The following is a 72089-nucleotide window of genomic DNA, read 5'->3' as shown; positions in this document are numbered from 1 at the left end:
TATGTTTGAACAAAATTTTGCAGAAAATGCCAAAAATTAAAAAAAAAACGCCCTATGCTCTCCCACGAATAATTGTATTATTATATGCTTATGCTATTTTAATATTAAATTTTAATTAATAGAATTTTATGAATTTATTGAATATCGATTTAATACCAAAGATGAAGTATAAAATATCTTATAAATGGTATAAAATATATAATTGTCTATGTAATGTACATTACAACTTATTATTGTAGTATGTAAAATGACTACAAAATTTAACTTTAAATATTATGTTAAACATAATTGAATTGGTTTGTAAAAAAATTTAAAAAATTTACAATTATTGAAGCAGAATTCTGTCTCACAAAATTCTGTCTAGAAAAAATAATTTATTTTAAAACACGACAAATAAATTTAATAAATGTGATATTAAATCAGGCAGAATTTCATGAGCTTTTTGTCAATGGCAAAACGTTGTATATTTCTAGGCTAAATTAAAAAAAAATAAATAAATACAAACATTTCCTGTAATGTTAATTTCATCATTCTTATACATATATATTACATTTAAAATAAAATTCGCCTGATTAATCATCAAACTTTTAAACAAATTAAATTTGAAACAAAAGTACGCCTGAATAGGACGTTGATAAAAAATCGTATCGTCATTCTAAAGAATGACTGTAGCAATTTTATTTAAATTATTTATACCATTAAAAACACCAGATATTTAAATATATCAAGACTAATATTATATATTGAGAATAATTTATAAAATTAATTAAAATTGTACTTGAAATCTTTCAAACAAAATTACGCCTGGTGACGATGATGTAAAACTATAATTTATAACGTCATGTAAAATGACACTAGCAATTTAAAAAAAACTATTAATAACACAAAAATAATTTAGAATATATATATATATATATATATATACATTATAATTCTATGGTCTTACCTTTTTTTCTAAGTTTTTCCCAAAAATTCACAAAACTGAGTACCAAACACTAACTAAAAAAATCTGTATCAATTTCCCTTATGTCTATTAATTATTAATAATTAATTTTGAATAAATAAAATATTTAATAATAGTACTAAAAATAATACTAAATGATGTTTTATTCTTTCAATGTAGAAGTTTACTGAACTACTTTTTGTCTTGGAGTCGAACCGAATCGATTTTTGAATAATTTTGAATTTGAATTAATTTTATGTCTCTTTTTGTTGTGGGAAAAATTTGAATTGTAAAGGAAATGTATATATATATATATATATATATATATATATATGTAATGAAACAATTAAACTTTTACCAAAGTTAAATTTAGGTAATTTTTCAGGTGTGAGAAATGTGCTAAAGATTATTATCTCAAATCTGAATTTTTTTAAGTATGTTTTTAAGTATAAAATATTTAAAATTCCGGTTTAGTTAACGTAAAAAATGGTTTTTTATAAATTAGGAAAGATATACTTAAATTAATATTTAAAATTAATTAAAAATTTAGAACAAATCACATTAATAGTTTCGACCAGAATTCAACAGTACCCTTTTTATAGAACATTTTTATATAAAATTGTTTCTTCAAAATTACATAATTACATAAAATTCATATATTAAAATAATGTAGTTTATAAAAAGCACAGTAGATATTGGGGACTTAGATTTAAAATTATTCGATACTCATTTTAGTAATAATATGAATTAATTATTAGTATTTTACTAAAAAAAAATTGTAAGAAAAATTATAAGCCTCAGAAAAACTTTTTTTATCTGATTATTATTTCTGAATATATATATATATATATATATATATATAACAAATTTAATATATTTGACCGATTTTCTTAAATAAATTGGTGGCCCCAAAGGTTAACAGAATTTAAATACTTAATTGTTCATAAAAGATTTTGGGAGAATATATAACTGTAGTTTTCTACTGTATATATATATATATATATATATATATATATATATATATTATGTATGTATAAAGGTTTTGATTCAAGCTTCAAATTGCTGCAAGATAATTATGAAAGATAGCAGCACAATTTAGTTCTTGTATTAAATAAACTTAGAAGATATAAATTTTCAAATAGTATTTGCATTAAAAATGATTTAGTAATAAAACTAATCGAAAAATATGAATATTAATATATATTTGAATAATTTATTTAAAAAAAAGCTTATAATTGTTACACATATAGGTATTTCATTTATTACCAAAAAACAAAAATAGAAAATAGTGTAAAAATATAAATCTGAAAAATATTTTGGTATTTGAAAAATTTGTGAAAAGTATTTCTTTAATAATGAAACATATATATATATATATATATATATATATATAAAATTTCGATTCCAAAGCTTCAAATTTTAGCTGACAAATCAAAAATCCCATAATTAACCTACTGTTCTATTTTCAATAAATTCATTTCGAAAAAAAATAATCAAAAAATCTAGGACAATTATTAATTAAACTTTTTAATATTTAAATATTATTAATATAATTTATAAAAAATTTATAATTTTTTTATCAAAATTAGTTAAGCCATTTTTTAGTAAACAACAAAAATGTAAAAAAAAATACCACGAAACAAAACAAAGTATAAAATTTTTACTTAAAATAGTTTTGTAATTTTAATTAATTGCATTTTACAAGAATCAAATGCAATTGAATACGTATGAATGTAGCCTTATTACATAATTTTTTTCGTCAAAATCGGTTAAGCCGTTCTTTAGGAAATAATGAAAATGTAAAATAATGTACCATAAGAATATGATAATAAGTAGTATAAAAGTATTAGATGCAGTTTTAAAATGTTTATTATTTCTAAACGAGTCTGAATTTTTTTAAAATTTAAATACTACATCTTTATTTGTAGTCTATATATTTTGATAAATATAGATGTTGACTTAATACTATGATTTGGGCATCAACATCGGTTAAGCATACAGAAATTTACCATAACATATGTCACAGACAATATGGTAAAAAATATTATCAAAGTATTCAATTCAGTATTTTTTAACTTATAAACGAGTCTAAATTTTTACAAAAAATTCAAATACAATTTGTTAGATATAGATATTGACTTGATACTATTAATTTGTCATCAAAATCCGTTAAGCCGTTCTCAAGTATATAACAAAAATATTGGGAAAAACATATAGAATAAACTTAAAAAAATTATAACTCTAGTATTAAATTATGTGTATATTAATTTTGTAGACTTCATAAATTCCAGGCATTTCAATATTTTTGCAAAAATTAAATTGTAATTAGATAAATACAAATGTAGATTTATTTTTAAAAAATTGGATAAAAATCGGTCAAGTCGTTTCTTAGAAAATAGACAACTGTAAATAATAAGATAATCTGTAATAGAACATTTCTAATTCTTACAACAATTTTATTGAAAACTCTACAAATTAAAGCATAAATTTATATTAACATTTAAAATATATAAATTATAAATAATTTAACCCTCAGTGTTCGTGTTATTCCAACACAATTATCATTTATCACAGTTTTCTAATTTATGACCTTAAAATATGACGGACGATCAATAAAAAAATTATAATAAATCATAAAAAAGATCCATAACGATTGTTTTAGCAATAATTTATTTGTGCTAATTTTGCGAACGGCGAATTTGATTTGCATAAATTAATTATGGAAGCAAATATGTCGAAAAAAAATAGTCAAAAAAAGTTGTTATTGTTGAGAGGAAAACTTGTTTGGTCGATTTTTTTTAAAAAAATTAGTATAATTTTTGGTAATAAAAGTTTGAAATATTAGGTTGTCAAATATCTCCCTTCCGCTTTTTTGCTCATGGTTTATAATACAAAAAGGCGGAAGGGAGATATTTGACAACCTTATAATAGGTTATTGTATTAAATATGCAAAAATTTGAATATAAGATACTCTAAATAATAATTCACGTCTACATTATCCTTGGAAGTCCTCAAGGAACATCAATGTGTATAAATCACTTTACACGTTGTTTAGTTCACTAAATTTAAACCTTTTCACAAACTTTGTCAATACTAGAATCAAGTTTGGCTTATATCAAAAATGTCTGGTCAAAATTTTTTGAAGTCTTATATATATTTTGGTAAAAATCTAGTTATCCAAAAACGCTAGAGTAAAAATTTTGAATCCATATTATTCTAGATATAGATGGCTGGTAATTTGCGTCAAAAAAACTGAACAAAACTTTTCATTCAACATCTAAATTTATGCCAACAATTTCCACAAAAGTCCACAAAAATCAAGGAACATCTTGGTGTAAAAAATAAATTACTAAACACATTATTTTGTTCTTGAAATTAGAACTTTTTTGAATATTTCAGCACCTTAAGAATAAACCAAATTTTATTGAAGTCCCATATATATTTTGTTAAAAATCTAGTGACCCAGAAAAACCAAAACAGAAATTTTTAAGCCAAATTATTTCAAATCTGCATATCTAGTCAAAAAATAAAATAAATATAATTATCTATCACCTAAATCCGCAACTACATATTCTTTGAAAGTCCTGAATAAACTTCGTGATGTTAAAATTGCTAAATATGGTATTTAGTTTGGAAAATTAGTATTCTTTTTGCAGAATTTGATAAAACCAGAACAAACCAACATAAATTTGGTCAGTGCCTTACACTTTTGAGTCAAAATTTTGTTTTATATGAGAAGGTCTACCAATCTATGTACAAATAAATTATTCAATTATTTACCATCTGCTCAACATCAGATTTATCTTCGAAATGAATACAGGCAGAAACTACTTTAAAATAAACTAGTGGTGTATGGCATCGTGCCTTGAGGCAAATTGCTGGAACTTCCCGTACCGTAATGAATTACATATACTGTAACTTTCATTATTTTCACTATCCTGTTATATCTGAGCAAATCAAATGTAAATCGTAAATCAATTATTATATTAACAATCGTCAGTTCATTTCGAATTCAATTTCAAAAAAAAAAAATAGTTGCCTAATTTACACAAAATTAAAAAAGTGCTCCCGTATAGTCACAGTCTAAAAGTATTTCAAATATTTTTGTGCGAATATTTTATGGAAAATAAAAAAAAGTTGTAATAATTGTTTATCCTCAAAAGCAATTGTTTTGTCAATACAAGCAGGAAGTTTTTTAGATCATTCATACAGGATGCTTAGTTCACTCAAGAACTGCCATTTTTCGCACATTTAGTTCCGTATCTTCGAAATGGCGAGACCTGTCTTTGCCAAGAACTAATCACCTCTTCTCCCAATCATTACAAATTGAATGTTTTTTTAGATCATTCAAATCCTCTATATATTTCCCAATCCGCTCCTGGTTTTCTTCTTAAGAAGTTCCTATGAGTAAGTGTGCACATGGTGAACGGCTGTACGGTATTAAAACCGGTTTTTGCGAATGGAATTAATGCAAGCAAACTCAAAACAAAAGTCAAGAACCTTTTTACCATCATACTAAAACATGTATCGCTATTTTTGATGCAACTTTGACAAAACATTGTGGAAACTTTGGTCAAGGGAACAAGAGTCAAGAAATATGAAATGGATTGTTTGACATTTGGCGGAGGAAATAAAATAAGGTTTTTTTTGTTATAAAAAAATAATTAAATTGTAAATCAACAGTGAATATGGTTTTTGTGATTTTTTATTACCTATCTAATTTACTTAATTTATACAATCAATAATGTTTCAAATGTTATTTATCATTGAATTGTATTAGTACTCAAAATCTTATATACTCACTTTTTCTTTTTTGTAATATTATATAAAACAAATAAATCTTTTCAAACAAACAAACAAACAAAGTAATTAAATTGTTGGTTTAACTTGTGCACTGAGGGTTATACAGTTTTTTTTAAAGTTCTTCAATAATTAGTTTAGAAGATACAAGTGTTCAAAATGTTCATTTCCCGATCATTTCAGTCCCTAACACGAAAATGATGAGGTTACATATTTTAACTTGTGGATTTTTTAGTAATACAGTAAATGCTAGCAAGTTGCAACTATTTTTGCAATTTATAATAATAATTTATCTATCTAATGATTTTTTTCATAGTTCTGCATTAATTAGTTTAGATTAAAAAAGTGCTTGAAATGTCCAATAAAAATGCATTTCCAATTCATTTCAGTCCCCTACCCAAAATTGCTGGAGTGACTTTTGAGTTTTGGAATTTTTATAAATATACAACAAATGCTAGAAAGTTGCAACTATGTTTAGGATTTTTAGTAATAATTAAGCTAACTTACTAAATTTTGCAAAGTTCTGCGAATATTAGTTTAAAAGATATGAGTACCTAAAATATTCATTTCCATATCACTTCAGTCCCTAACACAAAATTGCTAAGGTGATATAGTGCAAATTCTAGAATTTTTATAATTATACGATAAACATTAAATATTAGATATAAATTAAAAAGTTTGACCTCGGCTCTAAAAATCTACTGTAACTATTTTTAGGATTTATAATAATAATTAGGGTATCTTGTAAATTATTTTCAAAGTTCTGAAAAAATTAGTTTAGTAGATATTCGTGCCTAAAATATTCATTTCCAATGCTTTCTCAATCCCTAATGCAAAATTGCTAGAGTGACATATTTTTAGTTTAGAAATTTTTATATTAGGTTGTCAAATATCTCCCTTCCGCTTTTTTGCTCTTGGTTTATAATACAAAAAGGCGGAAGGGAGATATTTGACAATTATTAATTATATATATTATATTATAATTAAACAATAAACGCTAAAAAGTTGCAACTATTTTTACAAATTATAATAATGATTGAACTATTTCATAATTTTCTGTCATAGTTCTGCAGTTATTAGTTTAGAAGATATGCTTGGTTCAAAATGTTGATTTCGAATTCCTGAAGTTAATCCTGAAGTCAAAATTTCTGAGGTGACATATATAGTAAGTTTTGGATTTTTTATAGTTATACAATAAACGCTAGCAAATTGTAACTATTTTTACAAATTATATTAGTAATTAAGCTAACTTATTATTTTTTTTCATTGTTCTGCAGTTATTAGTTTAGAAGATGAGAGTGCTTGAAATGTACATTTCTAAAACATTCAAATCCCTAATCCAAATTTGCTGGAATGACATATTTTATGTTAAGGATTTTTTATAATTATACCATCAACGTTAGGAAGTTGCAAATATTTTTGCTATTTAAAATGAAAATGTAACTTAATATAATTTTTATAAGTATACCATAAAAGTTAGGAAGTTGCAACTATTTTTGCAATTTTAAGTAATAATTAAGCTATCTCATTAATTTTTTTCATAATTTTGCAATTATTAGTTTGGAAGATATGAATATTCGAAATGTCCACTTGAATTCCTAAACAGTAATAGCTAGAGTGACAAATTTACTAATTTTTATTTTTACATAAATGACGCTAGAAAGTTGCAACTATTTTTAAAATTTATAATAATAATTAAGCTATCTAATCTTGTTTTTCTAGAATTCTGCTATTATTAGTTTGAAAAATATGCGAGTTTGAAATACTCATTTCAATCTCAAACCGAAATTTGCTAAAGTGACATTTGGTTTTAAATTTTTTATAATTATACAACCAAAGCAAGATAGTGGCAACTATTTTTACAATTTATAGTAATAACCTAGCTATCGAACCTAATTTTTTGTTTTTAATCATTCAAAACATGTGAATGAAAATTAAAATTTTTGTTTAACGTTAGTGCTAAATAAATCATTTGAAATTAAGCCAGATGCAAAACAAGTTTTTTGCTCTACGTAAATATTTTTCAGCTGTGATAATTTTGAAATATATATATATATATATATATATATATATATACATACATACATACATATTTGTATTTATTTTGGCCTTTCATTTTCAATATTGCACTTCTAATGCTGACACAGATTTCATCACAGAAAGCAATGACCTCTATATGTATGGGAATAAAAAAATCAACAAGATACTATCGAGCAATCAATCAAATAAAATGAATATTTATTTATATTATGTGCAAACTATTTTGTACGGAACCCTAAAATCTAGAATATTATAAATGACTCATAAAAAAATAAAAAATTGGAGAAAAGTAGAACAAACTGTAGGAAAGTGAAAAAAGTATATTTTACTCTAATAGATTTGTTTTTTTTTAGTGAACAATTCAAATTGAATTTTTTGCTAATTACCAGGAAATAAACAAGTACATTTTAATATTTTACAACAAAACCAGTTTTGCAAGAATATAATTAGCAGGTTCATTTTTACGAGTACAAGTTTTTTTTTATTTTAACAATTATTATTATTATTAACATTTGCAAACCAGAAATGAGATACATCATTGTATGTAATTTCGACCTTCGCACATTTAGCACTTGAATGACAAATATTTTCAAACTGAAATAACAAAGTCATAAAAATTCTAGTCGAATAGAATTGACAATTATTGTAGATGATGTAGTTGAATAAATAATAAAAAATTTAAATATAGTAGCAAATAAAAAATATATTTTCATTAATTTATCTGGTAAACAAAACAAAAATGTTTGTAAGATTTTTATATAAAAATTATCTATAGGTAATTTATTATCTAGAATGTGTGTGTCTATTTTGGTATATGTTTTTTGTCTATTTTATTGCACAAAAATCATATACACAATCAGAACAAAGATCTGTGAAATAAAATTAAAAAGTTTGACCTCGGCTCTAAAAATCTACTGTTCTTGTCTTAGAGAAAGTTTTCGGCAACGAAAAAAAACACATTACATGTGTTAATATCTAAGCAAAAATGTTGCAGAATAGTCAAAAAAATCTAAAAACTAAATCTAAATTTTAAAAGTCATTTTTGAATAATTTATTGTCTTTGATAATTTGGTTGAATCTCGTCCGACGTCTAGACTAGTTTTTGAGAAATAATTAAAACAAATATTAAACTTTTGTTTTTAATTGTGCGTTTTGATAACACAGGATTCATATTTAAATTTCAGACATAAAATTTGAATTAATTTTATAGTAGACTGTTTAGAATTTGCATAATGTGCAGATTTTTGTCAACTTTTTAATTTGCATTTATTTATTTCCTGAAATAATAATTTAGTATATTTTTGTTCTACAATATATTAGTTGTAAAGTTCATTGAGTAAAAAATCGGATATTTTATAGACGTATTCTATCGGTTTAAAAAAATAATACTTTTAAATAAACAAGTATTAATAATTGCTATATAAATATATTTACAGATTACTGAATTAATCTAGAATTTGTTTATCAAAAACAAATCATCATGTAACATTTTTGAACACTTTTAATTTTTTTAATATCTAGCAATATCTTTTATTTTATAAATAAATCATTTGTTGAAAAAATATTTTGAAAATTTATTTTATAATATATTTAGCCATCAATTAAATTTGCATTTTAACTCATTATTAAAAAAACAATTTATTTTTTTATTCCACAATAATTATTTATTTGTAATTTTATTCATCATAAATTGTTTTTTTTTGAATAATTTTTTTGATATGTTTTAACATTTATTTTAACAATTAATTTTCATTCAATAACTCACAAAAATAATTAATTTAAATAAAAGAAAATTTTGAATTTACTAAATAAATTAGTTATTATTACAATGATAAAAATATTTTATTCATTTACTGAGCTTATAAGCTATTTTTTGATTTAAAAATTTCTTACAATAGATTTTTGAATATTTTGCCAATTTTGATATTTTCCAATAATATACTTTTGAACAGATTTAAATTTTTAAGCATTTTAAGTAACTTTTGTGTTTTCCAATAATACATGATATATTCCAGGACAATTTTGGATTATTTTTATAATTTCTCAAAACTTTTGTTCTAAACTTATATAAAACTTCAGTTTCACTAAAAATCTAATTAAATTATGTTTCATTTAGTATTAAACTAATTTAGTTTTTATATACTTAATATATAAAAATAAATGGTTAAATTTGAGAATTATAATTATAATATGGTTAATTAGATAAAACCTCAGGACAATTTTGGATTATTTTTGAAATTTCTCAAAACTTTTTTACTAAACAAATAATTATTTTTAGTTTCAATAAAATTATGCATCATTTAGAATAAAACTAATCCAGTTTTAAAAAATGTTATATATTAAAATAAATGGTTGAACTTGAGAAGAATTATATCATCATAATGGAAATCACTTCTTTTTAGTTTTTTTTTAATTCTACAAAAAATGCACATTTTTGTTTTTTAGTTAATTATATTTCATATAACTATATTAAATAATTAAAATTTCGTAATTTTCTGTTTAAATCTGTATAAATAAAAAAAAATTGTTATTTTTATGGGTTTTAATAATTTAATTAAATCAAGTAAGTTTCTAAAAAAATGATTTAAAATTTATTAGAATATTAAGAATTATTATTACTACGCATAGTAGTAATTTTATAATATTTAAATCAAAATGCAAAGCTAATTTAATTCAGTATAATTAATTGCATAATACTTGTTTTAATAGTTTAAAAAAATTGTATTCGAATTAAGGACAAACTAAATACACATTTAATTTTATTCAACTTGTTCAATATTTCTTGTTAATATTTGATTATAAAACGTGATTTGTTTCAATTCTATAAACATTCAAGCGATATTGTTAATATCCATAGGCAATATAGACCAATTGATCACAATTTTTTAATATTGTTTATAAATATAATTTAATTCAAAATTTCTAATTTTACAGCTTATTATTTCTTTAAATTCAAATTTTATTCATCTCTGTAATTTCGGTTTTATTGCACAGATGTCATAAACGCTTTCGAATTCTCGTTTTCAGTTTTTTCATGTGAATAATATTCCATTACATATGCATCAAAATTGTTGGAAGTTCCAACTTTTTTTTTAGAAAGATCATTAATCATATAATTTTTGACCAATATATATATATATATATATATATATATATATATATAACATATATTATATATATATATATATATATATATATAACAATACACAGAAAAACGACGCCATACTCAATAAGCTACAAAAAATAATATAGGAATTCAAAATATTTTTGCGTAAGATTTTTCACAGCATAGTAAGATTTTTTTTTAAATTTTGTTACACTAACATCATTATAAATGTGCAACGGAAACTTTTATATATTCCAAATGATACATAATAATTTAAATTTAGCAATGAAAACAATTCCACGCCGTAAAAGATCTCTATTTGGAAACTGTGCCACAATTATAATGTCGAATGTTGTTTTTTTTTTACTCAAACAGTTCTATTTGAATTTGGAAATAACTCTAAAATAACAAATAAAACAGTCAAGTGGTAAAAAACAGTTTTTATCCAATTTTACGAGTTTTTAAAAAGCTCTATGCAACTATAAAATTAAATTCTAGAAAGTTACTTAAGTTCATACACCACTAGTTCTAATTCTATTTGTATAGATATTTGAAAAACAATATATCAAATGATAATAAATATATGTTTTATTTATTTAATTTAATTTAATTATATTATGTTATATATATTTAATTAAATTTAAAAAAAACTAATACAAATGCAATGCTTTTACTGAATTAAAAAATCAAGATTAATAACAATTTTAAAATAATTTATACAATTTAGAATGATTTTAAACAGAAAATATTATTTAGTGAATTTTAATTTTTGTTTTTATCTAATAAACTAATTTCCCTCATTAGTTGTATCAATTCCACTCAAAAATGATTCATATAAGAATCCTATTTAATTAATTTTATTCGCAATATTTAATTCAACAATTTCATGAATATGATTATTTGATAAAAAGTGAACAAATCTAGATTTATTAAAAAATATATAAATATTTCTCTCTAACATATTTTTCAATTTTTGGAACAAACTTTGTTAAGCTCGATTTGTTGTTTGGAAAAAGAATTTTATTCAAATAATTTTATTCACTATATTTAATTCAACAATTTTATGAATATAATTATTTGATAAAAAGTGAACAAATCTAGATTTATTTAAAAATATATAAATATTTCTCTCTAACATATTTTTCAATTTTTGACACAAACTTTGTTAAATAAAGTTATAGGTTACAGACGTTTTAAAAGCTCGATTTGTCTCATCATCAGTAAGAAAAATTATTGTTATAAAAATTCTTATCATTTATTTATAAAATGTGTTTACATTATTAATATAGTTATTAATTTGCACTTGATGATGGCATCTAGAACTCATAACATTACTTAATAAAGTTAGTGCAAAAAATATTAGTATTGTATAGGTATGTTGAGTGTTTTATTACATAATATATATATATAATAAAAAACTGATATTTTAAGAATCAACAAACAACAATTCCATAACATATTCCTTCCACTTCGTCAAAAAAAAACTAATACATGACCAAGAGATGTCGAAGAACAAAAACTTCTTCAGTCATAATTCGACAACAGTTTTGGTAACACGTGAAGAACAATATTTGGTGACCCTTTCATTTTTAAAGTGACCCTTGGATAAAAATAAATATTAATAAAAACTTTTAAAATTTTTCAAATTATTTAAAGTTTGTTCAAAAGTGTTTGGTGAAAGGATATTTTGATTTTTTTGCAAAGGTAAGTTGTAGTATAAAATATTCTTGAAGGTTAAAGGTTGAAATTCAATTAGTACAAAAAAAAATTTGGATATATATATATATATATATATATATATTATTTTTGACACTCGATGCGTGTCATCATTTTATTGTGCATTTTTACTATAAAATTATCTATTATTTTCAATATTCAATTAATTTCATTAGTAGAAATTTAATTTTATCAAATTATAGTTTTATAAAAAAATCAAAAATGTAAATATAAAATTCAGAGTGCATAATATACATATATATGTACGTTTTGACACTCAATCTGTGTCATAATTTCATTGTATATTTTTTATTATAAAATTGTCTATCTATTCCAATTAATTTTATAACTACGAGTTTAAAAATAGCAATTTATAATTTCAAGTAAAAACTAAAAAAATTAAATATAAAATTATGACGCAAAATATACCTGCATATGTACGTTTCGACACTAAATGTGTGTCATCATTTTATTGTACATTTTATATTATAAAATTGTCCATATGTATACATTAATTTCTATTTACGAGATTAATTAACATTTTATAATTTCACACAAAAAATCACAAATATAAATTTTATCTAAAAAGCACAGTGTACGTTTCGACTCTAAATGTGTGTCATCTTTTTTCTGTACTAAACCAATTACTCTAAAAAAATATTTTATTTAAGATTTACTTCTTAAAATTCATCACACTATATTATACAAATTATTAAATAAATATTTGAGACTTGTTTTACTACGTTTTGACACTAAATGTGTGCCATCGTTTTCTTGCACTACACTTAAAATGCACTTTTATATTCATTTATTTAAATAATTATAATTTTAATTCAGATATAAAATAAAATACTAAATAAAATGAGAGATTTTGGTTTTATATTGTCTTTGTATTAACATTTAAATAAATATTAGACATCTCTAACATTTAAATAAATATTAGAGATTTGTGTGACTACGTTTCGACACTGAATATGTGTCATCATTTTTTTGCTTTGCTTTTATTATACTTTTTATTTTCAAACTTTTGAATTTGATTAAATTATAATAAATATAAATAAAAAATCCAAGTGTTTTAAGCTAATTATTAGAAACGTAAAAAATTTATGATATACGTTTCGACACAGAATGTGTGCCATCATTTGTCTTTCCTAAAAAATAATATTTCAAAGTAATTTATTTATCAATACATTTGGTTGTTATTTATTTGTCTTTTAGTCAATTTGAAACTCTTGTTTGATGGCACGCATTTGGTCACAAAATGTAGATAATATATTTTTTATTATATAATAAAAAAACAGGACCGAATTATGTAAAACAATATATTACATAATTCGGTCCTGTTGATTTGCAAACGAACCAGTAATATATTTCAGTGCATAGAAAGTGCATATAGAAGTCAGTTGCATCATGCAATCCTATACAATATCTAACAAATAAATAAACAGCTGGATAAAAATAATAAAAAATAATAAAAAATTTTAATAAATGAATTTTAAAAATCTATTTAATAATAATAGTTATTGAAATGACACTATACACTAAAATATGTGATGCACGTGCAAGATTTCTTGTCATTAACAGTGAAACCTTTTTGGCCCTAGAAAATTCTTTGATTTTTTATATGTAATATAAATGTACAACTCTGTAATAATAAAATATATTTTCAATATTATACAATTAACACAGTTTCTAAATTCGGTCCTGTAAATTTGCTTTTATAAGTGAACACAGAAAAAATGTGCTTTACCCTTCGTTTTAGTAATTTCAAAATTAAATATATGATTTATTTATTTTTATTAAATATTTTTTATAAAAATATATTTGAGATTTAGTCAAAAATAATTTTATACGTGTATATTTTGTTCTAATTTTATAAATTTAAATTATACAAAATTATCTTTCCTATATCATTTATTTATTTATATAAATCTTATCTAGAATTGAACCTAAAGGTAAATTTACGTGCTACAGTTAGTGGCGCCACTATGGAGTGCGCAAACTGCTTTGAAACTAATTTCTCTATTTAAATACCTTATTATAATCTCTATATACTCCAAATACACCTCTGTAACAATCCATTACTCAAATTTAATTATTTTTTACCCAATTCGTCTCTGTATTATTGCATTTAAACGCGCAGTATGCAACTTATCTAATCTCAGTTGACATACAGACTCCGTCCGATAAGGAAATAAAATTTAGTTCAAAACAATTGTTTATAATAAATTGTGTTGTTGAAAATTAATGAAATTTATAATTTTAATAAATTATTTGAAGTTTATGGTAAATTTAAAAAATATAATTGAGAGGTTTTAGTGAAAATTGGGGATAGGAAAAATTAAAATAAAATTAGGTGTCGATGATAATAATTGTGATATTCTTTTGTGAATATTTGTTTAAAAACGAAATATATGAAAATTAAAGTAAAAATTATAATGAATTATTTTTGTAGAAAATTAAATTTTTTATCCAATTTTTTATTATTTTGTATTAATTTATTAATCTAGAACCAAATTATTTATATTTTTGAGATATTTTTTTTGTAAATATGTTAAAGCAAATAATTTCAATTACATTTGAAAATTATTATTATAATTATTAAATTAAAGTGATTTTTTTTTTAAATTTAACGTTCAATCATATATTAAACCAATTTTAAAATTATTACTTCATATAAAATTATTTATTGTGTTATACCAAAATTTATATTAAAATCATAAATAAATTATATTAAATCATATATAAATTAAATTTTATATAATTTAAAAATTCTGTGCTCTATTTATTTATATTTTTAGTGGTAAAATGAGTTAGAACTTTCAAAGGATTTTATAATATTATTTTTGTTATATATTTAAAGTGTAAAAGTGTGAAATAAAATATTATAATTTTTAATTAATTAGAAGAAAAAACGAAGCTGAAACCAAAAAATGGATGTACGTATTACATTTTTTTCATATATATATATTTGGAGACTATTTTGTACATTTTTGTACAATTTTGTAAATATCTTTATAATTTTATATGGAAGGTTGAAAATATGTTAACAAAAAAATCTAAGAATTTATCATATTGTAACAATTTTTGCTAACAAACAATTAGCACATGCGTAACCGGTCATTTTTATAGTTTTTGCAAAATATTTGATTAAATTTGTATATAAAGACTATAATTTTTTAATTATGTTGAAAAACTAATAAAGTTCTGCATATTTTGTACTATTTTGTAATTTTAAAAGTTTTTGCAAAAAAAATAAATTAAAATGCATACACCAAAATAATAGAGAAAGTTTGCAAAAGCTCACATGGACATTTTTTTAGTAGGGATAAAATATTTTTAAAAATTCATATCGATAGAGATTAAATTTGTATGAAAATGCTGCCATATTTTGGTTTTGTTAGAAATCTAATAAAATTCTGCTTATTTTGTACTATTTTACAATTTCAAAAGTTTTTGCACAAATTTGTTAAAATACAAATTAAAATGTATACACCAAAATAATAGAGAAACTTTACAAAAGCTCTCATGGACATTTTTTCAATTGAAATGAAATATTCAAAAAAAAATATATATCAATATAGTATTATTATAATAAAATTATGCATCATTTTCAGTATTTTGCAATACTTATTCATTAACAAAAATTATTTATTATTACAAGTTTTGGGAACAACCAATTTTCACAGACGTAACCCGAAGGTTTTTTCAGTTTTTGCAAAATATTTTATTAATTCTGTATAAAAATGCTGTTATATTTTGGGCTTGTTAAAAAGCTTTTTTGTAATATTCTGTATTTGTCTAAGTTTTTGCAAAAAAATATTAAAATTAATACTCCACAAAAAGTAGAGAAATTTTGCAAAAGGTCTCATGGACATTTTTTCATTTGAAATTAAATATTCTGAAAAATTTATATAAATCTGAAATTAATGAAATTATGCATTATTTGTAGTACTTTGCAATATAAGTTTGTTAACAAAAATGTTATAAAAAACTAATCAAACCTAAAAATTATAACTCAAACAAATTTTGTGTGTCTGAACCGCAAAATAAATTTAGTATATAAATATAAATTTTACTTCTATAAATAATTTTAATAGTTAATTATAAACAAAGTATTGTTCACAGCTAATTATTTTTTATTATTATTCATAAATATTAAATAACAACAATTTGATGTATTTGATGAATCAGGAAACATTTAACGAGAATAATAAATAAGAAAGTGTCGATTCAAAAAGTGAATGTTCGGTAGGTGGAAATGCGGAAATCAATTTCACGACGTTTATTATAGGAAATATCAAAGAAACTAAGTATTTATATTTATTATTATTATTTTATAAGTTTTATAAGTATATATTTTATGACTTTTTGCGGATATTAAAGCAAAAAAGCGCCTAAATATGCGGAAAACACAACTTTGTTGCTTGTCAGGAAGTTGCGGAAGTAATGATTTTTTGTGAAAAATTTTGTGAGAAAAATTTAGAAACTAAAAATGCCAGAACATAGGAAATTGTATATACTTTTGATAAAAATTCAGTTTGTTTCTACACCTCATATAAAATTTATGTGATATTTATGCCAAACAAGCAAAAATACTACAATTTTATTAGCTTTTGATTAAAATAAAAACTTTTTATATGATGAAACAAAATTTTATGGATTTTATGATAAAAACCACATCAAGATGCAAATCTACTTTCAACATTTTTGAAAATATTTTTGACCAAATCTAAAAATACTAATAATGCTGTAAAATACAAAATTTTAACTACTTTTAACATAAATTAAAACAAATTATACGTTTCATACAAAACTTTTACTAAATTTACAAGAAACTAAAAAAATCCTCTCCAAATTTTCTTTGCCCTCATCTAAATAGTGTTTTATATATAAAATCTTACGATGTTTTATGTTCAATATTACGATGTTTGGTCGTAAATATTACAAATTTATAAATGGTTTTTAAAAAATTTACAATAATACAAAATATGTAGAATTTAATAAGCTTTCAGACACAATAAAAATATTTAGTGCAATACAAAGTTTTGCAGTTTTTGCCAGGAACTAAAAAAAAGCACGTCCAATGTTTAGATTCAGTTTTTATTAAATTTTACCAAATCTATTAACAAAAAACAATAAATTTTTATAGCAAATATTGCAAATAGTCTCTAAAATATTGGGTTGTCAAATATCTCCTTTCCGCTTTTTTGCTCTTGGTTTATAATACAAAAAGGCGGAAGGGAGATATTTGACAACCTTATAAATAAAATTAAAAATCAAGTATAAATTCATCAAAATTTTACCAAAATAACATTTCTTTAACACTATGTTGCAAAAATACAATGAATCTCATTATATAACAGTTTAGTTGATTTTTTTGACATTTAGCGCTAAAAATAGTACAAATTATATAATTCGTAATTGAATTACATCGATTACATATTCGATTAATTTCTCTTTTTTACAATCGAAAATCGTTTTAGATGATTCGACAATTTTAATTCAGAAAACAAATTGCAAAGTAACGATTAACATAACAAGTTGAGTAAAAATATTTAAAACAGAATCTCTTTGTGTAAACAAATGATTATAATAAATTATGAAAACGAGATTTTCCTCGGTTTTTATGTAAGATAAAAGGCTATAATTTACATACATAATTTATTATAGAATAAATAAGTTCCGGATAATTATTTTCCTTATTATAATGTCAAGAAATTCAAGATTTTCAGTAAAATCTTGTTCCTTGTCAATGTGATCAATCTAGTTTGCGTTCTGAATTGAAAATCTTGACATAATAATCTTTGGTTTGCCTTGAAATTGTTTAAACAATATATTCTTATGTGCATAATAATAAATAAATGCAGTTTGAAATGACATGCAATTGCACGTGCACGCCCTTGACAACACGAAAGATGTTGAGTCAGTTGCGTTTATTTTTTTTTCAGTTTTGGGGTAAAAACTTTGAAATTTTATATTGGAGGATAAAAATATTTTGATTGGGTTTAAAAGGTGATAGAATTGTGCTTTTTTATAGTACCACAAAATATTTAGAAAATTTTATATGTTCCTCAAAATGGCGTCAAATTTAGACAAGTGTATTGAGATGTTTGAGTGAGTTGTATTCTGTTTTTTAGTTTTGGGATAAAAACTTCGAAATTTTGTATTGGAGGATAAAAATAATTTGATTAGATTTAAAAGGGGATGAAAGTGTGCTTATTTTCCAGTATTACAAAATATTTAGAAAATTTTATTTGCTCCTCAAAATAGCGTCAAATATAAACACATTTCAAAACATATTTTATTTATGTAGAGTAGAGAGAGTTGCGTTCTTTTTTTTTAGTTTTTAGTCAAAATTTTTAAAATTTTATATAGAAGATAGAGAGCCAATAACATTCAGTATTTTACAGTATTTATTTCAATAATAACAGACATTTATAAATATTTTAAAATAAAATAACAATTGACGACTTTCAAATATCAAATCTACAATTATCCAAGCACACTTTTTAGATTGTATGAAAAATCTCAATAAATGTATATAAAAGTGTACAATTATTTTTATATTAATTGAAAGCTCATAAGATTCTGCCTTCTACAATATTTATTTCAGCAGCTACAGACAACAATAAATACTTTAAAATAAAATATCAATTGACGAATTTCAAATGTCTAATATTTATAGAGACATATTGAATATTAAAAACGATCCGGACGCACTTTTTCAAAATTTATAAAAAATCTCAATAAAAGTATTAAATAATTTTTACATCAAATGAAATCCAATAAAATTCTGCATCTTACAGTATTTATTTTACCAATTGACTAGAAGAAAAAATATTTTAAACAAATCAACAACTTTCACACATCAAATCTTCTTACAAATATAAAAAATTATTTACTACTCGTGCGCACTTCTGAATTTATAACATAATTAAATAAATTTATATAAAAGTGTCAAAATATTTTTACACCACTTGAAAGCCAATAAAATTCTGCATTTTACTGTACTTATTTCACTAATTGTCAAAAAAAAAATTTAATAAATCAACAACTTTCACACATCAAATATTTTCGTACAATATTGATAATCAAGAACTACCCCTTAGTGTACGAGTTTGTACCCAAGCTTACTAATTCTTATATAATTACTATTAGGTATTTGACACAATTCTATGTAAGTCTCTATTGAAAATAAGATTTGTCCAAGTCATTGTTTAAGAAAGTGAAACTACGTTCCTTTGTGTTATGTAATAGTCTTTAATAAATTCGTTCTAATGAATTAGCATAATTGTTCAAATATTATGAAATTATTATTATTTATTAAATATTAGAATTATTATATTAGAATTATTATATTAGAATTGTCTTGTCAAATTATATTTAAAATTGTTTAGAATATATAAAATAGCAAAAAATGATACAGAAACTTATTTTTTTTAACAATTTTTTTATATATACAGTTTTAATCATTTATTTTTTATAGTAATAATTTTTCTACAATTATTTATGAATATTATATGAGGTAACAAATAAAAGTTGAAATATCATAATAAATTACGTATTTAAAACAAAATTAGGCAAGCAACATTAGGCTTTAGAAATATTTTTTAATGATTTTCCTCAATTTTTCATGAAATTCTTCTAAAAAATATTTTTGTTTTGTTTATTTTTTTCATTAATCATTGAAATAAATTCAAGAAAGTATTTTACAACATACAATTCGCTCCAATGACTCAGCCAAAAAAAAATAAGAAACAATATTATGAAATTGTCCCTAATTGTAAGATTACAATGCAAAAAATTGAATTGATATGAATAACATTGAATTAAATCAGAATTAGGTCAAAATACTTCAAATACATTCAGACAAATACTTATACTTACGTGTAAATACTTGCCAGAAGGTAAAAATCAATACAAAGACAAAGATAAATTTTTAGACATAGATGTAAAAATAAAAAGTTTTATTTAAAAATCAATTCTACGTGGAAAAAATGCCTTATAAAATCCATAACTACTTGCCAAAAGGTCTTACATCTCCAATATAACCTTCGCAATTTCTGCAAAAATCACAAATGAGCTCCAAAAAAAATTTACCAACCCTTCAAACCCTATTAACTTTATCTTCCCTTGAAAAATTGACGATTTTCAATTATCAAATCTACAATTACGCGAGCGCGCTTTTTGAGACTTTATAAAAAATCACCAAAAATTTGTATAAAATTGAAAAAATATTTTTATATCAATTCAAAGCTAATAAAATTCATCATTTTACAGTATTTATTTCAAAAATTATAGACAATAATGAATACTTTAAAATAAAGCATCAATTGACGAATTTCAAATGTCTAATTTTTATAGAGACATATTTAATATTAAAAACGAACCAGACGCACTTTTTCAGAATTCATAACAAATCTCCATAAATTTATATGAATGTATAGAAATAATTTTACACCAATTAAAAGCAAATATAATTCTGCATCTTAAAGTATTTATTTTACCAATTGTCTAGAAGAAAAAATATTTTAAATAAATTAACAACTTTCACACTTCAAGTATTTTCGTACCAAAATTGAAAATCAAGAACAACCCTTTTAATTCTACCTGCCCTACATATTTTTGCTCAGAAGTCCTTTACAATAATGTATTTTTTTTCTTTTTTTTCAGAAAAATAGCAGTGATACCGAACAAATAACTAAATCCAAGGATTTTGTCCTAGATTGTGAAATGTCCTGCGAATTGGATCTAGGAGATCCTCCTCAGGAGTTAAAGGAGTATAGCAAAAAAGAACTTGGTGAAGATCCTGATACAATTGCCAAAGTTTTGCAGGATTTCAGGGATCTTATATATGGTAAGAGGGATGAAATATTAGGGATAAAAAATCCTCAAAAAATGGTTTTTGTTGGACGTAAATTGCACCAGTAGAAATCGTTTAACACAACAGTTGCTCAAACAGGGTATGGTGCGGCACAAAGGTGCAATTTGACTTTGAGCTATTATATTGCGAAAACCAGACCAATTTTATGACAACAAATTAAGCATATCGAACAAACTACTATCTGACTATGTTCAGTAAAATTCCAAGCTAAATCATTGGTGTAAAAGTGTTTTTTTTCTGTTTTTCAAAAAATTGAATTGAATTTAGTACTTTTCACCTTAACTAGGTGCAAGCTTTTACAAGGGTTATTTTATAAAAAAAAACTGTTGAATTTAACTTAAAATTAACATTACATCTTATAAAACAATTAAATAACGTATACTTAAAAATTATATTAAGCTCTCGTAAACTAAACAACAGTGCTCACGACCAAAAAACCTAACAACGAAAAAACGTGGTGCGGCACAAAGGTCCAATTTGACTTTGAGCAATTAAATTGCAAAAACCAGGTCAATTTTATTACAACAAATTAAGCATATCAAACAAACAACTATCTGACTATGTTCAGTAAAAATTCCAGCTAAATCGTTGGTGTATGAATATTTTTTTTGCTGTTTTTTGAAAATTTGAATTGAATTTAGTCCTCTTTATCTTAACTAGTTGCAAGCTTTTACACGGGTTATATAAAAAAAACTGTTGAATCTAACTCAAAATTAACAATACAACGTATTAAACTATTAAATAACGTATACTCAAAAATTATATTGAGATCTCGTAAACTAAACAACAGTGCTCACGACCAAAAAAACTAACAACGAAAAAACGTGGTGCGGCACAAAGATCCAATTTGACTTTGAGCAATTATATTGCAAAAACCAGGTCAATTTTATAACAACAAATTAAGCATATTGAACAAACAACTATCTGACTATGTTCAGTAAAATTCTCAGCTAAATCATTGGTGTAAAAATGTGTTTTTTGCTGTTTTTCAAAAATTTGCATTAAATTTAGTCCTTTTTATCTTAATCAGTTGCAAGCTTTTACACGGGTTATATAAAAAAACTGTTGAATTTAACTTGAAATTAATAATACGACGTATTAAACTATTATATAACGTATACTTAAAAATTATATTAAGGTCTCGTAAACTGAACAACAGTGCTCACGACTAAAAAAACTAAAAACACGAGAAAATACTCTTGTTATGGATTTTCAAACAAAGCAATTTATATTCTGATATCAAAGTTGTAAGAATCAAGATGATGGTTGGTTATACATTTTTTGCCCTCTACTTGCAAATATTAATGCTTAAATATTCTTAGCTTTACTTGTTTTTTAGATATTTTAAGTAGTGGGCTTTTTTTACAAAGAATGAAGTAAAATTTGTATAATATTCTATTAGAATCCTTAAAGATTTTCATGAATTAAATTTAACATAAAAAAATTGTACTAAAAAATATCAAATTGTTACGTATAATTAGTTTAAATATTCATTTCAAATAAACATTATATATATATATATATATATATATATATATATATATATATATATATATATATATTTCTTTTAATTTTTATTGAACTGTTTATATTTTCTTCTGACTCACATCTTGTTAATAACACATTTTAATTTTTTCCAATCAGACTTTGAATTTTTGCGTAAAAACTTGTAAAAACTGGTAAATAATTTATTCTAGTAATTTGTTGAATAAATTATTTAAATATAAATAATGATATTTCAAGTGCTCTCGTATTTATTTGAATAAAAATATAAATAAAAATCTATTTCAAGTGTTTGGTAGGAAAACATATATGCATTGGATTTAGTTGAAAATATATTTATGTGTTTATTTATAGATTTTATTATATATTTGTTTATAGATGGCATGTTTTATAAAAATAAACTATAAATAGAAATTTTATATATGTTATTTATATGTTTATTTAATTTAATATAAATTTTGGAACGTGAGATAATATTGCTATAGTAATTTTATTAACTTCCCGTAGGGTAAGTTATAGTAATCGCAATAAAATAAAAAATGAAAATTTTTATATATCTTTACGTTTCAGAGGTTTCTGAATATTTTGGCATACCTTAGAAAAAATGGATGTATGTGTGTGTGTGTGTGTGTGTGTGTATGTATGTATGTATGTATGTATGTATGTACGTGTGTGTATGTATGTGCGGATACAAATTTTCGTCGACGATTTCGAGAACACGGATCAACCGATTTGAATAATTCAAAAAACATTCAATTCGTATTGATAAGGAGACGTGCTGATTAGTTTTTGGCAAAGGCAGGTCTAGCCGTTCCGAAGATACGGGGCAAAAAGTGCCGAAAACGGTAACTCAGTTTTTAAGAGAACGGAGCGTTCGATTTGAATAATTCAAAAAACATTTTACTTGTATTGACAAGATGAAGAATCGATACAACTTTGATGATGGTAGGTCTAGCGGTTTCGGAGATATGGAGGAAAAAGTAAAAAAATGAGCCATTTGGTGGACAAAAATGATCATTAGACATATGCACATCAAATTATCAGATATTTTATAAAGATTTTAACAATCAGTATACATTTTGTTAACATTCCTATGGGTTCCGTACCAATGCTTATGCGTTAGACAGCGACGCGGCGCTTACGCGCTTTATATTTTGTCCCTATGCAGTTAAAGCAGTACGATTGCTTTGAAAAAAAAGTTCAGATCTTCCACAATATGTCAAAATAAAGAAAAGAATTTTTTTTTCGAAAAAAAATAAAAAAAAAAAAAATTTTTTTTTCAAAAAAGAAGTAATTTTTTGTACAATTTATAGTTTCTCAAAAATCTTATTTTTTCAAAGTAAATTTTTTTCAAAAATGTTAATCGTTTTTAAAAAAATAATAATTTTTGGTACGGGAAGTTCCAGCAATTTGCCTTAAGGCACGATGCCTTAATTGCCTTAAGACAGAATTCCACTTACAGCTAGTTTAAATTGAAAAAGTACTTTAGTGTAATAAAGTGTCATTTTGTTCAAAATTTCAATATGCAAGTATATATAACTAGTTGTACTATATTTTAGTAAATTTTATCTAGTTTTTATAATGTAAATAAATTAAAGTGTCCAGAACAAAACTTTTATACATTTAATTTTTTTCTTAGAAAGAGGAGAATGCAATCCACATAGAATGGACGACAAATATCTAACTAGATTCTTACGAGCAAGAGGATTCCATTTGGAAAAAGCACATAGACTGGTAAAACTTCATTTATTAAAAAAAAAATAATAGAATTTATATTTATATAGTTTTAAACAACACTTAAAAATAAAACTGAAAAAATATGTCACCATATTGAAACATTTTGTGGTATGTAAAAAATTGGAGAATTCGATTGATAAAAAAGTGTTCATACTAAATTATTATGGATTTTATACACGCATTTTAAATTTTTACTTCAGAAGTTCTATAAATATATTATAATATTTTTTTACAATATTGTATCTAATTTTAACTAACAGTTAGAACAAATTCTTACCTGAATATTTGCAGCAAATTCATTTGGAGATTTTATATTAAGTCTTGTATGTCTGAAACATAAATAAAATATTATTATCAAGGTATAGTTGAGACTTTTGGTAGAGAAAGATAAGTTCTTAACTTTTTATTAAATTATTTAAATTATTTCATTTCTCGATAATATAAACAAAAAATACTATTGTAGAGCAGGATTCTTAAATTTATTCCAATGCTATAATTAAATATTATTTATTGTAATTTATTTTAGACAAATATATACTGAAGTCCAATTAGATAAAATCACTTATATGGTTCCGTGTTTTTTTATAATTTTGAACGATATATATATATATATATATATATATAAATAAATATATAAAATTATATTTATGACCTTCATATATATATATATATATATATATATATATATATATATATATATATATATATATTAGTGTTTTTTAGATAATGTTATGAAAGTGCTAGCATAAATAATTGCAAAATATTTTGCAATTATTTACGTACTCAGCTTTTATTGCATTATTATTGCGTATTTTGCAAATACTAATATATATATATATATATATATATATATATATATATAATAAAATTAATTGATTTGAAAATTAATGATTTTATATGTCATAGTTTTTTTATTTAAAATTTGTAATATTTTATTAAAATTAATGATTTTGCACTAAATTGTTAATAAAATGTCATACAATCCAATTTAAAATTAAAATTTTAAATATTTTTACCAAATTGATTGATTTGTACAAGACATAAAAATATCGACTACTTTTTCAAGAAATTGTTTACAATTTACTAAAAAGACTAAATTGTTCAAGTTAGAATCGAAAAACAATATTTGTATTTAAGTTTAAGTTAATAATTGGGTGTACATAAGAAATTTTAATTTTAATTATAAAATATTTTATAAAAATTTTTTGACTCGTGTAAAAGCTGAAGGAAATTATTAGTATGCCTGTTAGTGAAATTGTTTATAATTAATAAAACGAACAAGCTAATATAAATTTATTTATAAAAACGATACTTAGATGAATTGTTAATAAAATATCGTACATTAAAATTTTATCAAAAAACTTAAAATATTTTTAAAAAATTATTTATCTCGTGCAAAACCTGAACATTTTTACACATTTTGTCTTGGATATGTAACAAAATTATTTATAACTATGATAGCAAGCAAATTAATTGCAGTCTAATGTTATCAAATCATACTTATGTATATTTTTAATAAAGTTTCGTACACAAAATTATAAAATTGATTTCTAAAATATTTTATAAAAAATATTAAACTCGTGCAAACCCTTGACAATATTTTTAGTACTCTTGGATACCATGTGACAAAATTACTTATAACTATAAAAATAAACAAACTATTTAAAATCCAAATTCAACAAAACCTACTTAAATATTTGGTTAACAAAATAGAAAACACAAAATTTTTAATATAAAATCCCAAATATTTTTAAAAAAAATCTTGAACTTCTACAAAACCAAGACGAGATTTTCATCCACCCAGGACACTTCTTCACAAAATTGCGATAACTCCCGTACTAGTCAGAATTTTTCAAAATTTCAAATTATATCCTATAAACAACTGATTTCTAAATATTTCTGTATTTTCAGATGGTAAAATACTATAATTTCAAAGAAGATAATCCCGAATATCACGAAGACGTCAACCCCTTAGATCTCCGACACATTGGCGAAGATGACATTATGACTGTTTTGCCATATAGAGAACAGACAGGACGTCGGATATTGCTTTATAGAATCGGTAAAATAATAATTGATACCACCTAATATAGGGTATGCCATGTAACATTTTTCATTTTCATTTTTATTTCAACGATCAGCCGAGGCTTTTTTTCCTCATTTTTGAATGAAATTATTATAATCATTATTAACTGAATTAATTGCATTATTAACTGAAAGGATTGTACTTTCAAATAAAAAAAGAAATTTGAGAAAATATTCAATAGTTTGTAAAAAATAAAGTTATTTGGCGGACCCTATACTACCAAATACCACCTAAGATCACCTGATACCATCTAATACTACTAAATACCACCTAATACCACATAATAAGTAACACTGAAAATTATCTAGCACCACCAAAAACTATTTTATACTACCTAATACCACAAAATATCACGAATTACTACCTATTACCGCTAAATATCGCTAAATACCACTAAATATCACCTAATACCACATAATAAATGCTACTAAAAGCCATATAGTACCACCAAAAACCATACAATACCACCTGATACACCTAATATTACCAAATACCTCCAACTACCACCCGATATCACCGAATACCACCACATACCATCTAATACCACATAATAAATACTACTAAAAGCCATATAGTACCACTAAAAATTATCTAGTACTACCAAAAACCACCTAATACCACTAAAAACCATCTTGTGCCAAAAAATACCACCAAATACCTATAAATACCAATAAATACTACCAAATACCATCTGATACCACATAATAATTACCACTAAAAACTATCTAGAACCACCAAAAACTATCTACTATCATTAGATACAATCTAATGTTACCTAATACCTCCAACTACTACCAAATACCACCATTTACTGCCAAATACCACCTGATACCACATAATAAATACCACTGAAAACCATCTAGTACCGCCAAAAGCCATCTAATACCACCAAAAATCATCTAGTAGTACCCAGAACATTCTAATACAATCTAATACCACCAAATACCTCCAGATACCACCTGATACCACCTAATAAAAATCACCAAAAACCATCTAGTGCCACCACAAACCATCTAATACCACCAAAAAAACACCAATACCACCAAATACCACCTAATACCACAAAATACCACCAAAAAAATTAAACGAAAAATTTTTTTCAGGTAATTGGGATCCAAGTAAATTCGGCATCGAGGAATTATTCAAGGCGACTCTGGTGATTTTGGAGTTAGGCGTTTTGGAGCAAAGGGCTCAAATTTTGGGAGGCGTTTGCATTTTCGACCTGGCGGACATCACTATGCAACACGCCTGGCACGTAACGCCATCTGTTGCCAGGAAAGTTGTCGAACTCATGGTGGTAAGATAAAAGACAATTGTGGTATTTGTAGAAAATTCTGGCAAAAATTATAAATGTTTTTTCATGTTTAGACAAGTTTTCCCATGAAGACTTATGCAATTCACATCCTGAATCAATCGTGGGTTTTTGAGGTTATTTTTGCGATCTTCAGGCCGCTTTTAGACGCCAGAATGCGGGACAGGATTTTTTTTCATGGTGCTGATATGGAAAGCCTCCATCAGCACATAGATCCTAAATATTTGCCGGAGGTTTATGGAGGTTCGAGAGAAGAGTGCCCTTATTATATGTGGTTTGACAGTTTGAAGTACAATGTTGAGGTTATGGACGAATTAGCCTCCTTGGGCTACCGTTCGGAGGACAAGGATGTTGGGGTTTATAAACCTACTAGGACAAATTTTGAGGAATAAATGATATAAAAAAATTGTTGGAGGTGTTGAATGGTGGTGTGTATTTGTATTTTGGAGGCATTGTTTGTTTTTTGTTTAGGTTTGCAAGATTTTTGTGCGATAACCTATTATTATTCACAAAATTTAATACACAAAAATTGTTTTTGATTATTTTAACAAATCCCTAAAGTCTTATTTAATATTTTGTAGGACATCCTAGAAAACAATTGTCAAAATTTTGTTGTAAAAAATTATTGTTTAACGAGTTTTGAGAAAATCAAAGAAAAATTTTGTGAAATTTTCGTGGGACCACCAGGATGTTGGGGTTTATAAACCGACTAGGACGAATTTTGAGGAATAAATAATACAGGGAAATTATAGAGGCGATTAATCGTGATATTATGGGAAGTGTAATTGTATTTTCGAGGCATTGTTTGTTTTTAGTTTAGGTTTGCAAGATTTTTGTGGGGCAACCTATTATTATTTACAAAATTTAATACACAAAAATTGTTTTTGATTATTTTAACAAATCCCTAAGCTTATTTAATATTTTGTAGGACATCCTAGAAAACAATTGTCAAAATTTTATTGTAAAAAATTATTGTTTAACGAGTTTTGAGAAAATCAAAGAAAAATTTTGTGAAATTTTCGTGGGACCACCAGGATGTTGGGGTTTATAAACCTACTAGGACGAATTTTGAGGAATAAATAATACAGGGAAATTATAGAGGCGATTAATCGTGATATTATGGGAAGTGTAATTGTATTTTCGAGGCATTGTTTGTTTTTAGTTTAGGTTTGCAAGATTTTTGTGGGGCAACCTATTATTATTTACAAAATTTAATACACAAAAATTGTTTTTGATTATTTTAACAAATCCCTAAAGTCTTATTTAATATTTTGTAGGACATCCTAGAAAACAATTGTCAAAATTTTATTGTAAAAAATTATTGTTTAACGAGTTTTGAGAAAATCAAAGAAAAATTTTGTGAAATTTTCGTGGGACCACCAGGATGTTGGGGTTTATAAACCTACTAGGACGAATTTTGAGGAATAAATAATACAGGGAAATTATAGAGGCGATTAATCGTGATATTATGGGAAGTGTAATTGTATTTTCGAGGCATTGTTTGTTTTTAGTTTAGGTTTGCAAGATTTTTGTGGGGCAACCTATTATTATTTACAAAATTTAATACACAAAAATTGTTTTTGATTATTTTAACAAATCCCTAAAGTCTTATTTAATATTTTGTGGAACATCCTAGAAAACAACTGTCAAAATTTTATTGTAAAAAATTATTGTTTAACGAGTTTTGAGAAAATCAAAGAAAAATTTTGTGAAATTTTCGTGGGACCACCAGGATGTTCGGGTTTATAAACCTACTAGGGACGAATTTTGAGGAATAATAATACAGGGAAATTATAGAGGCGATTAATCGTGATATTATGGGAAGTGTAATTGTATTTTCGAGGCATTGTTTGTTTTTAGTTTAGGTTTGCAAGATTTTTGTGGGGCAACCTATTATTATTTACAAAATTTAATACACAAAAATTGTTTTTGATTATTTTAACAAATCCCTAAAGTCTTATTTAATATTTTGTGGGACATCCTAGAAAACAACTGTCAAAATTTTATTGTAAAAAATTATTGTTTAACGAGTTTTGAGAAAATCAAAGAAAAATTTTGTGAAATTTTCGTGGGACCACCAGGATGTTCGGGTTTATAAACCTACTAGGACGAATTTTGAGGAATAAAAGATATAGAAAAATTGATGGAAAAGATTAATGGTGATATTGTGGAAAGTGTATTTGTATTTTGGAGGCATTGTTTGTTTTTTGTTTAGATTTGCAAGATTTTTGTGGGACGACCTATTAGATCCTACCAAGTACATTCAATTTGAAGTTTCTTACACAAAAAAGGTTCAAGATTATTTTTACAAGTCCTGAAATAATTAAAGTATTATTTATTGTGGACTATAAACCTAATTTTTTTCTAAAAAATATTGTTATCTATAATAAATTATTAGTAATAATAAATATTTGATTAATGAGTTTTGAGAAAATCAAAGAAAAATTCTTAGAATTTTTATAGGACATCCCACAAAACCCAAAATAAAAATATTGATCAAATTTTATTTAAGGAAAATTTTTCCAGAATTTAGTGAGACATTCTTTCAGTGATACAAGAAAAAATATTATCTACATTTTATTCTGCAATTTTATTTGTTTTATTTATACAAAACAAATTTATATTTAATCTTAAATTTAAAAAAAAAACAAAATTTATTTGATTTAGAATAAGATAGACAAAAAATGAAACTTCTGGCAGAATTTTTGTATACATTTTTAAATATTTTGTTAAGATTTTCACAAGAATTTAGTTTTTATACGCTAAAAAATAAGAAAACAATTTTGTAAACAAATTAAATAATTGATAATAAGGATAAATTTGTACAAATTTTATAAAAAAATCAATCTAGATTTCTTTCTTTTCATATATCTATTTTTATATTAAAAACAGATACTCAAACTAAATAATGTAAAACTGAATGTCACTTTCTATAACTTTTGTTAAAAATAATTAGAACAAAACTTATATTTTTGTTACTATTTCATTGTACATATTTTTTTTATATAATTATTCATACAAAATTATTTGTTGTAAATTATTTTGTAGTAAAAATGGTTTAAACTATTTACAAATACATCACTAAATCATATATAGATATATGTAATTATATACACAAATATAAATTTAGTTATAAATAAAATTACATATATTTTTATCCAATGGAGTTGGATACTGAAATGTTAAATAAAATTTAATATAAAACTAAAACTGTTGTTTATATTTTAATAACATATATTTCAATAATATATATATATATATATATATATATATATATATATATATATATTTATATATATATATATAATATATATATGTATATATATATATATATATATTATATTATATATATATAATACTAGATGACCCGACAGACGATGTTTTGTACATATGTTTACAATTCAAATGTTCCATTTTTTTTAATAACCTATACTGATATTCAGCAGTTAGTTAAAAATTATTATGTTTTTTTACAATACAGTCTAGGAAAAAAAGAAAAAGACTGTTTATAGGGTTATTCCGGCAATTATTCGATTTTTTCCTTTAATTGAAAGTCTATTAAAAAAAATCTGAAAACAAATTAATTTCTTTCTATTTCTATTATCTGGATGTACGCCTGTTTAAAAGTATATTTTTAATTGTTTATATATTTATGTATAAACTTATGTATGTTTCTAGGCAAATTTTTTTAAATATATAATAAAGCCAATATGAAACATTTATGTTGAAAGAACAGTTTTACAGATGTTATGTATGAATATTGATATGAAAAAAGTTATTTTAATAATTTTATCTTCAAAATAAAGTTTTGGTTTACAATAACTTTTGGAAATGTTCTGAAAAAAATCTTGGTCTTGAATATCACGAAGATTGTATTTTATGAGCTTTTAAGCTTAAGATCCCTACAAAAGAAAATGTTAATGATCAAAATCATCCAAATATCTCAATTAATAAAGTATTTCGAATACTGTCATAAGTCACAATATATTTTAATTAACCTACAATATATAAAGTAGTTTTTGGGGCTTTTAAGCCCAAGATCCTCACAAAAAATGTTAATAATCAAAATTGTTTAGTCACAATATATTACGATTAACCTACAACACAATAAAAAAAAAATATTTAAAAAAATAGTCATTATTTTGAAAGCTTTCAAGCACAAGATCCTTGCAAAACAATGTTAAGGATCAAAAATGCTCTTAATGGTTTGACAGATCCAAAAAATAATGTTTGTGCTTTTTAGTTAAAGTAATATTCAATTAAAAAAAATATTTAAAAAAATAGTCATTATTTTGTGAGCTTTCAAGCACATGATCCTTACAAAAAATGTTAAAGATCAAAATTGCTAATAATGGTTTGATGGAGTGCAAAAAATAGCGTTTGTGCTTTATAAAAATTAAAAAAATAGTCATCAATTTGGGAGCTTTTAAGCACAATATCCTTAAAATGAATACACAATGATATTTTAGGCAAAATATCCTTACAAAAAATTGTTTCTTGTGGTTTGATAAAGTCCAAAAATAGTATATAAAACTTCAGAGTAAAAGTAGGCAATATTTACGTAAATTTATTTTTATTTAACAATATTTGTTACTTGTTTATAAAATGAACAAATTTATTGTTTCTAACTATATTAAAACGCGTTGCCATCTCTTAGCGTTTTGATTAAACATAAAGTTGAAGATTTCGAGGTAATTTATATATATTATTTATATTTGATAATAAAGAACTAAGACGTGTATCTGTTTATAATAATAATATAAACATGTGGTGTCTGGAAAAATGCAATTTTGCAAAATTTTTGACAAAATGTTCTTAGAATATTTAAATATTTAGTTTTGCTCAAGTCAGAAGTACAATCCAATAAAATTAATTTATAATATAAAGTATAGATTTTTCATTAATAATAAAATTTTGATATTTATACAGAATTTTGAAGAGTATTTTTAATACATTAAATATATTTTATGTCCATGCTAAAATAAATATTTAAATAAAAATTAACAATTTGATAATAAAAACAGTATTAAAATAAATTGCTAAAATCTTATTTTGAATCCTAAAAAATGTCATTTTGAAATACATAAACACAAAATATTTATATACATACATACATACATACATATATATATATATATATATATATATATATATATACATATATATCTTGTTTACACTATTGATAGTAAAATGTTTTTTTCCAGTATTTATATATGCGATTTAATTGCATAATTACTTTATAATATATAATTATAAAATACTTAGTACACTTAAAACTGGTTTTGGGATTTACGTTTGCAACAAATTGTAAATAAACAAGAATTTATATATATACATATATATATATATATATATAAATGTATATGTATATAACATTTTGCACAACCAAAATAATCGTCTATACAAATCAAAACAAAAAAAGTTTTGTAGGAGTTTGAAGCTTTTGGAGTTTTTGTTAAAGTTTTGAGCTTTATAGTTGCTAAATTATAAAATATTTATATACAATGTTGTACAAGGTTTCGTGAAGTGTTTTAGTAGCTTTAATTTGGTGTTTCTAAATTTAATTTTGGACCAGTGGTTCTCAAATTATAGCCAAAATTGTAAAACCATATCCCAAGAGAGTGACACATTTTTGATTAACACACTTATAATAGTTGAAGTCTTATAATTTTTAGACCATTTGTCATAGTTAATTAGTGTATTTTAATAAATTTTTAACTACAATATAGTCTATGAAGTGGCATCAAAATTTTCTACAAATCTTTACTAGTTTTCGAGATATAATAAATTTTGTGAAAACATGTCCTGCAACCAATACTAGAACTTGGGTATTACTTTAACATTTGGAAAATTGTAGTCCTTAAAATAATCAAAATTATTAAACAAATTATTTTGCAAAAAATAATTTAAAAACACAGTTTGTGAATATAATTTCTTTTATTAAAAATCTAAACAAAATTTAGACCAATTTGGTGTAAAAATCTAAAACAATGTCTACTAAAAAATGACCCACATCGTAGATCCAATGACAAAGCATTTTATAAATAGATTTATATATATATATATATACATATATATATATATACATAATTATGTATATTGATGTATCTTTTTTGTAACATCTCATTCGATACATATTAATTCGTAAATAAATCCTTGAAATAAATAATTATTTAATAAAAAAAGTCGTATTCAATGCGAATGCACGGTTCACCTCGTTTTCAATTCTCTTCAAGGAAAAAACAAGACGCGACCGGAATTCACTATAAAATTGAAATTATAGTAAATAACTTGGTAAAATTGGATAATTTGGTATATAAATTGATGGTAAATATATTAGTTTTTGGTAGGAAGCCCTTTTGTGTTAATAGTAAAGGATTTATGGCAGTAGGATAAGGTGAAAGTTGTGGTTATGGTTTTGTGACGTTCTTGTGCAAATTTGGTTGTAACTTCGATACTAATAATTTTTTTTCCAAAATTTTGATGTGCTTCTAAAGAATAAATATGTTCCATAAAATATTAGAATACGCAAAAACGTAATTTTTAATAGTTTGACCTGTACGAGGCTCCAAATATTAAACTTTATTGATCAGAAAACACAACAAATTTTCACTTGCCATCTGTACCCAACCCAATAATTATCTATTATTATACCAAATTCAAATCACATGATTATATTACTATTATTATATGAAATCTATACAATATGATAGATTCCAATCAGAAATTCAAAAGATTATCTAATTAATTCCCGTTCTCTCCTCGGTTCTACAAACGTCTATATAGTAAATTGCGAAACGATCATTATCTGGAACGAAAGAACGGATTTGTTCCAAGAGCAATGTCAGTCGGTTTTGAGAAGTCGAAGGACTTGGACAAAAAATTATTAGTTAACAAAAATAGTACATGAAATAAAATAATACTCTGTTTATAATAATAATAAGTGATTGATAGAGAAAAGAGTGTTTTTTAATATTTTGTGCTTACTGGATTTCTTTGGATTTTATTTTGTGAGTAAAAATTATTATTAGACATAAATTTGTCTGTTTACTATTTCTTACTCATTTAGTTAATGCCATATTAATAAAATTATTATTTCAACACTATTCAGTATTCAGTTGAGGTAGAATTTATTTTAAGAGTAAAAACTATGATTTTTTTACTATAATTTATTTTGTTACTACTATTTTTTTTATTTAGTTTGTGATTAGTGTTTTTCTAAATAAACTACTTTTATATAATTTTATTTATTAATTAAAGAATAAACAAACTTTTTTACTATTTTTATATAGTTAATAATAATTACGAAACATGATTTCAAAATAATTATTTTTTTTACTATAAATCAAAGCCAAATAATTTTTATGGTTTACGTTTTTGGAGTAAATTTTTCATTTTTTATATTAATTTGTGAGTATACAGACTTACCCCAGGGATTTATAATAATAGACAATATTTTAGATTATTTAATTTTGCACAATTGTGATTTCACCTATAGCTCAAAAGTTATAAATTATTTCGTGAATAAACATTTTGTTTTCATTTTTGTTTTAATTCAATTATTAATTTATTTAAAAAATGGAAGATAATCTGTTTCTGCAAACTCTATATGTTAATATGAAGTTATAAAATATAAATTAATGTTAATAATTTACTCTTCTAATTTAATAATTCAGCGAAATATGTTCATCCTAAGTTGAACTATCTTTTCTGTTTTTATTTAATTACACTAAGATTAAAAATAACTGAATCACTATTTCTATGAATGAATTGTTTATAAAACAACAATTTTATATATACATATATATAAATATATATATATATATATATATATATATATATATATTTATAAATTGTTGTTTAAAAAAGTCATTAACTTTTTAAAAACAACAAAATGAATCAGAGGAGAATGCATTTTGCCTTGAAAATTTATCTGATGAAACATGATATATTTTTATAGCATTTTATAACAAATTATGTGTGTAGAATGTATTTTCTAAATGTCAATACCTACTATAGGTCTTAAAAATAAAATGACCTAAATAGATTTATTCTCAACTATGCATTTCAGAATCATTTTATTTTAATGTTGTATATGGATTTATTAGTATTTATAAATTATTATTACTTTTAATAAGTTTTAATAATAAAATATAAATTTATATATATATATATATTTAATATATATATATATATATATATATATGTATATATGTATATTTATCATAAAATATATTTTCGATGTTAAATTATGCGTATCCAAAACGTTCCAAAAAATATCAAAGTAAATTATGTAATGAAGAATTTTGTTAAAAATCATCGTACAAAATTGGAACTTTAATATATACGGAAGCAATGATGACAAAATGATACATAAATTATTTATTGAACAAAAAGAACCGGTTCTACCGATATAAAAATTTATTTATATATAGTATTTTCGATGGTGAAAGATTTATACCAAAAATTTTCCAGACATACATAAAAAATTGTGAAATAAAACACTAAAATTAGGTCATTTTGAAAAAAATATATTATATTCAGTAGGAAAGTAAAGATAAATATATGAGATAATACAAATTAAATAATCTGTTTATATACTAGGTGAATTTAATCAGTAAAGTATTTATAACTTTGAAACTACTTACTGGATATTATACATGTGTATAGCAAATTTGTTCAGAATTAAACAATCTTTAAATTTGTCTTTAGCAACTCTATATACTTTAAAATCCTTTGAAATGATATTATGTGCAAGTTGTCAGTAGTATGGGTTGATTATACCGAGTACAATTATTCAGTAAATTTTGAAGTATTAGCGAAAAATTAATAATATATTAAAAGAATTTATTCAAAATTTAATGCTCTATAATTTTGTCCAACATTATAAATACCTACAGCAACTCTAAATGCTCAAAAAATGCACTCGAATATGAGAAAAAATGTTTCTTTCAAACAAAGTTAGAGTACATTATTTCAGTAAATAATTTATATCTTTTAAAGTTTTGGTACATTTATTCACTAAATAATTTGTAACATTTAAGCGATTTGTGGAAACTAAATAGTGATATAATTAATAATTTTTAATTTGTCTTATATACATCTGAATTTTGGAGCATACAGTTTATTTCTTAGCAAGTCGTACTTGCCAATAGGTCTTAGTATATTTTTTTGGCATATTTTTTTAAATTTTTACACACTTTTAGAGTATAAATTCATTGATAATTTTGATTGTTTTTATTTTATACGACTGTTGTAAATTGTATTATTGTTTATATATATATATATATATATATATATATTGTATATATATATAAACAATTACAATTTATTTACAATTAAATTTCATTAAACTTTCAACATATCATTTCCATCTACAAACAAAAAAATAACTAAACAAAATCCTAAGCGTTTGACATTTACAAAAGATAAAAAGTTCAAAAGTTTAGATACCTATTAATTATCTATATATTATCTATAAACAAAATGTTTTTATAATTTCAGATACTTAAAAAAAGTCATTGTAATTAATTAAAAATAATTAAAATGATGAAAGTGGAGCAATCAGCAATTCCAGGAATTCCAGGAGTCAATTCTGGAGTTGATGATGAGGAAAAATTTGGACGAGAGGATGTTGCCAAGATTTTGAAAAAGTTTAAGAAAAACTTGGCAGGTAAATAGGAAAAAATCATTTAGAAAGATCCTGATAATCATTAACTTTTACTAGAAAAAAAATTATTTAAATTCAAGAAATCCTTAAACCCTCAAAAAAACTTTTTCTTTAAAACTGTTCCAATTTTTGTTGTTCCTAAATTTCCTTATTTTTTCAAAGAAAATCACTTGACTTGTCGTTTAATTTTCCACCAATTTTTCTTCAAACTATTTTCAAAGCTAGGATGAGCAGCAGCAAAATTTATCCTGGCATCCAGGATTTTGTTGATGACTAAATTATCATCATAACTTTCGATTAGATTTAGTGTCAACAAAACATTTTGTTATCCAGGTGAAAAATTCCTGACTGAACCTGACGACAGGACTCTGATGACCTTTTTAAGAACCAAAAGATACGATTTGGTGCAGGCTGAAAAACTGGTAAGAAAAAAATTCTGGCCGAATTAGTAAATGACTTTCATCCAAAAGTGATGATATAGATAACATTATTTTTTTTTACAATTTATTTTTGTTAATCAAGACTTCAATGTCTTATTTACAAAAAAGATATGAGCAGAAAAAAGACAAAAATACAAAAAAATGCAATAAATTGAATATAAAATGAAAAAAGTTAAAATAAAAATCAAATAAAAACAGTAATACAAAAATAATAACATAAATGAACTATGACGTGATAATGTATGCCGCGTACTACAGATATAGATAACTGACGGACAATTTGTATTTTTTTTTTTTAAGTTGAAGACCTATGATGAATTCAGGCGAAAACATGGTCAAAACTGGTTAAAAATTTCCAAAACCGAATACAAAACAGTATTTGCATCTGGTGTTTTGGATCTTTTGGACGAAAAAGACAAACGTGGTCGTCGAGTTTTGTGGCTAAGAGCTGGTAAATGGATACAAAAACTTCATACAGCTGACCAATGTCTTAAGGTAAAAATTTTTCCAAAAATTTAAATAAATGTCAACTAAATCACAAAAATATGTAATATAAAGAATAAACGTCTAAAGTACTTGTAGTAATTTAGTCAAAGCGAGTACTGAATTTGAAGCGCAGCACAGCCATCTGTTGATCTCGCCATACACTAAAACTAACTCAAGCACATTTGTTTGCTTTGCTTATACCCCATGATAGGTATTTTTGTTGATTGTACAAAAACGGCTATACTGATTTTAATAAAATTTGGTACGCTTTTAGTCAACATCCATACGTATTGAATGTTATTAAAATTTTGTTGATATGTTAAAGCGTTCTTGAATTATTGAGGCCTAAATATTATGTTTGTATAATTATGAGACTTTGTGTTTTTCTTTTACATTTGTGCAAATTGTGCAAAAATGGCTTGACTGGTAGTTTTAAAAATCTTAGCACTTTAAATAGATATTTGGGTGTATCGAATGGTGGCAAAGGTATGTTAATAGAGTTACCTAAAATTGATATATGTGTATTAAAACTTTTACCTAATTCCTTTTCATTAATTTGAAACACTAAGGTGCATTTTGCAGCATTTTCTTGAATTATAAAGAAACGGCTTGACCGTCACTGATGCAAATATTACTACTTATATGCGACATTCATACGTATCAAATTTTTGCAAAATATTTCAAACCCATCAACCCTTTCTTGAGTTATCAAGATCCAAACATATAAATCTAGTAAATTTTTGTATATTAAAAAATAATACGTGCACTTTTTCCATTTAGGCGAATTGCAAGAAACGGCTTGACTGATTTTGATACAAAAATTAATACTTGATGTACACAATCATACGTATCAAATGTTAATAAAATCATCGAGATATCTCAATCAGATCTCCTGTTATAAAAAAGCAAAAACTGAATATTCATCATCTTCTATTCTTAAAGTATCATCACGTGCATACAGGAGCAATTTACAAAGAAACGTCTAAATCGATTTTGATAAATTAAAACACGGATTGTAGTAAACACCCATAAATACCTATTGTTAAGAAAATCACCTTAATATTAGTTTATGAGTTATAAAAAGTCAAAAAATAAATATCAATTTTTCACTATTTTTTATATCACCATGTACATTCTGTAGTATTGGGGCCATTTACAAAAACGGCTGGACCGATTTTGATGCAAAAATTACCCTTTAAACTACACAATCATACATATCGAATGTTAAAAAAATCAGGTAAATCTCTCAATCGGTTCATGAGTTATAAAAAATCAAATATTAATATCTATTATACTCTAGTTTTTTAAATTATCATCACGTGCATTTTGTGAAGTAAAGAAGTAAATTAAAAAGAAACTGCTGAACCGATATTAACAAAAAATATTAACACGTAAAGAGTATACTCATACATATAGAATAGTAATATAATATTGTCAATATCTTGATAAATTAAGAACATAATATTGATCACAAATACAATGTATTAATAAAGTAACTCTTCATTTTTGTTTTGTAAGACAAGGAATAAGATAAGAAATCTATTAGTATTTTGTCGGTAAATAATAAATTAAAATTATGTATATATATATATATATATATATATATACGTAATTGTTTAAAATTAAATACAAATAAATAAATTATATTGACATGCTTCTATAGACACAAATAGCATTTAAGTAAATGACTTTAGGAAAATCCAGTACTATAAACAAATATATATGTATATATATATATATATATATATATATATATATATATACAGTTATGCAAAAAATTGGCAATTTGCCATAAATTAATATTTATTATTATCGATCCTACATTGATGGAAATTATCTCGCATAATTTAATTCAAAGTATTTTTCCACTTTTTGACGTAAATTGCGAATTAATTTGTCTCGATTACGTCTTTAAGAGAATGAATAGTTTTTTTATTGCATTTTATAATACAAAACATTGTTATTGATTTGAATAAATTTTATAGACAGTTACAGAAAGTAGATATGGAAAAAAATACAGATTCTAGATTTAATTTGATTTTAAATTGGTTTCTAAAATTAGTTCATATATACGTGAAACATATAAGTTTGGTTTGTTGTAATTTTGAATATTTTTCACAAATGTGTAAAATTTTTACATCAATCAATTCCTCAAATTTTCTATTTTAAATGGTATTTTTTTCATTACAATCGTTTCAGCAGTTTTTTAATAATCCATAGCAATATGCAAGTGTGTACTCAAATATTTAAAATAAAATAAATCATTATGCTTCAAATTTTCAAAGTACATTTTAGGGTATACCGAGTTACTCTAGGTAATTTTATTGTTAGACAATATTTTAAAGTGTTCAATTTTAAATAAATTTGTCTAATACATCATTCATACTAATCAAAAGGTTAAGGATTCATAAATAATAAACGAAACAAGTACGCTTGGATTAATTGTTTTTAAAGGCGTTTTTCAAAAGTACACCGAGTTGCTGTAGGTCATTATGGTATTAGACAATTTTGTTGATAATTTTATTTTGTACAAATTTGCCAAATGCGTTATTTATATTAATCGTATGGTTTAAAATTTACAAGAGATATAATAAACAAATGCACAACTATAAATGGCAATGTGTCATACAAAGGAGACGCATCGTAATATCAGTATAAATTTTCCATTTTCAAAATGCGATTTCAGAGTATACGGAGTTGCTGTAGAGACTTCAGTTAATAGAAAAGGCTGTACATTATTCAAGTCTAAACAAATTTGCTGGATACATCATTCATATTAATCAAATGGTTCCAAAGTAACCAGAGATACAATTACACTAATACAAAAATAATTTTTGAAGTATTACTCACTTTCAAATGCGATTTTAGAGTATACCCAGTTGCTGTTGAGTATTATAATACAAGACAAAATTATGCAAAATTTAATTCTAAACAAAGTTTATAAATATATCATGCACATTAATCAAACGTTTTCACAAACTCACTTTTACGATTAAGCTCCTAAAATCTTTCTACCCAGATCAGCAAAAGCTTTTCTAATTTTTTAATTTCTCTAGATCGGTGGTCTAATGGCAGAACTAGCATTCCTCATAGAATCCCAAGTGGACCCTTATTCCGGTTGTGTGGCCATCATTGATATGGAAGGTTTTAGTATGACGCAACTAAAGGGCGTTACTCCTTCCTTTGTTAGAAAATTAATGCACTATTTGGTGGTAAGTTAAAGTTTGGGACTTTGTAATAATTAAGCTTTTAAATATTTTGATAAGGTATCTTTGGGTAGAAGTTAGTCTTAAGTTTTAACTTCGCGATAAAATTTAATTGAGGCTAAGCGGATCATTGGTTTTCAAGTTATACAGGATTTAGTCAATTTGTGTACCGAAAGTAAAGTTTTAGAAAATTGATTCTGTATTTAGTGATAGGTTAAAGTTTGGGGCATTATAATAATTAAACCTTTGAATATTTTTATAAAATGTCTTCGGGTAAAAGTTATCTTTATGTATTGGCTTTGGGATAAAAAATAATTTATTCAAATAGGATTATTAGTTTTCAAGTTATACAGAATTTAGTCGGTTTGTGTACCGAAGTAAAGTTTTAAGAAATTGATGCAGTATTTGGTGGTAAGTTGAAGATTGGGGCTTTATAATAATTAAGCCTGCGAATGTTTTTATGGGGTGTCTTTGGGCAAAAGTTAGCCCTGTGTGTAAGCTTTGGAATAAAATTTTATTTATTTAATTAGGATTATTAGTTTTCAAGTTATACATGATTTAGTCGGTTTGTATAACGAAGTAAAGTTGTAGAAAATTGATTCAGTATTTGGTGGTACGTTAAAAGTTTGGGGCTTTATAATAATTAGGTCTTTGATAATTTTCATAAGATGAATTTAGGAAAAAGTTAGCTTTATGTGATGACTTTAGAATAAAATTTCATTGAGGCTAATTGAATCATTGGTTTTTAAGTTATACAGGATTTAGTCAAATTGTGTACCGAAGAAAAGTTTGGTGTTCTGAAGCAAAGAAGTTTGCATGGATAATTTTATTTATATATGTGGATATGCATTTTATTTATAATACTTATTATATTTAGAAATCCTCAAAATATTTATATATATATATATATTATTTTTATTACTTATTAACTTCCCGAAGGAGAAGTTTATGTTTTCATCAAAAAAACCGATTCGCTAATTTTATGTTTTCTCGACGTTTCAAGCCATTCTGAATCGAATGAGACCAAATTTGGAAAAAGTATGTGTGTGTGTGTGTGTGTGTGTGTGTGTATGTGAACAGATTTTTTGCCGTAAATCGACGTTTTCTCGAAAACGGCTGGACCGATTTCAAAAATTTAAAAGCCATTCGATGTATCTGGACGAGAACTATTGTTTGTCAGTTTTGTGCGACGATCGGCCAAGCCGTTTCTTCATAAATGGCAGAAAAGTGAAAAATTTTTCGTCTACGTTTTAGCCCGCAATTCTGAATCGATTTTGAAAATTCAAAAACCGTTCGAAAGATATTGGTTGGGAATCGTGCTGATTAGTTTTTGGTAGAGATCGGCCGGGCCGTTTTCTTGTAATAAAGTTTTTAAAAAAAAAATTTCGACGATTTTTATGATTATTTTTTTGACGATAGATACCATAGTCTTCTAGATCATACTAAAATATTACGGCCCTACGACATCTGGTTCAGCTTTAAAAATTCGTCAAAGTTTGCAAAAATCAGTTTGGTCTTTTTGGCATTTGTCAAAATTAGACTTTTGATCGACGTTTTCTCAAAAACGCCTGAACCGATTTTAGAAATTTAAAAGCCATTTGATGTATTTCGGTGAGGACTATCGTTTGTCAGTTTTGTGCAACGATCTGCCAAGCCGTTTCTTTGTAATTTGAAGAAAACTTTTCGTCCACATTTAAGCTCATCCTACCGAACGATTTTAAAAAATCAAAAACTGTTCGAAAGATATTAGTTGGGAATGATACTGATTAATTTTAGGTGAAAATCTACCGAGCCGTTTTCTTGTAATTAACTGTTGAAAAAAAAATTTAAGCCGATTTTCATGGAAATTTTTTTTGGCGATATACATCATGGTCTTATAGAACTTACTGTAATATTACGGCCTAACGACAAGTAGTTTAATTTTAAAAATTCGTCAAAGTTTGCTAAAATTATTATCGTTTTTTTTAAAAGTAGGATTAATGAAGTATATTATTTACATTTTTTTTTATTAAGTCGATTATTTACACATTTCGGGAAGTTCATGTAACTTGCCTCAAGGCTAAATACCAAACCAACTATTATTTTTATTTTACTTATTTTATTATTTTTTCCAGTCTTGTCTAGCAATGAGAATTTTCACAGCCCATGTAATTCGAGAATCGTCAGGTTTTGCTGTAGTTTTCGCACTTTTCCGCAAATTTATCGACGACAGAATGAGAAAAAGGGTAAAAAAATTACTAAATATATCAATAAATTATTTTTAATATTTCTGATTTTTTCTTAGATATTTTTCCACCAACACGATATGAATTCCTTGGCCGACAGTGTCGGTTTGGATATTTTGCCCTTGGAATTGGGAGGCCCTTGTTTGTCCGACCCTGAAAAATGGGTCAGGTTGTTGGATGACCCTAAAATTATACAAGGTAGAATTGTAAATGAGGTTTAATATAATTTTGTCAAAAAAATTCATATAAAATGCATATTTAGTTTGTAAATATTAAATAATTTCTTCAGTAATGTAAATTATTTATTATATACAATTATTTATACTAGATTAATCAAGTTCAATGTTCAATTTAATTAAAATTTATTTATTTAATTATTTGTGAAGAGTTATTGAAGTTTAGCACCTAATAAACAAAAATTTACATGTGCCATCTCTTTGCAGTAAATAGAGTCAAATTTCTTTGCTCAATTTTAAATTAATATTGAAAAAACTTATATTATTAATACATATTATATTATGAAACATTTAAAATAGATTCAAAAATGTTTATACTAAACAAATTCACAAAAAATATGTTTTTGAACTCTAGAAATTAAATTTATTTAAAAAAAACATGTTTAGTTCATGAAAAAATATAATTTTGAGACTAAGAAACTCATTAAATTTGGATTTAAATACATCGTTTCTTAAATTGCTATTTTAGAAAAAATATGCTAAATAATTAAATACTATTTTTTAACTATTTTATAAAAAAAAATTTGCTTTTAAATCTTAAGAATTAGATTTATTTTCTGTAAAACATTATTATTTTTTGTGAATATAACTTTTATTTGTATGTTTTTATTTATTTAATAATTATTTTTTATTCAAAGGTTATATTTAATTAAATCTTAAGTATTACATTTTACTAATTATTTTTAATATTTTATTTTTCATTTCAGAATTGGAAAAAATTGGATACACATTCGTTGAAGATTAACCAGAAGAAATAAAAGTTTAAGTTTAACGAAATAATAATGTACATTATGAACCTCAAGTATTTTGTGATATAAATAGTGACAAAATAATAAAATAATTAATTATGACATAATTTTTTATAAATGCTTGTATATATATGTAATGGAATTTAGAGTAAAATTTAGTATATAAGTCTGGAACGTGGATAAAATCTAATAAGTTGTAATTTATAAGTTATTTAATATGTAAGTGTATAGTAAAATATAATACATTTTTTCTAAGTATCTGAGAATATTTTGTGTACATATTTGGAAAAAAATTAAAAGAAGTTTGTAACGCCTCAAAATTATTTTTTTCGACTAATTATAATAAAGTGTCTTCTTCCAGAAAATGATTTATGTTGAATATATGAACGAAAATTTTATTATTTTTGTAACTAGTTTTCATTTTAAATGGATACAGAAATAATATATTAAAATACCAGGAGTCTAGTATATAAATTGTACTAAGGAAAAATATGTGAAAAAAAATGTACCATCAAAACATTTTTTTTGACTAGATTTCAATAATGAGTTCTTTCAGAAAATAATTTATGTTGAAAATATGAACCAAAATTTTATTATTTTTGTATCTGGTTTTCATTATTAATAGATTTAGAAATAACATACTAAAATTACAAGATTCTAGTACAAAATTTACATTTAAGAAAATAAAGAAAGTTTGTAGTATTAAAATAAACTTTGTTTGACCTTATAAATATTAAATAGTGACTCATTACAGAAAATATTTAATATTAAAAATATAAACCAAAATTTTGGTGTTTTTGTGAGTAAATAGTTTCAGAAATAATGTACTATAAATACAGGACTCTAGTGTACAAATTATATTAAAGAAAAATGTTTGTAATAATACTTTTTAAGGCCAAAATAATAAATGCTTAATTTGACAAAATATTTTTATGTATTCTTTGTTCAAAAATGATTATTATTGAAAATCTGAACCAAAATTTTGGTATCTTTGTAAGTCGTTTTTATTGTAAATAGATTTAAAAATATCATACAAAAATTACAGGATTCTAGTACATATATTGTACTAAAAATATATATATATATATAGAAAATTTGTAACGCCAGAACAATATATTTTCGACTTGATTTTAATAGTGTCTTTTTCTGAAAAATAATTATTATCCGAAATATGAACCAATTTCTTTTCATTTTTGTAACTACATTTTATTGTAAATAGATTCATAAATAATATATTATAATTAAAGGACTCTAGTACATAAATTATACCAAGAAAAAATATTTAGAAAATTTGTAACGCCCGAACAATATATTTTCGACTTGATTTTAATAGTGTCTTCTTCTAGAAAATTATTTATATTGTCAATTTGAACCAAAATGTTATTAATTTTGTAAGTAGTTTTCATTTTAAATAAATTTTAAAATAACATACTAAAATTACAAGTCGTTAGGACAAAAATTGTATTAAAGAAAAATAAAAGTCAGTTGTATCTTCAAAATCAAATTTATTTGACCTTATAAATATTGACTAGGTACTTTCTTCAGAAAATATTTAATAATTAAAATGATAATATAAATGTAATAAAATTAATAATTTTATATAAAAGCAAATAGATTTAGCAATAACATACTAAAATTACTAGACTCTAGTATAAAAATTGTATTAAAGAAAAAAGTATCCTGTAATGCAAAAAAATATTTACTACATATATAACAGTAAATTTTTACAAAAAATGGTTATTTTAATTTACTATCTGTAAAAAAGGTGAAAACGTAAAAATAAAATGAAGTAAATTTTCAACCCAAAAAAATTTTTTGTTTTTAAGTCCCATAAATAACCGGTACGCCAAATTTACATTTAACCTAGAACGAAGGGTCGTTCCAGGTTAAAAACATTTTAGCGTACCGGTTTGGGTGGGAGACCTTTCATATGTAAATTGAATTTTTTTTTGTTTCAATTTTTTATTAATTGTGAAAGAGGCAAAAGATAACGAAAAAGTAACCTTAAGTAAATTTTTAACCGTAAAAAAAAAATTTTACTAGTGTCCCATTTCTAAGCGGTAGGCTAATTTTGCATTTAACCTGGAACGAAGGGTAGTTCCAGGTTAAAAATATTTTGGCGTACCGGTTTTATTTGGGACACCTTTTATGTAAATTGAAGAAAGTTTTTTTTTCTTTTTTTTATTAATTTGTTAAGGAATTGAAATACATATGATGACTTATTACACAAAAATAGTTAATAGGTAATAAAGACAACTAAGTAGATTATACTTTATAACAAATAACAAAAACTCAGAAACTAGGGAAACAAAATTAAATAAGATAGGAAAAAACGAAATTTGAAATATAAAGTTTGTTATTATAGTAAATAAATTTAGTAAAAAATTGAATAAAATTGCAGGACTCTACTAGACAAATCATTACATTTGCTATTTACTTTTTAAAAATTAATTTAAATTTTTTTGTAATGTTTTTTTATAAGGTTAGATTTTTTTTGAGAGGTTTTTGTAAGGCTAGATTTTTCTGTAAAAAAAATATTTGGCAAGTACAATGAAAGCAAAAATTACTAATATTTTTTTAAATTTAACTTCCTTTTTTGGAAAATTATATATATATATATATATATACAGCAAAAACTAATTTGTGTTCAATATTCGATTAGACAACACGTCGCTTTGGATAAAAAGATTATTCGGATAAAAAGATAAAAATGTGGTTATCTAACTGTGATTTAAGTTATCAATGTGAAAAAAACTAGCAATATGTATTATAAACTCATTTGCTCAATCACGTACTTCAACAAAAAATCTGTTGAAAATTTCACAATTTTTAAAATAAAGAAAACAAAATTAAATGTTGAGAAAACTTTATCAAATTTATCAAGACAAAAATCCTTGTTTATTAAATTGATTAGTAATTTTAATGTTTGTTTAAAATTAAATTTTATAATTTAGTCAACATATTTGATGCAATTAAAATATTATTGATAATTTTATTATCAAAATATTTAATAAATCTAACTAATAACCTACATTCATGCAATTTGGATCTGTCTTTCTAAAGTATACCAAAATGTGCGAAAACGTTAATAAAATATTTCTTTTAAAAAAATCATCCATTTATCCGATTTCTATTTTCAAAGTTAAGTCTATTTAGTCTATTACTATTCAACAATAGATGTTTCATACAAACTTAGAACGATTTTTCTAATCAGTTTTAATTTTTATTACACTTGTTTAATCACTTTGTTCTAATCGTAAATTGCAAATCGTAAATTGTTTAAACAAAAAGTGTCCATTGTTCTTGACAAGAACCGATAACAATTGAAAAACAATATTTGTTTAAGAAATCGTTGAACTGTACAGTTTTCTCTGCGCAATAAACTTTTTTAGATAAAAAATTTTAGAAATTGTATAAAATATTGCAGAAAGGTAAAATTTGGATATATAATTGTTAGATATGTATGTTATTGTAACGTAAATTAAAATTTGTAATTATTTATATACAATATGAGATATTAATAATTTTCTAACTTGAAATCATATGCCGTAATATTTTTTTTTATATAAGATATATTTTATTTCATACTTTAAACAAATCCAATTAGGGTTGTAATTATAATTTACTACAAGTATATATATATATATATATATATGTAAAACTAATATTTCACATTTTGTTCAGACCAATTCAATCAATAAAATGAATATTAATAATTAATTATATATCCAAAGGCCGTTTAACTAAAACAAGGTCAAGAATTGTGTTTATTGATTTTTCTTAACAAACAGATATTTATATTATTGTATATAAAAATTATCTAGTTAGGTATATATATAATTATAAAATAATCTGAAATATTATATTTAGATTTGTTTTTTATATTTTTAATTTGCAATTAGAATTATTTTGGTAGTTTCTAATAAGATTGCTAGAAAAATCCAATGGGTTTCTAATTCATATGAAACGATTTGTTTTTGAACAATTTGTCTTTCAAGATTTTTAATTATTTCACTTAATAATAATATTTATATTATGAATTAAATTTTATTACAAACAAAACAAGTTTTTAAGGCTTGTTGAGAAATTTATAAGATTTTTGGATTCTAATTCATTTGAATCGATTTGTTTTATTTGTTTTTTAAGATTATTAATTAGACGTTAGATTTTTTTACTTAATAATAATGATAATATTATTAATTGAATTTTATTTCAAACAAAACAAGTCTTAAAGATTTGTTGAGAAATTAATTAGATTTTTTTTTAAGTAACACGAATCGATCAGTCTGTTAATTTAAATCGTTCAATTTTCAAATAGCAAGCTTTTTATTTATTAAATTATTGTAAAATTTTAACGAATATTTAATATAATATTTGATTCGTCAAATTTATTTAAAATAAGTTTTTAAATTGAATTATTATAATTGATTGATTGAATAATTCGAATCGTAAGATAAAATCTATTAAATTCAAATTATTAACTGTATTATATTAAATCATTTGTAATTATATGATTTATCCAATTTTTATTTTCTCGTAAAGTGTTATTGTAATCGTCCAAAAATCAAAAATAAAAATGTTTGCATATCTTCACGTTTCAGTGGTTTCTGAACATTTTGGCACACCTAAAAAAAATGATGTATGTGTGTTTTGTGTGTCCGCAATTTTTCGTCCGCGTTTTCGGGCGCACGGATCAACCGATTCGAATGATTCAAAAACCAATCGATTCCTATTGATAGTAAGATGTGCTGATTAGTTTTTGGCAGAGGCCGATCCAGCCGTTAAGGAGGTACGGAGCAAAGAGTGCAGAAAATACAAATCGAGTTTAAGAGAGAACGGAGTATCCGATTTGAATTATTCAAAAAGCATTCAATATGTAATGATTGGGAGATGTGCTGATTAGTTTTTGGCAGAGACATGTCCAGCCGTTTCGGAGATAAATGTGCAAAAATGGCAGTTTTTGAGAAGACTAAGCATCTGATTTGAATGATTCGAAAAACTTTTTGCTTGTGTTGACAAAAAAATTTTTTATTACAAATTTCAATTTTTTGTATAACAAAAATAATTCAGATTTTAATGCTAATTCTGGCTAAAGTTCTAAAGCTCACTTATACTTAAAAAAATAATTTTAACTTTGCAATTCAGTTTATATAATTCTTATACCGATTAGACAATGTTACAATATTTATAATAATCAATTTGAAAACATTTAATATTCCTCGAACATTTCGTTACGGTACGGGAAGTTTCAGCAATTTGCCTTAACCCACGATGCCATACACCACTAGTTACTTTTTTTTTCTCAATCCTAAATTTTCACCCAAAATCTTTTATTACCATTTAGATTTCGATTTACGAATTTTTCCGTTATTACAATTATCGGAATGGATTCACAAAGCCGTGAAAACTATAACTAACATTACGTAATAGTGTATCAAAATCACCCACACACCCGTACGTAACAATAACGTCACACATATACGTTAAAGTTGCGTTTGTGTTGTGTTATGATTACTCACGGAATCGCATACAAATAAAATGGGATAGTGAAACGCACATGGTTATAAAGCAGTGATGGTAAATCTTGTATAACTTTTGAAATATTTGTGGAAAGTGAATAGTGTTTTTGGAGAATTTGTGCGAAATTGAATACCTAATAATTTTGTCTAATGATAATAGACTCTTAGATAACTCGGTGTACTTTAAAAATGCAAAAATTGCGAGGAGTGTTCTTGATACAAAATCAAGTATAATTATACTTTAAAGTATTCATAACTTTTGAAATATTAGTGCAATTTAAATATCGTTTGAGACAAATTTATTTATAATTAAACACTCTACAAAGTTGTCTTACACTAAAACACTCTACATCAACTCAATATACTCAAAAGTGATACTAAAAAGTTTAACAAAATAAAATGAATTTTATTTAATAAATAAATGTATTATATTTAATCATTAAATAAAATTCACCTTACTTTACCAATTATTTATAACTATACAGACTACTTGCACAAAGTTTTGTTGTGAAAATAGTTTGTAGATAATTTAATTATCTAAATTTTGTTGAAAACATATATCATGCTAAAATTAATATTTTAGGAGATATTGGTAAATTAGTAAAATATACAGCAAAAAAACCTGTAAAAATGCACTTGCTCACTATTATCAACTTTGACACAAAACTATGAACATCATTTTTATTAATTAACTTGCACATGCATCTACAAACCTACTACTACTTTCGTGCACAAAAATACCATCAATTGTCCTTTATATTTTATCACAAAACCCTACTTTTTGCCTTCAATGTTTCGCAATTCCATGTCCGTATAGAAAACGAACAATTACTAAGTCCGTCAGTTGAGTATCAAGGTCCGCCTCGTGAAGATCATTTAAAAAAACAACATCATCTAATAAAACATAATTGTAATTAATAGAAATTATTAATAAAAGTCTAAAGTAAGTTTTGGTGTTTTTGAAACACGTTTTTGTGACAATTTTTTAAATAAAACTTGTGCGGGAAATGGGGTTATGCTAAAGTGATGATATTGAATCAAATACTTATTTTTTATTAATAAATATTAATTTCATTAATTAAAAATATTTTTGTAATTTAAACAATTTATTTAAAAATTATTTGGTGTTATTGCTTATTTTAAATTTTATAATTTTTTAACAAGTTTTTTTAATTTTTTGCAACATACATGCAAACATTTTGTTGGTTGGTATTTAATTTTTGTAAGACTTGTTTTATATTTTATATATAAACAACAAGTCTTTTTTAAAATTAAACAAGTTTTATCTAAATTTTGAATAAATATTTTCAGTATTTAACTAAAACATTGCTACAAGTATTTTTTGCAAAATTGATTAATTTCTATTTGATTTTATTAATAATTTTTTTTTATATTATCCCAAAGTGCTAAAACTTGATTTTTTGCCTTATTAGTGCTAATAGTAATTATTTAGAGTGCATACAATTTTCTAAATGGTGTTTTTTATGTAAAATTTGGTTTGAAATATTAGTAAATATTTTTAAAATTTAGTCTATATATCTAAACATTATTTCTAATCAATTTTTTTTAATAATTTGCAACTTTCTTAAACAAAATATTTAATAGTTTCTCAAAAGCTCAAAAATTCTGGGTACTCAAGTGTAGAGAGTGCTTTTTTACTACAAGTCTTGTTTATTTTATTGAATATTTATTTTAGAAGTTGTGAATATTTCTAAAATTTACTCTATATATCAAAAAACTAATTGAGAATAAAATTTAGTAATCATTTGCAACTTTCTTTAACAAAAAATTTATTATTTTTTTCAAAGCTCCGAAATTTTGGTTTTTCAAGTGTATAGAGTGTATTTTTTGAAACAACTCTCGTTTATTTTATCAAATAAATATTGATTTTGGTAGTTGTAAATATTTTTATAATTTAGTTTACACTTCTTAATAGCATATGTGATTAATTTTTTTTAATTATTTGCAACTTTCTTTAACAAAAAATTAAATAGTTTCTCAAAAGCTCAGAAATTTTGATCAAAAAAAGAGAATGCATTTTTTGCTACAAGTTTTGTTTTTTATACTAATTATCAATTTTAATACTAATACATAACTTTATAATTTAGTTCATATAAGCAAAAATTGGTTTTAATTAATTTTTTGTAATTATTTGCAACTTTCTTCCACAAAAAATTTAATAGTTTTTCAAAAGCTCAAAAATTTTGGATGAAACAAGTGTATATAGTGCATTTTTTTATGTTATGTTAGTGCAATTTTATTAGCAGTAAATATTTTTATAAATTAGTAAATATACTCAAAAATTATTCATAATTAACATTTTTTAATTATTTGCAACTTTCCTTAACAAAATAATAGGTTGTCAAATATCTCCCTTCCGCTTTTTTGCTCTTGGTGTAATACAAAAAGGCGGAAGGGAGATATTTGACAATCTATTTTATTATGTCTACACAACACGAAAAATCTTAAAAAAAATTATTCGATGTTACAAGTCAAATTTTTAATACCAAATACAACCTTTACATTAACTAAATATTTTTATAATTCATTTCAATTATCTGCGATTTATTTCCAATCAAAAATTTCTGAAAATTCACTAAGTTCATTAACAAAATATTTAAATTAAGTCAACGCAACTCTAAAAATCAAATCAATACTTTCTTTGACTTTCAGTCCAATTTTTAACCAACCACAGACTTTAGTTAAACTAAATATTTTTATAATTTAATCTAAATGCCCAAAATTAATTTCCAATTAAAATATTTCAATTATCTACAAATTTTCCTAATTAAATTTAAAAAAACATATAATATTTGTCCGCAAGCAAATGCATATCGTTAATAGCTCTACTAATGCCAAGGTGAACATCAATAATAACTCTGATTTCCGCGTTGATAAATTACAAATAATTATATATAAATTTAAATAAATCTCTATATATTATTTAAATAAACAAAATCTAATATATATTTCATCTTTCTGCAGGTTTATTTGTTAATAAAATTGTTGACAACATTTGTTAAAAATAAAAACATTAAAAAATGACCGGACCGGTGGAAGATGTCGGTAAAATTAAAAATCGTGAAGAGGCTTTGAAGGAGATGAAAATGATGATTGAAGGTAAATTTATACTAAACTATTATTATTTTTAATCATTAAAATAAAGTTAAAGGTTCCAAGTATTTTATACCAAAATTTCAGCTTTCTACATTTAATAGTAACGCCGAAATATTTTTTTTAAATCAAGCAAAATTTCAGAAGTATTCGCGGAATTAAATTCATGGCCATTTAGCATTTCTTTCAACGAGTTTTATATATTTATTAAACAGATTTAAGACTTCTAAATATTTATTAATAGGTATCGAATGTTATGGATCATTTGGAATATATATATATATATATATATATATATATATATATATATATATATATATATATATATATAGTAGATTTTATCTTTATATTCAGCCGAACAGAAAATTTCTAAAAAAAATCCCAACGTTCATAACAAAATAAACAGAGCGAAAATATGAATTATTTTCTAGTATTTTTAATAATTATATAACTTATTTAAAATGTAATAACAAAATTTCACTAACTTATTATTTAAAAATAAAAATTATTCGAAACTTTAGAATAATGTATGAAAATTTAGTTGCATAATTTTTAAAATAATGTAGTTTGACCAATGTATATTCAAAAAATTATTGTGTTGTTAATATTAGGAGTAGAAAGTCGTGATTTGGGTATAAAATATTTTAAACCTTTTACTTAATTTTGATAAACTTAATTTTTTTTTTTTTTGTAGCAATAAGAAATTAGACTTGTAAAATGCAATGCAGTTGCATAAAATTATTTTGCATAAATAGTATAATTTGGTAAATTTGAAAATGTTTTTGTAGCAAAACTGTTGTATGTAAAGATCTGAAATTTAAATAAAAAAATCCTTGAACTTTTATCTTAATAATGACATATTTAGAAAACTTAACACTGTAACAGAATTTTGAGTTACACACAAAAATTTAGATGATTACTTGTCAACTCTTATATTTACAATTTGTTACGGCGGTTTTTCAAAAAATTGTTTAGGCCATATTTTTGAATATAAAGAGTTCAAATTTGGATATATAATACCTTAAACCTTTACCTTAATATTGGTATACTTAGAAAACTTAACTCTAAAACCAAATTTTGAGTTACTCATTTAAATTCAGATGATTACTAGTCAACTTGTAAATTCACAATTTGTGAACGCGTTTTTTTTTTTAAAATTGTTCAGGCCACATTATTAAATATACATAATTCAAATTTAGGTATATTATTCCCAAAGACCTTTATTTAATTTTGGTTTACTTGAAATAAATTGTTATTTAACAAAATTTGTCATTAGACATTGAAAAAGTGATACCAGTATGATAAAAAGTTTGAAATTAGCATGATCGAGTTTTACTTAAATTCAAATACTTATTTTGAAAAAATTATTGAATACAGAAAAATATAATTAGAGTATGTTATACCTTGAACTATAGTCTTTATTTCGACAAAATTTAAAGTTAAATTTAACTTTGTAACAAAATTTAAAGTTACACGTTCAAAACCAATGTAAATGCACACTAATCCATGTAGAATTTGAAATCTACTCTTTCAGTTTTTTTGGCTTTGTTCAAAAATTTATTGTGACCAAACTAATTTACATAAAAATGTAAAAATTTGACGATTTTTACCTTAAACCTTATACTTGATTTTGGCATACACAAAAAATTTTATTTTATAAAAAATCACACCAGTTCCATCGAATATAAAATATTCGCTTGTGGATTTTTGGTAATTTTCGAAAATTTAATATGACCAAAATAACTTACATAGAAATGTAAAATTTCGACAAGTTATACTTTGAACCTAATACTTAATTTTGGCATACTTAGAAAAATTACTCTGGAACAAAATTTGAAGTTACATATATAAAAACTCTTTTCATGCATCACACTAATGCAACAATCACTATATAGAAATCGCACGTGGATGTTGCCAAATTTGAAAATTTATTGTGACCAAACTACTAAATATAAAAATGTAAAATTTGGACAAATTATAACTTGAATCTTATACTTAATTTTGGCATACTTAAAATTACTTTGGAACAAACTTTTTAGGTACATATATGAAATCTATGTAATGCATCATACCAATCCAATTAGTATTTGAAATTTGATCTTGCGGATTTTTAGCAATTTTCAAAAATTTGTTACAGTTAAGCTATTTTACATAGAAAAATAAAATTTTGGTATGTTATACCTTGAACCTTATACTAAATTCTGACATAACTTAAAATTGTATCTTTGGAACAAAATTTGAAGTTATACGAAAAATTATGTATATATAACCACAGCCATTAAGAAAGATTATGTAGTACAAATCATTACTACGATTTACCTTGAAATTCTCCTATACAATTCAGAGTATACTTCTCTAAGTATAAACAAATTTCTCAAATAAACTTATATTTATTTACTAGCCCAACATACAATCCTAACAAATATGAGTCAGAACTTAGTATAAATAATTTTTTCCCATCAAAACCTTCAGTGTATATATTAATTAGACATTTAAAATAGTTTGTACTTGTAAAAACGTTTGTATAAATTCCTCAACCCATGTTTCTCTATATTTTTCTAATTTTAGAACAAAATATTTATGGATCTACATTTCAATGTGCTAAACAACATATTAAAATTCAACGTCATAATTGGTAATAAAAAAAATAATGAGTTTATTTATTTTGATCATATTGGAAAAATAATATTTATTGTAATTTATTCATCAGATATAAAAATCATAACAGGGATAAAAAAAATCTGGATATATCGTTTTCAATTGCAATTTATGAGTATACCGGGTTGATGTAGAGCATTTCGTTGTTAGAAAAAGTCATAGACAATTTAATTTTAAACATTTTCCTCGAACACATCGTTTATCATCAAATGGTTTAGAATTTATTCAAGATGAATCAACTTATGCCCTCTTAGCTATAGAGTTTACATCAAAATTTTAAATATCGATTTTAAAGTATACCGAGTTGCTCTAAAGCGTCGGAAAATATTTGTTTTAACTAACATCACATATATTTATTTAAAATCACTCACGACATATTTTTTATGCAAATTTTATTGCTTGTCATATATGTACTTCAGACATATATTACGCAAGGAATGACTACGAGAAAATAATGTGTTGATTTCAACTTAGATTTTTAATAATAAAAAGTACCAGCAGATAATTATGTTGTAAGCAAACAATATAGATATATAATTTGTTTAAATTTCTCTTGTATAAAATGTATAGATATTTTGAGTATTTTACAAGATATTTGCAAAAATGACCCTCGACGTCTCTAGGAAGGATGTGTCTACTTTGACAAAGATTTAATAGTACAAAGAGGCATCATATTACATTAACCTTAGACAAATGTGTAGATAATTTAATTTTTTATGTATTTGTCTTTTACCAAATCTATCTACAACGACTGCAATATCAATCAATTTTCCCAAAAAACGCACCTTCACCAAATTGAAATTTCTGAATATTTGTTTATAAATATAGAACTAAAATTTATTTAACAATGACGTAATTTTATACATTTTGAGTCCCAATTTTATTTTTTTCTTATGTCTTGTGTTATTTATAAATATATTTTTAAACATTTTTTTTAATTGTATTCTATAATTTGTTCAAGTTTCACTATTTCCACATATTTTCAATAGTTTGGGTTAAAGACATCTGATTCATCTGTTACATTTTTTGACAATTTAAATTTATTTGGCAAAAAACTTGTTAAAATACATACACTTTATTTTATACAGATGAAAAGCTTATGGCATTCTCTTCAGAACTGCATTTACCACTTTCCAACTTTTGGAACAAAATCATTGAGAAAAAAATCGGTAAACCTTAAAAACGTATAACTTTGCAGACAAAATGTTTGTACGGTTCTTCGCGTTTGTTTAAAATGTGCAAAAACTTGTTAAAATACCTAAATCATATTTTATACAGATAAAAAGCTTATGAAATTATGTAAATAACTGCATTTACCAATTTTCAACTTTTGGAACAAAAACATTTGAAAAAAAAAAGTTCTGAAAAAATGTACCTGTTCAGTAGAGCATTGTACCACCAAGTATCAAGTTTTGGATAGCTCTGGTGGTACAACCAGTCACCCTACAGTTTTAACCCTAAAGACAAAAATATACAAAATTCCATCCTTTATCAATCTGTCGTGTACCACAACCTTGTATCTCAACCTTATAAAAAGTTTTACCCAAATAACTAACAAACAATTCTTTCCCCAGATGCCAAATACCTTGGATACAGACTACGTACAGACGAGAGTTATTTATCCAGATATCTCCATTGTTGTTCCTGGGACCCAAAAAAGGCTTGTGAAAGAGCCTTAGCCTTCTGCAGACTCAAATCCGAAAACCCTTCGTTTTTTTGTGGACCCCAAACAAATCCTGATGTGGAATTCAAAGAACTGATCGATAAAACTGTAGTTAAATTTTTACCAGGAATCAAGGATAACGAAGGGCGACCTGTTTATGTCGTCAAAATAGGTAAAAATACCCACTTGCTATCAGTTGGTTAAATTTATTTTACCCTGGTGTCATTTTTTTTTTTTAGGTTTGGTTGATCCTTCCAAAGTAGATTGCCCAACTGTGAATCGTCTGGACGATTATTGGATAGAATCGATTTTGGATGATAATGAGGTCCAGGAAAAGGGTATTTGTGTCCTGATGGATATTAAGGATTATTCTTGGCGACTTTTGGGCTGGTTGACGCCTCATAATGTTAAGACCAGCTCTATGAAGATGGAAATTGGACCTGTTAAACAGGTATGTGGAGAAAAGATGGCTACGGCCAAAATATTGGAGGTAGAAAAATTGGCTTAGAAACAAATATGTACAGCATTTTATTAACTAAAATTTTGTCAAAGACTGTATGAGCCTAACTAACTTATTTTAGAAGTTATTAATATAATAGTGTAAGTGCGCACCTTATCAACGCTTGGACTATGGTTATATGGCTGAATGGTTAAATTTGGTATACGCGCACCAAATAATTTATTACCCAAGAACTAATCGTTGTTTCGAATTACAGTTAAAAGCAATATTATAGATGAGTTTATTAGCTAAAATTTTATCAAAGACTGTATGATGCTAAACATAATATTTTAGAAGTTATTAGTAAAATAATGTTAGTGTTCACCTTACCAACGCTTGGACTACGGTTTTTGGGTGAAAGGTTAAATTTGGTTTACGCGCACCAAATAATTTATTACTCAAAAACTAATCGTTGTTTCGAATTACAGTTCAAAGCAATATTATAGATGAATTCATTAGCTAAAATTTGGTCAAAGATTTTATAAGGCTAACGCAATTATTTTAGAAGTTATTAATATAATAGTGTAAGTGCGTACCTTACCAATGCTAGGACTATGGTTATGTAGATGAATGGTTAAATTTGATTTATGCATACCAAATAATTTATTACTCAAAAACTAATCATTTTTTTCGCGTCATAGTCAAAGGAAATGTCATAAATAATTTTATTAGCTAAAATTTTGTCAAACACTATATCTGGCTAACTAAATTATTTTAGAAGTTATGATCACAATGGGTAAAGTGTACCTTACGAAGTAAATTACCAGGTGGTGTTATTAGCAAGGCTATTTATTACCATAAGCAATATCTTTACGCAAATAGTTCATGAGGCAAATTTATAGACGTTTTTATTAGCTATAAACTTCCCTAATATTATATACAGCTACAATAAATATTTTACTAGTTATATATTTAACTTGGTTTTGGTGCAAATGTTTTATGATGCTTTGTCTAAAACTTATGCACGACTTCAACATTAAAAATTGTGATATAAAAATGCACCAAGATGCTGAAATTTGAGTATATGATACCTTAATATGTATATTATATTTCTGGATAATTTTTTGTGTATATTTGGAATGATTTTTTAAGGTTTTTGTCTATTTTAGACGAAGCTGCACGTCGTCAATTCGTCCAAGTTGATGAATGCTGCTATAGCCATTTCGTATCCACTTTTGAGCGACCGGATTAAAGAAAATGTAAGTTTAAAAATTAAAAAAAAAATATTATCTACATAATTTATGTACTAAAATTGTACTTAATATATACGTTTGTCAACTGGGTACTAATTTATATATTTCTAACTGATAAATATAGTTATTGCCAATTTGAGTACTTATTGTCAAGTTTACTAAAGTCTGATTTAAATCATCTCTAAAGCTTTTTGGATATGTCATAAAGAGATGAAATTGATATCAATTAATTGAAAATTTTATCTAAAATTTTCGAGTTAAAGACAAAAATTCTGTATCTTAACTATGATACAGTTACGATACTTAACGAGATACGTTTACAAATATAAACAAGTTTGAGATACGTTTACAAATATAAACAAATGTACCACTCTCATCGACATTTTTTGTAACCACATTAACACATATTCAAAAACATAAATTTTCTGTGAATTTTTAAACAATTTTCTTATAACTTTATTTAATAAAAACTTAATGATTTTTTTAAAAAGTCTATAGGTAATTTGTCTCTTTGATTTTCTATAATTTTTCCAATAATTTTCTATATTTTCTGTATTTTTTTTATAACCACATTTAACACACATTTCAAAACAAAATTCCTAATTTTCTATGAACTTTTTAATAATTTTGTTAGAACTTTAATTAAAAAAAAATAAAAAATATTGGAAAAAATCTATAATTTGTTTCTTAATTTTCCAATAATTTTCTAATATTTTTTCTAATAGTTTTCTAATTTTTTTACAATTTTTCTAACAATTTTCTATTTCCAGATCCATTTCCATTACTCGAATTGGCCATCTCTACACAAACACATAAACCCGGAACTTCTTCCGGCAGAATACGGCGGAACAGGCCCGGATTTTGATTTAAGGGCCGCTTTGGACAAATTGGCCCAGAATAGAGATAAAATAAAAGAAAACTTCGACTGGGGATACGAAAAATCCAAATGATATCAATTTTTGTTAAATTAAATATAAGTACCATGACATTTTTAAGATATTGGTAAAAAATATAATAACATTCCTAAATGTAAATGAAAATTATATATATATATATATATATATATATATATATATATATTTAAGATAAAGCAATGCCCAAATATTTTTTGTATTAACTAATATATATGTGATTTATTTGTAATTGTGATTTTATACTTTATAATATATATATATATATATATATATATATATATATATATAATTATAATTATTTTAATAAATTTATTTCAAAAATATTTGCTGTTATTTTACAGTACCTCTATCTATACAGATTCTCGAGAAACTTTGGTTTGAAAACAGAATACTGAAGTATATGAGGGAAAGTATTACGAATACAAACCGCTATATATATATATATATATATATATATATATATATATATATATATGTGTGTGTATATATATATATATATATATATATATATATATATATATATATATTAACAAAGTCTAATAATCGGGCATAACATCAATAAAAAACATGAATTTCTTTCAAAAATTTATTTTAAATCCATACGTTTCGGCTATAATCCTAGCCTTCATTCAGTGGAAACTAAAAATAGAATTAAAAATTAAAACAATTGAATTGGAGTGAAAAGAAAACATAAAATAGTAAATAGTACTTACAATTAGTTGATCTTAGTGTTTTATATATAGTATGAAATAGTTCTTTGTTTTTAAAGAAAAAAAAATCAAAACTGATTTTTATGTACTATTTTTTCTGAAGAAGAAGACTTATCATATACTCAGAAACGTAAAAATAAATATACACACACATATTGAATAAATTAAAAATTTATTGTTAATTTTATAATAAATTATTACTTCTAGAATACTCTTTTGTCAAAACTAATGTTCCAAGCTAACTTTTTACCTAACGCTATATTGTTACAATTTTTATATATGAAAATTAGTGTTTTTACATATTCATTTATTTTATTCATTGAAATATTTATTTTAAATATATAGCCCACAGATTACTCCAAGAGGACTCAAAAATACAATTATTTTACATAATGAACAACAATTAAAATATATACAAAATTACAATATATAGTTAGTAACATAAAATGCTTACATAAAATTGCATATAATGCAGAATGTAACAATATTATTTGTAAACAGAATAAGATAAAATAATGGGATATTTGAAAAGAAAATAAAAAGGTTAACTTACTCATACAAATTCCTTCCAAAGTACGATTCACACCACTACATTTACAATCGATGTCGATTTCCGCGCATGTGCCTCTCTGCTACCATATCGACTGAATTTGGTAGCACAGTTTTCCTACGATTTTCCAGGTCTCTGGGACAAAATTAATGAAGGCAAAAAGGGATAAAAGGATATATAGTGAAAAATATAAAAATTTGTGTGGTTTTTGAAGTGATTGTTATATAATTTTTGTGCGGTGTTAGTGCTGGTTTTAGTTTGTTTTTAATGGACTAACGTAAGTGTACACTAATTAATTATTTATGCTCAGTTATGCATGTTTTATACTTTTTGCCCACAAACTATTTACCAACCCTCATACTACAACTTTATTTGTATTATAATAAAAATAAATTTATTTGCCCTTATTGCCAACAATTGATTTTAAATACTTTTTTGCGATTACAAATTTTAACAAAAGCTACACTTACCTACGTTAATTATAAATTTGTTCCCAGAATTTTAATAAAATTGCAGTTGCCCATTTTCCCATAATTGAACAAAATTTGCCAGTATTGGTCAAATAAAATTTGTGCTATTGCCAATTACATAATTTATTTTATAACATTTATAGTGTTTCTAAACATAATGTTTTTTTTTAAATATTTTGCTATTTATGCCCTTTTTCCCATAATTATTGAAATTCATATTAATTATAATTAAAATATAGAATAAAGTGTTCATTAATAATTCATAACAAATTTTGGCCACAGAAGTACATTTTCCCAATAATTACTGTTGCCCATTTTTATATTCTAAATTTATTATAATGTTTATCATACATTCCTTAAAACTTTTTTTATTCGAGAAATTTTAATGTTCTCATTTTAATTTTTGACCAAGTACATTTTCCCATAATTGCTGTTGCCCATATTTGTATTCCAAATTTATTAGAGATTTGATTAAACTTTTTCTAGTACAAAATATGGAGTATATTATTTTTTAACTCATTCCAAATTTTGCCCAAATGAGTAAATTTTTCCCATAATTACTGTTGCCCATATTTATATTCCAAATTTATTAGAATTTTGTTCATCTATTCCTCAAAATAATTTATAGAAAATACAAGCTTTTGAGATAATTCTAATGCTTTATTACATAATTACTGTTGCCCATATTTATATTCCAAATATATTATATTTTTTTTCATAAATTCACCAAAATTATATATGAAATGCAATTTTTTCTTAATAATTTGTTCTGCTTTCATTGTGATTTTTGCTCACTAAGTACATGTTTCCCATAATTACTGTTACCCATATTTATATACCAAATATATTTTAAAATTTCCATGAATTCTATAATGATATAAATTGAATACGAATTTTTTAAATAATTGTACTGTGATCATTACAAATTTTGCCCACCTAAGAACATTTTTTTAAATAATCCAAATTTTTCCTAATAATCACTGTTGCCCATATTTATATTAAATGGGTCTCCAAATTTACTTGTTGTTTGTTTCTATATTTACCCATTCACAACATTAAATAAAGATACTGTGTATCAAATATACATTTGTTGTTTACATAGCCCTTATTTGTTGTTGCCCTATATTTGCAGTTGCCCATATTTAATAAAAATTCAAATTAAATTTTTGCTTACGATCGATACATATTCCATAAAAAGATTTGATGGTACTTATAATAAATAAATACAAAATAAATATTCTGTTCAAATTTATGGAAAAATTTGCCCATTGTCCAAATAATAACTGATGCCCATATTTGTATTTATTATATTTTGCATTTGCTCATTTTTCCACATTCAAATATAACAATGCATATTAAGTACACATTTCTTGTCTATATATTTGTTGTTGCATATTTTTTCATAATTACAGTTGCCCATATTTATTATAAATTTTTCCCCACATTGCCTTATTGCCCACTTTAGACAAAAATTACAAAATATTATTGAAAATTTCAATTTTTTTATCTAACTTTTTTAGCTTGACTTTTTCCTGATTATAGCAGCCCAGGCTAGTTTTAAATTTGTTCCCAAATTTTCTTGTTGCCCACTTTGATATTAGAGTCCATATTTCTGATCCATAAATATATTTGTAGCACTCTATATAAAATTTTCTTTATATAAGTACATAAAGATTTTTGATTTATTGAACCACAATAAACCACAAACCACAATATAAAAAAAAACTTTTGTTCAATTTTTCTTCAGACATAAATGTTTATTATGCAATGATAATAAATAAAATATATTGCCTATTGACAAGTTGCCGTAATTAAAATTAATTATAAATATTAACCAACATTTTTCTTGTTTTTCTAAACTAATTTAGGGCGCTTTTTTACAAGTTTGCAAATATTTCCAGATCTGGTTATGGGATTTTGATGATTTTTATTTCAATTGAAAGATAGTTGTTTAAAATAGATATTTTGTAGATCACTATTGCAATTTTTGTAAAAATCAAAAAAATATAAGCATTCAAAATCTGCCTTCCGTTTTTATTAAAGAGATTAACTTTTTCTACTTGATATCTATTTATATGCTTCAATAATTTCGGACACTATTCAATAATTAAGCCAATAATTTAAAAATTGATAACGGAATTTTAATAATTTTTAAATTTATTTGAAAGCTAAATAAGTGACAAAAATATATTTATCATTATTTTTAAGAATTTTACAAAAAATTGAATTATATGGACATTCAAAATCAAGCTTTCAAATTTGGCAACAAATACAAGACATAAACTAGTACTTTATCCTAAATTTGCAAATATTTCCAAAACGGATAATAACATTTTAATGATTATAATTTTATTTGAAAGATGTATCATCTGCATTTTTATTAAAAAAAACTTGCATTAATTAAAAAATATAAGCATCCAAAATCAACTCTTTACATTTAGCAATAAAAATTAGTAACTAATTATTACTTCTTTAACTATTCTTAAATTTCTTAGAATAGTTTAAAAAAATTGGGAAGAAATAATAAGAAAATGAAAGAAAAATTTAAATTAATTATTAAATATACTTAAATAATAAAAATTAGCAATAAATATATATAGGAAACTATAATAAACAAATATTAAATAGAGGCAAATATATAAGTATATAAAAATTTGCTCATAGAAAAAAGTAATTGAATTTGAAAATAATTATTGTTGACTGTAATAAATAAAAAAAAAATTGTAAATAAATTATGTCATACTTCAAAATCAGCAATATTTAATAAACAAATAAAAAAAACAATAATTTTATATTAATTAACAAAAAAAGCGACAATTATTACATATATATAAATAGAAGAATTTTATTTCCGAACGTTTTGTCGTAATTAAGAATCTGTGATATAAATAAAGTTATAAATATCTGAGGTCTTTAGCAATTTATAAATGTCTCTGATGTCCCGAAATAAATATATATATATATATATATATATTATACATATATGAAGAAACGTTGCCAAATATTTCTGAGTACGAATTTAACTTATATCAACAAGTCAGTTAATCGAATACTTGACAACTTTTTTAAATAAATTTTTAAAATAATATATACATACATATATACATATATATACATACATATATACATATACATATATATATATATATATATATATATATATATATATGATACAAAAAATAATTAAAATTGCTAATACAATTTTATAAGCAAAATAAAAAATATTTAAACAATATTATCAAAGCAATTTTGATACAAATTCAAATATTTATTATAAACGATATACAAATTTATTAACTTCCCGTAGGGTAAGTTATTGTAATGGGCCGAAAATCGGAATTGAAAATTTTTACATTTCTCGACGTTTTGAAGGTTTCTGAACGTTTTGGCATACCTCAGAAAAAATGGATGTGTGTGTGTGTGTGTGTGTGTGTGTGTGTGTGTGTATGTATGTATGGATACAAATTTTCGCCCACGTTTTCGGGCGTACGGATTAACCGATTTGAATAATTTAAAAAACATTCGATTCCTATTGATAAGGAGAAGAGCTGATTAGTTTTTGGCAAAGGCAGGTCCAGCAGTTACGGAGATAAGGAGTAAAGAGTGCAGAAAATAGAAATCGAGTTTTTGAGAGAACGGAGCATCCGATTTGAATGATCTAAAAAACATTCAATTAGTAATGATTGGGAGAAGGGGTTATTAGTTTTTCGCAAAGGCAGGCCCAGCCATTTCGGAGATACAGAGCTAAATGTACAAAAAATGGCAGTTTTTGAGAGAATTAAGCGTCCGATTCAATTGATTCAAAGAACTTTCTGCTTGTCTTAACAAAATAATTGATTTTGGAAAAAAAAAAATTTGTACCAATTTTTTTTTTTTTTTTTTTTTTTTTTAATTTTTTAAATTTTTTGTATATCGAAATAATTCAGATTTTATTTTAATTCTGACTATAGTTCTAATATACTTTAAACAAATAATTTCAACTCTGCAATTCAGATTATATAATTCTTATAAATATTAGACAATGTTACAATATTTATAATAATCTATTTGAAAACATTCAATATTCCTCGAACATTTCGTTACGGTACGGGAAGTTCCAGCAATTTGCCTTAAGGCACGATGCCATCCACCCCACTAGTTTATATTTTTATTATATGATTTCCAAATGTGTCTATTACTTTATACACGTGTTACAAAATTTTTCGCCAATTTTTTACTCGTGTTTGTTTTAATTAAACAAAAAAATTTTGATAAAAAAAACGCCTTTGGCATTGATAGTATTCAAAGAACAATATTTATATTTCTTTCATTGACTCTGATAAGGGAAACACTTGTGTTTCTTATCAAATTATAACAGAAATATGTATAAATACTTGTATATATATATGTATTTATATATATATATATATATATATATATATATATACATCCTTGACTTAGACCTACCGCATTTGAAATAGTCATAAAATATATATAAAACTCCAAATTACTTATTTTATAGGCAATTCCTGAACACATCAAAAGAAATCATCTACATCGATTGAAGTGGTGAAAAAAAAATTAGAGACCTGACAGAAAAATATGAGAAATTTAATTTTTGTTTGTGGAAATAAATATTGTTTATAAAAATTGGGACGAGATGAAAAGTAAATATAAAAATTGTAACCCGAAGGGGTAAAAGTTAAATGCAATAAAAAAATGGTGATGTAAATTTAAATTAGTGAAAAAATTTGTTTAAAAAAATGTGAGCATAAAATTAGTGTGACTACAAGTTTTTTGAAAGTGTAAAAATTTAAGACAAAATGCTGTAAATAAATACAATTATTAAAGAAAAGTCTTAAATAAAACTTGTGTAAAAATATAAATTTGTTTTGGTTTAATTTGCACAAGTTTGTTTTTATTTGCTGAGTAAATTTGAGTTAAAAAGTGTGGACAAATATTTTTTGAAATTTGTGACAAATGTAATGAATTTGACTTTTAAAAACTGCAAAATTTATATACAATTATCAAGTAAAAAATAGAGTAATTTACAAAAAGAAGTGTGAAACAAAAATTGTATTAAAATAAAATTATTGTTATTTAATTTTTACAATCTTTTGTTTTTTTTTGGATTCTTTTGGAAATTTGAGTAACAAAAAGTGTGGACAAATATTTTTTAAAAATTGTGATAAGTCTAAAAAAATTAATTGGAAGAACTGCAAAAAATTTATTTAATTATCAAGTGCAAAACAAAAATAAAAGCAATAGAATAATCAAACGTAAATGTACTACGAATTTTAATTTGCATTAATTTGTTTTCCATTGAAAAAATTTTAGCAAAAAAAGTGTGGACAAATATTTTTTGCAAACTTTGTAAATTTAATATAAAAGTGTGCATTTAATTTACTTTCTTCTAAAAATTGTGATTTTTACAAAAAACGTGCACAAAAACGTTAAAGCCACAAATTAATACCTGAATAATATTCTTAATGTAAATTTTCTTTGTGATAAATTCTATTTATATTTTTTGACAATTAAAATAAAATATTTGTGTATAAAAAATTGTGCTGAAAACTTTACAAATTATTTCATCAGAATATTTTTGTTAAGATAAAATAATAAAGTTTGAATAAAAAATATTTTAACAATTTTTAATTTAAAGTTTTTCACAAACTGGTCACCGAGTATTGAAAGTACTTTGGTAAAACAAAATATTTAATAAAACTTGTGATAAAAATTATTTGATTAAAATAAATTGAATAAAACAAAAATTAATTATTAAGTTAAATTATACAAAAAATTGGTTGAACCAAAAATTTAGTTAAATATATTAGAAAAAAAAAAAAATTTGGACATTTATGCAATTTTTATCATTTTTGTTAAAAACTGAAACCTGACGTGAACATTTTAAATTATTTTATACGAAAGTTTTAACGTAAAATACTTAAAGTATATTAATTAAAATAATAAAATTTTAAATTCAAATATTTTGTTTATTTTTGTTGCAAAATTTATGCTCTATTTGATTTAAATGAAAAATATATACAGCAAAAATATTTTAAAAAAAATTAATATATAAATCACTGAAAAATTTGAAAAAAATAAGTTTTATATGATTTAAAAAATTGAAATAAATTGGTTTGTACACAAATGTTTCTAAAACTCAATATTAACACCTAAGACAATCCCAAAATAAAAAAATATAAAAAAATACGAAAGTTTGAGGGAAAAATTGTGGTTACAAAATAAATGTTTATAAAATCATCAAAAACAATGCAGGATTTGAATATTTAAACTTTTGCTTTTAATATATAAATAAGTACATCATAATACAGCAAAATTTAGCCAAAAAATCCCAAAACTCCAACAAAATCTCTATTTTCACCAATTTCAAACCCCACGACAAGATTTAACCTTAAAAATTTAATAAAAAAGTGTGCATTTAATTTACTTTCTGCAAGTAATTGTGATTTTAACAAAAATTGTGCACAAAAACTTTAAAGCAGCAAATTAAAACTTAATATTTTTAGTGTAAATTTCCTTTGTGATAAATTTTATTTAGAATTTTTGGAAATTAAAATTAAATTTTTAAATTTGTGCTGAAAACTTCATAGATTGTAGCACTAGAATGTTGTTTTTAGATTAATTTGAAAACAATAATATAAAAATGTGTCATCAAACTATGTGTCAGTTAAAAAAAATTTAGTGGTCATAGTGGTAAAAAGTGGTAAAAATGGCAACAGAAGTACCAGGTGCCACCGAATGGACGTTTACTGATCCCGCTCTGGAAAAACTATATAGATCTCATAGTTCTAACCAGAAGAGGACTGGTTTGCAGTGTTTTTTGCTGGGGGCGATTTTGTTCGATCTTTATACCCTGATAGTACCCTTAGGTAAAAGATTTTTGAGTATATTTAGCAGAAAGTCCAATTTTGAACAAATTTTTGGTTTGGTTCGGAATTTTTATTGTTTTTTTTTAAAATATTGTTCTAGACGTTGGTCGTGTCATGTTGAGTATGTAAATAGCAAGTTTTTGTTCAAAATTTGGTTTTTGTCTAAATTTACCAGAAATACTGACTAAAGTAATGACCAACTTGTTTTCTGGTGTCAATTTTAATTGGTTTTGTAATGTTTTGGACTGCAAATGATTACACTATTGCAACAATAATATAAGTTTATTATTTTGTATTGAATTTCAATTTTCTTTCCAGGACAACATTTAGTAGCTTATATAGTCAGTGGAGTTTGTTTAGGATTAGCTGTAATAGCCTTGGTCTGGTGCAGAATTGGTAAGTTACTTATACTGAAGTTTAGTACATTCTATCTAGTTTGCACTAATGTTTTAAAATCAAAGTAGCTAGAATAAAGTTTTTATGTTATTTAACAAAACGTGACGAAGTTTCCCAAATCTATATATTGCTAATTATCAAACTCAAGTCTGCGTTCCGACTAGTTTTATTCAAAATTTCAATATCAAAGTGTATATCAAGTTATATGAGATTTTGATGAATTTTATTTTGTTTATATTGATGTAAATGAATTAAAACGTCTAGAATAAAGTTTTCATGTTATTTAACAAAATGTAAAAAAAATGTCCCCAAATCCATATATTGGTAATTGTAAAAATACATAAGTCTGCGTTCCGTCTAGTTTTATCCATAATTTCAATATACAAGTGTTTGTAATAATTTATACCAAAATTTAATAAATTTTATCTAGTTTTTTTTGGTGTAAATAAATTATGGCGTCTAGTATAAAATTTCCAAGATATTAGGTTGTCAAATATCTTCTTTCCGCTTTTTTGCTTTTGGTTTATAATACAAAAAGGCGGAAGGGAGATATTTGACAACCTTATATTTATCATAACGTAAAAAATGTCTTATACCAACATGCCCAAAACACGTTAAACATTAAGAATCCATCAAAAGTAAATAAAGTAAATAATTAATATTATAAAATTATCAATAAAATATTGTGAATTTTATTAACTACTGAGTTGTTTTTTCCGACATGCCCTTGTAGTATACAATGTTCCTTTTCGGCCGACTATTGTAAATTCATCAAATTTATTGAATGTCCTTTACTGGACAATTGTAAATAAAAGAGTTAATAAATAAAATAAAAAAATACAGTTGCACCAACACTGTTTGTGCTTTAATTCTGCAACAAGTCCTAAATATTTACAATATGTATTTTAAAACAAAAAATTGTCTTGATAAAAGAACTTGGATACCAAAATACTTAAGTCTGTGTTCCGATTAGTTTTATTCAAAATACCAATATGTAAGTGTATATAATAATTTATGCCAAATTTTGATAAATTTTATCTAGCTTTTTCTAATGTAAATAAATTTATATGTGTAAAATAAAGATTCCATGTTATTTAATAAAGTGTAAAAAAATGTCCCCAAACTAACCAATATATTAGGTTGTCAAATATCTCCCTTCCGCTTTTTTGCTCTTGGTTTATAATACAAAAAGGCGGAAGGGAGATATTTGACAACCTATTATTTTTCACCAAATATTTTAACCAAAAACTGTAGGATCACCTCTCAACCTCCTTCACCATACCAAACTCAGTCCTTTCACTTTCTACAATTAACTGACAATTTTAATTCTTTTTTCTACGAACACTTTCAGTTTCTTTTACATTACTGACTTATATTATATTATATTTATTGTCTTTTAGGATTTACATCTGCCAGATGTCATCCGATTTGGCAACTGGCCCCACATTTTGCTTGGCATTTGTTCAATGCTCAACTTTTGCTTCATCTATTTGTAAGAAGTTACTTGGGGTCAGATGATGTAACGGCCAGGGATTCCTTGGGATGGGCCCTTTTGCTTGTGTATTTGGTCTATGTAACCTTACCCTTAAGGTAATAATTAGAAATGATAAACAAAGTCTTAGAATTATGCAGGAGGATTATTTCTTCCAGGAGTTGTTTTGATTTTTGCATTATTAGATTCAAAAGTTCATTATCCAAGATAAGGGATGAAATTTTGTTGGTTTGGTTTAAGGTTGTTTTACTTTACTAATGTGTGGTTTTGTTTTTTAGGTTAAGGTATTGTGTAATGCTGAGTTTAGGAACTTGTGCATCATATATTGTCGCCTTGGTTGGGCTTAGCAAAAGTGACAGAAATTTCATAGAACAGGTAAAAAACAATTTGATAACCTTTGATGTAAAACAATAGTCAATATTTGGTTGTTAGAATTGTTGAAACAAAATCTTGAAGATGGTTTTCCAGTACTATAAAATAGTATAAAAGCATTTATATTATTTTTTTATAACTAGCTGACCCGGCAAACATTGTTTTGCTAAGTAAGGTATATTCTAAACATTTTCTAGAGAATCAAAAATATTAATACTTTAAGTGTATAAGGATGTGTTGTTGTTTGAATGCTATATACAATGAGGTATTATAAAAACAATAAATCCCATTAGTTTGTCTATATTTTGTCAATACTGGAAATTTTTATACACTTTCTATAGAAAACATGGTATAATTCATTCAATCCAAGTCTTTTTTTTTTGGTCTTTCGACTTATTGATTACGTTTCAAGTCTTTCAAATTTCTTTTAGATTCTGGATTTTGTGTATAATTGTAAATAATACTACTGAGCTTATACAAAATTCTCAAATTTCTGCAAGGAGAGAATATAGAAAATGAATTAAG

General features: G+C 24.0%; 4 protein-coding genes across 4 annotated transcripts in view; all 4 read left to right on the top strand.

Moving 5' to 3' along the window:
- Positions 1-15501: 15501 nt before the first annotated feature.
- Positions 15502-28522, top strand: LOC113373277 (alpha-tocopherol transfer protein-like). Its single transcript, XM_026613583.1, has 6 exons — positions 15502-15544; positions 21282-21465; positions 24635-24729; positions 26644-26794; positions 27922-28115; positions 28187-28522. The coding sequence occupies exons 1-6, from the start codon at positions 15539-15541 to the stop codon at positions 28520-28522; spliced, it is 966 nt and encodes a 321-aa protein (XP_026469368.1). The 5' UTR covers positions 15502-15538.
- A 9154-nt stretch (positions 28523-37676) lies between these two features.
- On the top strand, positions 37677-45138 carry LOC113373276 (clavesin-1-like). Its single transcript, XM_026613581.1, has 7 exons — positions 37677-37803; positions 38134-38222; positions 38541-38735; positions 41783-41938; positions 44047-44157; positions 44217-44355; positions 45101-45138. The coding sequence occupies exons 1-7, from the start codon at positions 37677-37679 to the stop codon at positions 45136-45138; spliced, it is 855 nt and encodes a 284-aa protein (XP_026469366.1).
- An 8514-nt stretch (positions 45139-53652) lies between these two features.
- Positions 53653-60738, top strand: LOC113373275 (clavesin-1-like). The gene is made up of 5 exons (XM_026613580.1): positions 53653-53781; positions 58008-58268; positions 58336-58547; positions 59705-59794; positions 60559-60738. The coding sequence occupies exons 1-5, from the start codon at positions 53703-53705 to the stop codon at positions 60736-60738; spliced, it is 822 nt and encodes a 273-aa protein (XP_026469365.1). The 5' UTR covers positions 53653-53702.
- Positions 60739-69144: 8406 nt separating this feature from the next.
- LOC113373274 (adenylate cyclase type 3-like) overlaps positions 69145-72089 on the top strand; it is a 25239-nt gene continuing 22294 nt past the window's right edge. The window contains 4 exon segments of the mRNA XM_026613579.1: positions 69145-69241; positions 69623-69700; positions 71101-71290; positions 71471-71567. Of these exon segments, the coding sequence (XP_026469364.1) occupies positions 69145-69241; positions 69623-69700; positions 71101-71290; positions 71471-71567 (462 nt within the window).

This window comes from Ctenocephalides felis, unplaced genomic scaffold (genome assembly GCF_003426905.1).
Source record: "Ctenocephalides felis isolate EL2017-DRISC unplaced genomic scaffold, ASM342690v1 CF-g0.4_SCAFFOLD_01604, whole genome shotgun sequence".
NCBI lineage: Eukaryota > Metazoa > Arthropoda > Insecta > Siphonaptera > Pulicidae > Ctenocephalides > Ctenocephalides felis.
Note: the sequence above shows the minus strand (reverse complement) of the source record. Positions and strands in the feature narration are given on the sequence as shown.

Bases quoted from the DNA above. Each gene is read 5' to 3' on its own strand.
- LOC113373276 (XM_026613581.1), top strand. From the start codon at position 37,677: ATGATGAAAGTGGAGCAATCAGCAATTCCAGGAATTCCAGGAGTCAAT. The intron at 37,804-38,133 runs GTAAATAGGAAA...TTTGTTATCCAG, and splicing joins GTTTAAGAAAAACTTGGCAG to GTGAAAAATTCCTGACTGAA. The intron at 38,223-38,540 runs GTAAGAAAAAAA...TTTTTTTTTAAG, and splicing joins TGGTGCAGGCTGAAAAACTG to TTGAAGACCTATGATGAATT.
- LOC113373275 (XM_026613580.1), top strand. From the start codon at position 53,703: ATGACCGGACCGGTGGAAGATGTCGGTAAAATTAAAAATCGTGAAGAG. The intron at 53,782-58,007 runs GTAAATTTATAC...TTCTTTCCCCAG, and splicing joins GATGAAAATGATGATTGAAG to ATGCCAAATACCTTGGATAC. The intron at 59,795-60,558 runs GTAAGTTTAAAA...TTCTATTTCCAG, and splicing joins GCGACCGGATTAAAGAAAAT to ATCCATTTCCATTACTCGAA.
- LOC113373277 (XM_026613583.1), top strand. The intron at 21,466-24,634 runs GTAAGAGGGATG...TTTTTTTCTTAG, and splicing joins TTTCAGGGATCTTATATATG to AAAGAGGAGAATGCAATCCA. The intron at 24,730-26,643 runs GTAAAACTTCAT...CTGTATTTTCAG, and splicing joins TGGAAAAAGCACATAGACTG to ATGGTAAAATACTATAATTT.